The 72089-nt window shown below is 33.4% G+C and overlaps 1 protein-coding gene, 4 long non-coding RNA genes and 1 pseudogene across 9 annotated transcripts; 5 read left to right on the top strand and 1 right to left on the bottom strand.

Moving 5' to 3' along the window:
- Window positions 1-27149: 27149 nt before the first annotated feature.
- Window positions 27150-31094, top strand: LOC147405381 (uncharacterized). The gene is made up of 5 exons (XR_015175916.1): window positions 27150-29294; window positions 29373-29456; window positions 29754-29927; window positions 30619-30812; window positions 30907-31094. It is a non-coding gene; the product is annotated as an uncharacterized LOC147405381 (long non-coding RNA).
- A 1387-nt stretch (window positions 31095-32481) lies between these two features.
- Window positions 32482-34684, top strand: LOC147405380 (uncharacterized). Its single transcript, XR_015175917.1, has 3 exons — window positions 32482-32939; window positions 33066-33203; window positions 34312-34684. It is a non-coding gene; the product is annotated as an uncharacterized LOC147405380 (long non-coding RNA).
- A 5787-nt stretch (window positions 34685-40471) lies between these two features.
- LOC147405379 (uncharacterized) lies at window positions 40472-46165 on the top strand. 4 transcript variants are annotated; one of them, XR_015175912.1, is made up of 7 exons: window positions 40478-41095; window positions 42245-42340; window positions 43043-43162; window positions 43300-43385; window positions 43827-43882; window positions 44884-45078; window positions 45731-46165. It is a non-coding gene; the product is annotated as an uncharacterized LOC147405379 (long non-coding RNA). The 4 variants fall into 4 exon arrangements; XR_015175913.1 differs by having other exon boundaries at window positions 40479-41095; window positions 42256-42340; XR_015175914.1 differs by lacking the exon at window positions 42245-42340 and having other exon boundaries at window positions 40472-41095; window positions 44365-45078.
- A 1968-nt stretch (window positions 46166-48133) lies between these two features.
- On the bottom strand, window positions 48134-50556 carry LOC147405378 (putative diphthine methyl ester synthase). Its single transcript, XM_086432691.1, has 5 exons — window positions 50500-50556; window positions 50194-50366; window positions 49609-49838; window positions 48570-48609; window positions 48134-48479 (listed from the first exon to the last, which is right to left on the bottom strand). The coding sequence occupies exons 3-5, from the start codon at window positions 49757-49759 to the stop codon at window positions 48284-48286; spliced, it is 387 nt and encodes a 128-aa protein (XP_086288817.1). The 5' UTR covers window positions 49760-49838; window positions 50194-50366; window positions 50500-50556; the 3' UTR covers window positions 48134-48283.
- An 8779-nt stretch (window positions 50557-59335) lies between these two features.
- On the top strand, window positions 59336-60362 carry LOC147405377 (NAC domain-containing protein 83 pseudogene; annotated as a pseudogene). Its single transcript, XR_015175836.1, has 3 exons — window positions 59336-59516; window positions 59615-59838; window positions 60273-60362. The product of XR_015175836.1 is annotated as an NAC domain-containing protein 83 pseudogene (transcript).
- Window positions 60363-60590: 228 nt separating this feature from the next.
- LOC147405376 (uncharacterized) lies at window positions 60591-61640 on the top strand. Its single transcript, XR_015175735.1, has 4 exons — window positions 60591-60731; window positions 60836-60922; window positions 61125-61316; window positions 61407-61640. It is a non-coding gene; the product is annotated as an uncharacterized LOC147405376 (long non-coding RNA).
- Window positions 61641-72089: the final 10449 nt, after the last annotated feature.

Here is a 72089-nt window from a genome sequence, read left to right as displayed (position 1 = left end):
TCAAACTGTGAAATGATGGAACAACGCAAAGGAAGAGCAAAAACTTTACGCTTCAAGTAGTGAACCACAAGATCTTCGTCTGCTAGAAGGAAATGGAGTCCAGGAACAAAACTAATCTCTCCATTTCTCTCCATTTTCAAACACTACAGCTTCTCAATATCGTTTCTCAAACCAAATAATTAGCTGGGTTGTGATGAATTCAGATTTCAGACAATCTATACGACCAGTTCTTATAGTAATCCAGGGAGAGAGTTCTTCTGGGTGTTATTGACGTTAATTACTAAAATACCCTTTATGTTTTAATGTACATGATGGATAACATGGAAAGAATTTAATTTGGTGATTATATGGAAAAAAAAAATTCGTTGTTATTGAGATATAGTTAGATGAATCATGATCATCATCAACAATGATAGAGAATCTGTAACAAAATGGGAATATTTATATACAATTATCCTGCCTGACTTGAACCTCAACCCATACGATCAATGAAAGAGTTTCACTAGAATGAACAGCCAATCCAACGTCTTAGCTTGCACTAGGTGGACCATAATGATTGTGATTGGTGATAATGTTGGTGAATCAGGTTAAATATTTTACATTATGTATTGTAGAGTACTTGTCTCGAGATTTTGAAATAAAGGTTGCCACGAACTTTCTTTTTAGGACGAATTTGAAGATATCTCTGTATTAATTGGATAAATCGTATTTTTGGGGGTTTTAAATAGGGTAATTTTATCAATTATCTGCGGTGGTTTGTTTGGACTTTTGAGAAGAAATATGATTGTGGGTCATACGTGTCCTTATGTACAGGAATTCCACGTAGATTTCACACATTGGTGTGCATATAACCATAGATGCATCTCACTCATATCTTGATGAAAAGAATCAATGCTTCTGTAAACACATCTATATCAGCAATGTATGAAACAATGTCAATTTTAATGTTATTTAAGCCTTTTACTTTCCTAATCTCATTTTTTTCCCAAAAATACTTAAGTGACATTGAAATTAACATTCATTCACACATTGCTGATGTGGATGTATGTACGGAATCATAGATGTTTTCATCGAGATACGAGTGAAAAGCATCTATGGTCTTGTCCTCACCTCAGTGTCAACGATGTGTGAAGCAATGCCAATTTTAATGGGGTTTTATTAACGTGTGCCCTAAGGGCACACATTAAAGTACAATAAATACATCTTGGGAATAAGCATAAGAATGCATTCCGTTAAAAAAGATTTTTTAAGAGAAACTTATAAAACGGTAGAGTTTTCAAATTTATTTATCAAAATGGTAAATAATCAATATTTCGTGCATGTTTTGGTAAATTTACCTATATTTATCCTTATCTCGGTATCTAAAGATTGCAATATTCTTCTGCAAACTAGTGAGATCTTTTCTTTACATTGATTAATTATTTGTTTACTTAATATAGTAAATTAATTGCATGCATCTATTATTCTAGCAATCCGAACAAATTATTCTTTGGTATTTATTAATTAATTTGATTAAACCAAAAATGATACAAATTGACCACTCTAAGAAACCCAAACCTTTGCTGGATTGAGGTATGAACCCAAGTCATAACTCTTCGACTGAGATCGAAGGCGAAAGCTTACACCAAAACCTAAGTCTAGTAGGTAGAGAGAGAGAGAGAGAGAGAGAGAGAGAGAGAGAGGCACTACGTGAAAATTGGAAAATTCGACATAAAAAATTGACAGGTCAAGGCTCATGAATTTTAGAAATTGATTTTTAACGGTCTAGAACCGTTGAAAATCTTGATGTTCTCAGATTTGACGGTTTAGGGTTGTCGAATTTCTCTCATCCTTTATTAATTTGACAGTTTTGATCTGTCGAAAAAAAAATTTGACAATAAAAAATTCGACACCAATTTGACCTCTTGGTCCGTCAAATTTGGGCTTTCTTCACATTGTGAGGGAGATTAAATCTTCCACCAAAACCTTAAGTCTAGAGAAATGTGTTGCAAACTTTAGACTTCAATAATGACGGCTGAGGGATGAGAACGATGGAAGAAAGAGAGTGGGGTTTTAGGGTTCAAGAGAGAGAGAAAGAGGGAATTTGCAATTTATAAGATAATTTGCAATGCGAAAATTTGAATCGTAAATAAATTGCAAAAATGTGCATCGAGATATTTAGACATTGGTATAGCTAAGATAATTTACCATGCGAAAATTTCCGACTATAGATAAGTTACAAAAATTTGCATTGAGCCCTTTAGACATCAATTTATCTAAGATAATTTGCAATGCAAAAATTCGTGATTTTAGATAAATTATGAAAATTCAGTTTATCTAAATTAATATGCAATGCAAAAAAATTTGCGAATTTAGATAAATTGTGAAAATTTGCCTTGTGATCTTTAGACATCAGTTTTAAGTAATCAAATGACTAAAGTCCTGCAAAGTTTCTCTCCACAAAAAATAAAAAAAAGAGTCATGCTAAGTTTGCGATTTTAAATAAATTGTGGAAAAATATAATTTAGACCTATGTTACCTGATTCGCTGGTTAGCTTGGTACAAATTCGAGTATGGGGTTCACCACTCTAGAATGAACCCGGTTCGTAAGGGTAGGTTAAAACAATTTGTTTCTTGGTTTGCTTTCATTTCCCAGATCGGTTATCTAGTTTGGTTCGTTAAATTAGTAATTCATTCTAATGAAAGTATGCAAATCTTAATGTTGAGGGGGTTGTATCGAGCTCAAGCGACCACGAATCCTGATCTTTTTCATGATAATCATGACTTATTATTAATCTCTTTGAGTAATAATTAATGTGTGATGCATAGTAAAATGATAGGAAACAAAGTATTGTATCTTATTCTATTATCTCGACGACAATGAAAAATCTATCCATATAATTGCTCCTCAATCACCAACTAAATTCTTGCCATTTTTTCCAGCCATTTTAGTAATTATAAAATAGCCATAAGCCTCTTTCACTCTTTCGTGGATTATTATAAGAAGTGGAGTACTGGGCCTTTATGTATAGGTTATCCAAAATCTGACTTCACCAGGCTAATTAATTGGTCTGAGAATCGATTTACGGAAGTTGTTTCAAAATGAGGGGTCTCAACACAGCTAGAAATGGAGAGATCAGATTGGCTCCTGGGTTCCGAATACTTCCAAGCGATGAACAACTTTGGGTTCACTACTTGAAGCACAAAATTTTTGTTGATCCTTGGGCTTTGCCAGGTTAGTGAGAATCCCTATAATTCTTATATTTCATGAACTTCATTTTGTGTGTGTGTGTGTAGTGTGTGACTGAGGTCGTTAAACTGTCATTTATAATAATTAATTTGTGTCTTTTTCCTGTTTAGGTAATTCAAAGAGAAATCGTCCTGGAAAATCAGGACGGTAACTTAGGCGACATGGCAGACCGGCTGAAGTTGATCAGATTGAAGCGCTAATGTTTGTGGGGCCTGATGGTACTGGTCAACAAGGAGTACTGTTTTTAAGTAAAATCCTTAGTAATAAATTTGTTTTTGTGCATCTGTAATTGTGAGTTTTCTCTTTTTATTGAAATTGGTGTGATTCGTGAATGTACCTAAAACTCAAGGGAACCCTATAAAATCTCTGTGTGATTTGCATTTGATTTTTCAATTGGTTTCTTAGTTGGATTGCCTCTGTTTTCTTAACATTATTTGTCTAATTAAAATGGACAAATTGGGTCCTACTGAATTTTTCGGCAACTGATCGTATGGATGTTTGGTCCATCATTCGGTTAATTTATCAAGTTTTCTAGAGGTTGATTTGACCATAAAAGTTCAAAAGAATTGCTAAAGTAACTTGAATTTTATTAGAATTCACTAAATAGGGCTGTCATTGGATCAGATCAGCCCAATCTAGAGCTCATCCAGTAAGTGTCAGATAGGATTATGATTTGATCAATAACGTTGGGTTGAGTTTTAATGGATTTATACATTTGATTTCATATCTGATGGACGCATGGTGTTTAAAACTAGTTTTGCCGTCTCATCTCATTCATGGACGACACGAAGTTGTCTTATACAAGTCTACTCATCTTGGACAAGACAAATCATTTAACTCGATTTACAATCATTTATTTATATAAAAATAATTATAATTTTTTATATGAAATAAGTTAGATTAGAAGATTTTTGCTCATAAAATCATATTTTATTTATATAATATGAATTTAAATACTTTTTTTTTTTGTTAATACGGGTATCCAATCTTCTGTCCAAGTAGTGGGATTGAGTGAGCTAAGGCTTGGACCAAGGCATGTGTAACGTCCGCACATCACACGTACTAGGTAAGTGAGGGTACGCCCTAGCGGCTGGCCTCAAGGAGCCATTGCTCATATTGGGTATCGAACATTGAATTTAAAATTGCCATTGAGCTAACCCTTCAGGGTTATGAATTTATAAATACTAAAAAATAATTATTCAAAACCCCTGTTAACTCATTTGAGTCATCTTGTTTATCTTGCAAGAGACAGTACAGTTGGGATGCCATATCTATCTATCTCATTCATGAATGATATTGAAATGACTCAATTGAACCAGATCATTAACGAATCCAAATCCAACACCATTTTTTTATGTGACAAATCATCGAATATGAAGACCATTTTCACTCTATTAATGGAATATAACTTGTAGGTCCCTTTGATGATATTTGATCTATCAATAAATTTTAACAATGTTCCCTACAAAATTAGTGATATTAGATTTACTCTTCTACAAAATGCAAGATTAGATTTATCCTTTTATCGGAAGTCAAATTTCATTTCTTGTTATCAAATTAACGATGAGATCATGATTTTATTTAATAATTTAAGTTTGAAATTTTCATCTTTAATGCAACAATGAAAAAGGGATGTTGACTTTTTGTCAAGGAGCAAAATAGTAATTGAACGGGTAAAATTGAAGAAAGGAGGGGAAATGAAACATGAAAGACAATAAAATTGAAGGGTGAAGTGAGAAGCCGATAAAGTAGGACAATATAAAGAAGTGGACAGGATGTTTATCCACCATAACAATTGTAAAGATGGGCTTTATAATTATGTTTTATTAAACTATCGTTAGGGTCAAAGGGGGTAAAAGAGGAAAAATAAGAATTAGAGGGGTATTATTGAAAAAGATGAGGATGAGGAAAGGACAGACAACAAAATTGATGGGGTGAAAAGAGTACCAAATTACATGCCACTTAGTTTAGTTATCTAGAGCTTGACCCAAAGTCAAGGGTCTCGGACTATTTTAACCCTCCCATAGAATCCTCTAGAACCTTATTGTCTTTTACAATCCTATCCCTTGATCGTTATAATTGCAAGACTCATAGGAGTGTAAAAGATAATAAAGTACAATTTGATAGATGGTAATTAGAGCTATTCTTTGAAGTTTTGTTGGCAATATTGTGAACTTTAAGATTTTGGACAAATTTATCTCCAACAGTCTCCGAAAAGACTATAAATAAGACCCCATCCAAGGAAAATTGAAGAGGATCTCTAAGATCCCAAACTTTGTCTATTTTATTTTTTAGCTTTCTAACATCCCAAACTTCTATCCGAGCCTTGTCTCATAATTTAAGAAGCTAAAATCAAGAAGAAGAAGATGAATAAAAAGAATGGTCCAAGGTGGGGTGTAGGAGTTAAATTTATGTTTTAAAGTATTTTTAATTTCAAGTATTTTTACATTTAACTAACGTATAATTTTAATTTCTCTAGTTGAATGACTTGGGTACGTGGTAGGGACTAAACCCTCCATATGAGGTGATCTCTCCTTATAAATTCATAATAAGCTTCATAGATAACATTTAAATTTGAAGTAGTGTTGTTTTAGTTTATTTCAATTCTATGTACTAATTCTTGGTTGTTGTTTTACTTTCATGGGATAAGAGCTAGAAAGTAATCCTTTTATGAGGTAATTTTCTCTTTATAAGTTCATTAATAAATTCCTTTGAGAACACTCATACATTAACATATATCACACACCTCATTTTCTCATCCTTTAAAAGATTATGAGCTAAGGTGGGGATCTACTTAGATTTAAACTTAACTCTCTAAGACAATAAAAATAATCTCAATCTGGACTAAATTGCATGCCTAAGGATTAACCTCTTTAAGGATGTGCCTTACTCATGGACATATTTCTAAGGCTAAAACAAACAAAAAGAAGCTCTACTAAGAGCATATAAGTTAGAAGGGATAGCTTAGAGGCAAGATGAGTGAAACATTTAGTGATTCACACCAAATCCTTAAGTTTACAAAGAAATCCAGCAAGCATACACTTTTGTGTATGGCTTGATCATTGTTTTCATTTCTTTAGTTTGTAAATCGAACTATAGATTTTTAAATTCTTAACTTCTATCATTCCCTCGAATTTCGAAATAAAAATAAATAGTTTCATACTTCACTTTTGTCCAACTTATGATAACCATCACTTGATGTGTGGGAAAATGTACCTTATACCTTCCTTGTCCCTCAACCAAACCTCTTTACCTAGTTCTAGGTAGACCTTCCCGATATCCATTGATTGTAAGTCACTACAAGCCAAAAAATAGAATTTCAAAACTCTTTTGTGGTATCCATTCATATCCTAACTGTTTAAATGATGACAACTTCTAAACCCATGTAGAAGAGGTCCAAACACTTGAACCTTGCGCATCTACAGTAATCATGCATACATGTGGGCAATATGATTGTCACTTACCTTGAATATATATGGGAAAAAACTATGAAGTGGCCACCCTATTTCAAACTTTTGGTAAAACCCCCTCCTTTGGATTACACATGGCATTTCTAAGAAAGTATCTCAAATATTGAAAAAAAAAATAGGGTGTGAAATAAATACAAAAAGTCGCGTGTCTTGTAACGAAGATGGTTCCTCCAAAACTTTGAAGATGGATTTGGTCTATTTTATTTTTAAAACATTTAGGGCACACAATCTTAGCAACCAAACCCACCAACCACCATAGCAATGATTAATTGCATAATTACCCATTTTTAAAAATCGAAAAAATTTGTTAGTAAATACATGGATATGTTCACATCCCTCCCAAGTCCCAATCCGTCCTAAAAAGGAAATACGTAGCATAGTTGTTTTAAAAGGATCTCCAAGCGAGTATTCTACATTACATAATCCATGAGATTTGACATGGTTTACCAACACTATCACCATTTACGATCATGATGACCCACCTAGTGCATTTTTAGCCATTCGATTGGTACTTCATTAGTAAGAATCTCTGCCATCATCTTATTGTTGAAGGGTTAAATCAAATTGGAAACTAGTATACAAATTTTCTCATGTGCTACTGCTACCATGATTCCAGATCTTTGTTCAAGATGATCATGATTCATTCCATGATAAGGAACAAAGAAATGTATCTGATACTATTTTCTCAACATCAACGAAAAATCAATTCGAAAGAAGTACGTGATTTGTCACCAATTAAATTCTTGCCAAGTTGTCTAGTGTGTCCATTAAAACATCAAGAGTATTTTAGTAACTAAGGTATTGAACATCCAGAACTCTTTCTCTTTCCATGGATTAATATTAGGGGTAAAACTTCATTCGGTTTGTACTCAAATTAGATCCGAACTGACATAGGTCAGTTTTTTAAAATAAGAACCAGAACGGAGCCAAATTCCATTGGAACCAAACCAATCCAAACCAGACTAAAGTCGGTTTGGTTTAGTTCAGTTCTATGGCTTGCCAATATTTTATAAACTGTAAGTAGAATTTTTTTATGAACAAACAAACGTATAATAAACATAAAATTTCAAACAATAAATCACTAATCTATTCATAAAAAGTCATTAATTTATCCCTAAAAGATCATTAATCTATGTCCCAACTCTTAAAATAATTCATAATAATTATTATATACATATATATATATTTATTTATTGCATAAAGATTCAGTTTTCGATTTGGTTTGGTTAGGTTCTATACAAGCTTGATCCGAGAATCGAACCAAATTGACCGGTTCTGTATTTTTGTAACCTGGAATCGAACCGCAACTTGTTCCAAACCACCCCAAAGCTATTAGTTTGTTTCAATTCTCGATTTGAATCGGACCAAGTTGCATCCCTAATTAATATAATAACTAAACATAGGTCTTCTGACTAAATTACCCCCTATTAAAAACCCAAAAATATAGTCCTTCATCGACATGATTCGTGAATTAATATAGGATATATTCACATCTATCATAAAATGGAAGGTTTTCAAGAATCTGGAACTAAACATTTTACACTAGATATCTTATAAACATACTTCACAAACAATGTCACTAAACACGATCATGATGGCCTACCTAGTGCAATTGAAGCCTTTTGGTCAATGGTCTTATTCTTATCGTTAGAGATTTAAATCATTTAGTTAGTCGAGTATGGTAAAATGATAAGCAACAAAGTATTGTATGTTATACTTTTCCACTCGTGTTTCATCACCAATTAAATTCTTGCCAAATTCTCCAGCATGCCCATTACAACATCAAGGGCATTTTGGTAATTAATGTTCATAATACATAGTAGAATTCTCTCTCCATAGGTTATTATATAAGAACTGGATTATTGAACTTTACATATAGGTTTTCTGAAATCTGAATTCACCTGCCACAGTTAATTGGTTTCAAAAGCGATTTTGAGAAGTTGTAATGTTTTGAAATGGAGAGATAATTATGGCATCTGGACTCCGATTTCAAAGAACTTTTGGTTCACAACTTGATGCGTAAAGTTTTTTCTCTTCCTTAACCTTATTGAAATCTTACTGAGTTTGAAGTTTGAACCCATAATCCTTAGGCTTTGTTTGGTAAGTGGGAATCCCTAGAAATACTTCTCATTGAATTCTATTTCACCATTCAACTCTATCTTGAACCATATCTTTGATCAAAGCATGTATATTTAATTGAGCTATAGATTTTATGAATTGCTCTTTGGTTTTTCAAAGAATCCTAGAAAGTGTTTTTCCAATTAAGCCATTGAACTGTTCTTGAGATTAGTACCTTGGGATTACTGCTATGAATGCTATGCTATGATGTTCATTTTATGGGATTGTTTTGTTATCATAATAATAATACTTCTTTAGCCGACACCAAATATTTGGTATGATGCTTCAATGATGATGATTTTAATGTTTTTGACGGCGAAATTATTGCAATGTTGATGCCTAAGATTTGGTGATTGTCATACTCTATTATTCCATCAATTTATAACCCATTATACTTGTTTTTTTTATAAGTATAAATTTGTTGAAGAAAAGGAGTTTGAGAAGACCTACCTTATACAAGATGAACATTTTTCTAACAAGGATCCAAACACATAAGACCCTGCATTGTGGATTATTTCAAAAAGCTGGACTTTATCTTTTGCTTTCAATAATACATGGGTTGATATATATTTATTTCCGTTCATAAATACAAATCGAAGTGGTTCATTTTTTACCATTGTCAGATGAAGGATACAAATTCGAAAGCTGTGAAAGTAAATTGGACACTGAAACAACATTAAGTTTGGGTTGAGATATGCTATGAATTTGTTAAGATGGATAGGAGACCACATAAAGTGTTTGATAATATTAGATATGGAATTTTAGTGAAGGAGTTTAAAAAAACTAATATTTACTATGTAGAGGGTAAATGAAGAACAAGTGAGATTTACAAAAAAGCATTTGGTGTTATTGGAGTAAGATTTGCACAAATACTGACGTCTCTTATAATATTGAGATCGGTACATTAGATGCAAGTAAGGAGTGGTGGGATGGGTGGTTACATATATATTCTTTATTAATTTTTTTCATCTATTTATTTTAGGAATTTTGTCTCTTTATATAATTTAGGTTTTTTTTATAGTATCATCAAAAAATGCAATATTCCAAACGAAACTTCTGAAGTTTGCGAAGTAATTGGATTTCATCTTTGGGGGCAAATAATGTTATCGATGATAATGTTACTTAGTGTCGAAAACAAATAAGAAAAATGAAAAATATATCTGATATGCATTTGTTAGATGCATATTTTTATTTATTTCATTTCTACTTATTATATTAGTTATTGTTATTATGTTTAAATGACGTCAGAATATAAATGAGATGTTATGTGGATGTTGGATTGTGTATTATACAGGTATTTTCTTTGCTAGAAAATTTTCATATGTCTTTTTTAAGAGAAGATACTACCGAAATTTCTATAAAATTTATAAATTTATTTAAATTAAAATAATTATTTTTATAATTTTTAATACAAATTTATTTATATATATATTTACTGTATTATATATTTATTTGGGTATTCTGATAATTTTTTAGTGCATTGTGGGTGCATTATAAACATTAAGGGTATTTTGGTCATTTACTATAATACAGTAGAATCTAACTGTATGATACAATAATTACCAAATTCTAGTAAACCGCACAACACTTTTAGTAGACTATCAAAGAAATATTTAGTGTTCTAGCTTTTTACAACTGTTTCTTACAACTACTTCTTCCAGTAGAATCTGACAATAAATTTTGATAGCGTTATCAAACGGAGCCTTAGGGAAATACTCCTCTATTTTTTTATGATTTATTGTTTCTATATTTCATCTTTCAATATCACCACGAGTACCATTTATCTTTGAACTCATTCTTGTATAAATTAAGAACATATGACATTTTTTATGCATGTTTATTAAATATTTAAGTCTTATTACAAATCAATAACACTTGGAAACCTATAAACATATTACATTTTAATATTTATTCTTAAATAGCATATACAAAACATATTTAAAATTAAGAACATATATATATTTTTATTATTAATTATACTATTAACACAAATCTTCGTGATGAAAAGCACATACTACCTTGCTTAATTGAGTTACTCGGGCTCATCTTCAAAAAATCTGAGAGGAGAGGAGATATATAAACGGAGTGAAAAGACAAATTGTTGATCAATAATAGTGAGATCCAATGATTAGTTCTTGTCTAATGATGAAACCTTTAAGTGTAAAGAGAGAATAATGAAAATATTATTATGCTATTGAGATGTAACTTGTTTTACAAAATACAGGTTAATTTGTGCTTTAACAATCTTTGCAGAAAGTATTTTTGATTTGTTTAATTCGGGAAAACAATAAATCGTGAAAGATTTGAAAAAGTTCAAAAAGTCACGAATTTTTATGAGGAGTTGAATTGGACAAGAGTATTACTCATTTTGTGTATCATTCAAAAAATTCGACTACAATTCATGAATTATTTACTATGTGAACGGCCCACAATCTTTGTTCCCAAAACTCACCAACCAACCCTTAAATGACAAAATTACCCGCTTATTAAAAACACAAAAATAGGAAAAGATTTGTTAATTAATATAAGATATATTCACATCCCTCCTAAAAGGAAGGATGGTGATAACCTAACCACCCCACATGGCACGTTTAATTGACTCTCGTGACGTGACAAATTTGAGAATCGTAGATCTGTACTCCTCTGGAATCAAAACAGCACTCCCTCATAAAAATAGGTATCCCAAGAGAACCACGTATCACGAGACGTATAGATCTACTGTTCCCAAACTTATCACATTAGGAGAGTTGATTGAGTGTGCCACATGAGGTAGTCAGTATATCACGACTCAAAAAGGAAACATCCCTCCTAAAAAGGAAACATCCCTCCTAACTCAAAAAGGAAACAAAGGAAATATCCCTCCTAAAATGGAAACCTGGATCATTGTCACTACATAATCTATAATCTTTAGGATGGTTCACAAACAATATCACCAAACACGATCTTGATGGCCCGCTAGTGCAATCTAAACTCTTTTAATTAGAGGAGTATGATAAAATGATAGGCAACGAAGCACTGTATCTTGTACTGTTTTCTCAACAACAACAAAAATCAGCTCCTTATGATTCGTGCTTAGTCACCAATTAAATTCTTACCACATTCTCCAGCATGTACATTAAAACATCAAGGGTATTTTGATAATTAACGTCCATAAATACCCAGAAGAACTCTCTTATAAGAACTAGAGAACTGGACCTCTGAAATATGAATTCACCCAACTACTTAATTGGTCTGAGAGTCGATTTTTGGAAGTTGTACTAATGTTTCAAAATGGAGAGAAATGGGATCCAATTCCTTCTTACAGACGAAGAACTTGTGATTCACTACTTAAAGGTCAAAGGTCTATTTTCCACATTGCGTTGTGCCCAAATTCCTGATGTCAATGTTTACAATCATGATCCTTGGGCTTTACCAGGTTAGTTGGAATCCCTATAATTCTCATAATTTATGAACTTCAATTTATTTATTATTAATTTTTTTTTTTATTATGAATTTTGTTAAATTACCACCTAGAAATAATTTGAGTGTTTCTTGTTTTAGGTAATGTTGAGCAAGTTAGGTATTTTTTCAGCCCAAGGGATGAGACATATGGGAATGGGGACGGACCCAATCGAGTGACTTTCTCTGGTCACTGGAAGGCTAATGGTATTGACCAGGAAATTATTGATTCAAGGTTTAATCGAGTCATTGGGATGAAGAAAACTTTGGTCTTCCGTATGGGGAGTCCACCTAATGGGCCTCTAACGCAGTGGATTATGCATGAGTTCCAGTTTGTTGGTATTCAACCTAATACCCAAGTGAGTTTCACAATTTTTATTATTTAGTTTTGTATATTAAAGAATGAAACAGTTTCTACTCTAATCCATGCAAAATTATAAGAATAAATGAAAGAAACCCATTTCTTGTCAACCGTGAAAATTAAAGATTTGGTCCTAATTATATGGTTATATCTAATTAGTTTCATTTTTATTTCTTATGCAGAACTCCATGATGGAAATGGGGGAGTGGGTCCTTTGCCGTATATTTTTGAATAAAGGAAGAACTGAAGATGATGGCGAGATCATTGATCCATGAAAGGAGAACAGAGTACAATAGATGGAAACCTGAAGTTCAATGATTGCTTGACCAGTCTCTAGTAGTTTTAGTTTGTATTGGACCGTCTAGCTAGCTCGTCAATCATATATGAGTATTGTAACAAAGTTTTATTTTTAACAGAATGAATATACACAATGTGAAAAAAGCCCAAATTTTATAGCCATCAAATTTCATAAAATTCAATGGACCATGGGATCGAATTTTTCATTGTCAAATTCTTTTTTTTTTTCGACGAGTCGAAATTGTCAAATTAATGAAGGATGGGAAAAATTCGACAGCTTTAAGCCATCAAATCTGGGAACATTAAGAATTTCGACGATTCTAAGCTAGTAAAATTCAGTTTCTAAAATTCATGGGTCTTGACCTGTCAATTTTTTTTGTCAAATTTTCCAATTTTCATGTAGTAATATGATTTGTTATAGTCTTTCACCAGCATGATTTGTTAATTAGTAAATGATATATTCACATCCATCATAAAATGAAGGTTTTCAAGAATTTGGAAGTAAGCATTTTACACTAGATATTCTATAAACATACTTCACAAACAATGTCACTAATTAAACACGGTCATGATGGCCCACCTAGTGCAATTGAAGCCATTTGATCAATGGTCTTATTCTTATCGTTGGGGGGGTTAAATCATTTAATTAGTGGAGTATAGTAAAATGATAGGCAACTAAGTATTGTATGTTATACTGTTCCATTCGTGCTTCATCACCAATTAAATTCTTGCCAAATTCTCCAACATGTCAATTAAAACATCAAGAGTATTTTGGTAATTAATGTTGGTAATACACAGGAGAATTCTCCCTCCGTGGATTATTATATAAGAATTGGAGTACTGGAACCTTATGTAGGCAGGGTCGGATTTAGAGTGGGGGCACAAGAATTTTCAAAGTCTATGAATTAGTGAGATATTACAATAGATTTTAGCGGAGGATAAAAAAATCTGTCACTATTGCCCCCACAATTTTTTTCAATCTTAATTGCCCCCACAACTACTTTTTTTCACTTAGTTGTACATTGGTTATCCAAAATCTGAATTCACCCTCCACAGCTAATTGGTCTTAGGAGCAATTTTGGGAAGCTGAAATGTTTCGAAATGGAGATAATTATGGCGCCTGGGCTCTGATTTCGAAGAACTTGTGGTTCACTACTTAAATTGCAAGGTTTTTTTCTCTTCTTTAGCCATATTGAAATCTTACTGGGTTTGAAGTTTGAACCCATAATCCTTGGGCTTTGTCTGGTAAGTGGGAATCCCTAGAATACTTCTCACAGTTCTATGTGTGAGTGTTTTCTGAGTCAGAAATAATTTGGTTTGTTGTCTATGGTTAGGTAATTTAAAGAGAGAACGGTACTTTTTCAGCTCAAGGGATGTCCTACCTGATGGAGTGACCACTTTGGGTTACTGAATGGGTACTGGGTCAGACCAGACAATTACGGATTCTACAACCAATCAATTTATGGATCCAAACGGGCCTTGAACTCAATGGATAATGCAAGAGTATCACCTGGTTAACCCGAACCAGGTGAGTTTTACTGTTTTAATATTTTTTTATTATATTAAAATGAAATAAAACCATCTCTTGTTTTTGAATTAATGGAAGAATTTTTAGTAACAACTATAAAAAGAGTTTCTCTCTCTATGCAGGACTCCATGAAGCAAATGGGTGATTGGATTCTCTGTCGTGTAATTCTGAAGAAAAGAAATACTGAAGATGAGACCAAATCATGGAACCAAGCAACTAGATAATAGGTTTTGAAAAATTGATTTTCAGTTTGGGGGAGCTCTTAGTATGATAAATATTATTGATGTATAATGGAGTAACTCGGTAGATCTTTTCAAGTATTAAAATGCCTAGGTAGCTTGTGATTAGTTTGCAGCATTTATGGATTTTTTTTTCTTTCTTTCTCTATGGTATTGCCTCTTTGAATGTAAAAAAAAAAAAAAGAATCGTGATAATCTGACTTATCTTCATGGCATACTCAATCGACACCCTTGAAGTGACAGGTTCGGGAATCGTAGATGTATTCTCCACCGGATACAAAACTGCATTTCTTCATAAAAATGTGTAATTTTGTATCTGAGGAGAGCAGATCTACAATTTGCAAACTTGTCATGTCCAGGGTGTCGATTGAGTATGTCTCGTGGGTAAGTTAGATTATCACAATTAAAAAAAAAAGAAAGTTATAAAACCAATCAATTTTCTTAGTGTTCGATCTATGACACCAGTAGTGTACAATTACATAAATATGACACTTGATGCATCTATCGAGGTAATGAGACCAAAAGATCTATTTGGATTCACATTTAGCCAAATTTGCTATGTGTGAAATGTAACATGCATCTTTTTTTTTTTTTTTTTTGGAATGGGTGAATGTGATGATGAGTGGAGGTGGTTTGGGTTCTATCGAATGTACTTGTGTTCAAGGTTTTCAATTAACTTAAAAGTGGGAAGATAGAAAGAAACTATGTTTCGCGAAGTGATCTTTTACTCACAGCCCAACACCCGTTTGAAATATGGCATAGATGACGAAAGTAATTAGGGAGAATATTTCTCTCTTGCCTATAGTGAAAAAACAAAATTTCTTGATTAGATCACCTTTTGGCATTTAAAAACATGATTCAATACCACAATGTTGTAGAGGACGAAATTCCATAACTTGTTAAATTTTTTTTTTAAATAATTATTTTTCACTGTTGGATTTTGATTTTGAATTTGGGTGCTCGTTAGCCATCAATTTTCAACACCTAGGATCAAGTTTGAAAAACTTTTTTTTTTTTTTTTACCACGATTTTTTAAAGAAATCTACAAGACTATGGTGTTCAATTTCCAATATGATAATCCATATGGGCCCCATGACCCTTTTCAAAATTTGAAATCTTAAAAATAAATTCATGGACGAAGATGTGCAGGTAAGGAAAAAAAATTTCTCTCTATTGCATACGTCATCCACACCACATGTCAGTCGGTTGTCGGGCTATGAGCCAAAAATACTCATGTTTTGCATGTTTGCTTTAAGATGATCTCTTTGCCCTTCTTCGTTGATAATTTTTTGTGTTGATTTTCTGATGCCCCTATGCCTCATCATAGAACCATAGATCATTTGCCTTGGGATACACATAATCATAAATCTATTCTTATGTATCCTGAGGCAAATGATCTACGATAATGGACTCTCCAAAGCTCCCAATGGCTTCCACCTTTCTTATCTTCTCCTCTTCTTAACATAAAAGCATAGGGGAATCTTAATAAAAATTTCCAAAATTTTCTTTTCTCAATAATTTCTTTTTTTATTTATTTATGACCTTCCTTACATAGATCATTTTATAAGGTAACTTCTAAATCCTCCAAAACATTAATATGTCATATAAGGAATATTTTAAAATTTCCAATGTTTTGTGGAATGGAAGGAGAATCTAACATACGGCATCCGACAATACCTTCCTTATAAATATAAAACATCCCCCTCAATATTTTTTGATTGCCTACTTTACAAAAGAAGTCTCTTTCTTTCTCTCTTGCCTTCTTTACCCAACCACTAAATTTAAATTATTTCCAACTCTTACTCTTCTTAATAGAATATCATTTTCCATTCGTCATTCATGATAAAAAATCGTTGAAAATTATCGCAATCACCATTGAAAAACCTAATTATATAAAAAAAAATGAGAAAAAGAGACTTTGGATATTTCAAGACTTTATAACGTGAGATGAGGTCCTGAAAGCGCCCTCGATCTGCGGGGTGCGCGGATCCGCTTTTGATTTTTGAGGTTTGAGAGTCGCCACCTAGTTATTACGGTCTAGGAACCGAACATCGACTCAAAATTAATAAAAACAACTAATCTACTTAAAAAATACTAAGTTTGGGGATCACGTTACGGGGTTGGAAGGTGTTAGGCACTAACCCCACCCGGCAAACGCCGATCTCTACTAATTCCCAAGAATATTACATTGCAAAATAGATAAAAAATAACAAATAATAATAATAATAATAATAAAAATAAATAAAAGAAATTTACCTTGCGGATTACAACGATTCCTTCAACACTAACAGAGAGTATCCTCGTATGTATTTCCCTCCTGTTCTCCTGTCATCGGATTTGCTTCTGATCTCCGAATTGATGTATTTTTTTCTTAGATCTGTGAGTTTTCTGATTTTTTTTCTTTTTATGGATTTATGGGTGTTTTAGAAGGATTTTTTGGTGCTTTTTGAACAAAATTTGAGGTTTGGATGATAAGTAAGGGGTTAGGACTTCAAAATTAAGATTTTGGGAAGGTTAGAGAAGCTTTTTGACTTACTTTTTCTAGGGTTTTTTTTTCACACGAAAATCGGTTGTAGAGACCCTTATTTATAGATTTTTTTTTGTGCTTTTTAAATAGAGTTTGTATTAGATTATATTTCTTTTAGATAGTTTTAGAGTTTAATTATGTTTCATTAGATAGTTTTAGAGTTTAATTATGTTTCTTTTAGATAGTTTAGAGTTTAATTAAAATTATTTTAAATAATTTTAAAGTTTAATTAGAATTCTATTAGGATTAAGGTTTGACTTTGGTCTTATTAGATTGATTAGGGTTTTGACTTAAGTTTCACTTGATTGACTTGATTTTAGGATTTTGACTTAAGTCTTACTTGATTGATTTTAATTTTCGGATTTTGATTTAAGTCTTACTTGATTGACTTTAATTTTAATTAGAATTTTACTTTACATTAATTAATATTTTAATTATTAATTTTGAAAATTTTAATTATTAAAATTATAAAATTATCATTTTACCCTCGGAGAGGACTTTTTGCGTTTTAAGTCGTTTTTCAATGTTCCAGGATGTTTTGTAATCGATTTTTCGTAAAGAATTCAATGAGAATATTGGTTTGTGTCATTTATAAAATTTTTTGTGCGAAATGGTCATGAACTTTATGAGGGGCATTTTCGTAATTTTGTCAAATTTTATGAAAATTAGTGAAATGGTTTATTTGATTTCGATTTGTTGTTTTATGTATTTGAAAGAATTTTCCTAAGCCTAATGTAAGCTTTAGGGATGTTTTGATATTAGGGTCTTTTGGTAATTTGATCATTTTTTAGTAATTTTTATCGTGAAACTTCTTTTTGTTTGAAAAATGATGATTTATATGTTTTTGAGATCATATTTTTCTAGCGTAGTGTGGCTTCTACAATTTTGTTAGTTCGAGATACTTCATCCGAATTTTTGAAACACATCTGGTAACAAACAGAACATTGGAATAATCATCTATCATTGGGAACCGTCGCGATCGGATTGACGATTTGATTAATCAGGTAAGTGCAAAAATAGAGTATCTACAGGTCCAAGGACCATTAAGAAAGAAAAAGTGTATTAAATGAACTATATAGATACCATCCAAAACTTAAGGACCATTTAGAACGAAACCCTTCCGCCAGGGTCCCTTAAGTTATTTTCCCAAAATCTATTGGAAAGCAATATGTGCTTTGTCACCGAAATTCTTACCACATTCTCTAGTATGTTCATTAAAACATCAAGGGTATTTTGGTAACTATGTTATAAAACACGTAGAACTCCCTCCCTCCATTTTTCATGGATTAATATAAGAACTGTACATAGTAGGTGTGCAACTTGGTTCGGTTTGAGTTCAAATTGGAATCGAACTAACATAGGTCGGTTTCACTAAATAAGAACTAGAACCAAACCAACCCAAACCGAATTAAAGTCGATTTGGTTTGGTTCAGTTCTACGAATTGTCAATATTCTATAAATTGTAAGTAATATTTTTTAATGAAAAAAATAAATATTAAATTTCATACAATAAATCACAAATCTATTCATAAAAAGTCATTAGTTTTTCATAAAAGATCACTAATCTATGTCCCAACTCTTAAAATAATTCATAATAATTATTATATACATATATACTTATTTATTACATTGGGATTCGATTCTCGCTTTGGTTTAGTTCTATACAAGCTTGATCCGTGAACTAAATCGAATTAATTGGTTCTCCATTTTCGTAACTCGGGACCAAACTGCAACTTGTTCCAAACCGAACCAAACTACTCCAAAGCTATCGGTTTGGTTCCGTTCTCATTTTGAACCGGACCAAGTTGCACCCCTAGTACATAGTTGTCTGATAAAATTATCCCTTATTAAAAAGTGGCCGACTAGCTTTAGTAAGGGTCCTTGGACTCACCTCTTGGCATGAAAAAAAAACATGATCCAATGCTTTTGGGTAGTAGAAGGCGAAATTCTATGAATTTTGAAAAAGCAAATTAAAAAAAAAAATTTATTTTTCACCATTGGATTTCATTTTTAATTTTGGGAGTTATGTGAAAGTTTCATAGCCATCCATTTTCAAAACCTTGGATCTAGTTCAAAAGAAATTTTGAATCCAATAAGCAGTGAGCGTCTGGAGATTGCGTGTTCGATAACTAGTATGAGCAATATGTCCTCGGGGTCACCCGCAAGGGCGTTCCCTCACTTGCCCAGCACGTTTGATGATTGGGCGTCGCACATGCTCGAGGGAGGGTCCCATATGCCTTGATTCCGGCCTTGACTCATCCGATCCCCCTAGTTGAATGTAAGTTCATACACCCTTGTTATAAATAAAAAATATTCAAAAGAAATTGTCTTTTAAATAATTTTTTTCTTTTGGATGGTGTTGGATTTATGATACGATAATCCATGTGAACAAAACTACCCTTACCAAGGCTCAAAATCTTATTAAGTTAGTATTAATTAAATAATATAGGATATTATATTTAATAGTCCTTCACGGAAATATTTATAATAATTAATATAGGATATGTCACATCTTCTCTAAAAAAGGAAGGAAAATGCTGACATTAATAACGATATATATAGATTCACACATACCTGATGTGGATGTGTGTATGGTTCTGTACATGGATGTAAATTTTTAATGTCACTCCAGCACGGCTTAAATGGAAACCTGGAGCATTGTGAATTTCAAGGATCTGGAGGTAAACATTCTACACTCCATAATCTATAATATTTAATATGGTTCGCAAACAATATCACCAACGCAATCATGATTGCTCATCTAGTGCAATCTAAACCGTTGGATTGATTCCATCTTATTTTTATCGTTGGATCCTTAAATCGTTTGATTAGAGGAGTATGGTAAAATGATAGGCAACTAAGTATTGTATCTTATACTGTTTTCTCAACAACAACAACTACAACAACAAAAAAATCTATCCCATATGATTTGTGTTTCATCACTGTAAAGGCAATTTTTTTATCACCTCGAAATCTCCATTCTCCCGTGTGCAGGATCTTTTCTGGATCATCCCTGTTTCATGATACACGAAGCCTCCGATGCCTAAATTAGATCCACAAAAAATTTGACAGAGTTTTTGAGTCAAATCGTGTACCTTTGGATGTGGTTCTTTCTTCTATTTATAGAGTGAGAGTTTCTATCTTCCACGTTTCTAATCTTATCTCCTTCTATTTTCATATAATAAGCGTTGGAATCCTTGAGAGTAGAACCTTTGTTTGCATATCACGTTGAAATCCCAAGAATCCAGGGATCTATGTGCCTCCTTTTCCAAGATCTCATTCTCCTTGATCGTTTCCCAAGCGACGATGGCTAGGTGGGAATATCAACTACCTGAGCAATATAGTAAATAGGTCAGAACCTAAAGATCAAATAGTATGTCGAACAATTTACCGACCCGTGTCGTTACTTTTGTGGCTTTCAAATTTATCCCTCCACAATCACCATAAAATTCTTGCCAAGTTCTCCAGCATGTCTGTTAAAACATCAAAGATATTTTGGTAATTAAGGTCCCAAGAGAACACTCTCTCCATGGATTATAAAAAGAGCTGAAGAACTCGACCTTTGTAGGTTGTCTGAAATCTGAATTTGCCCTGATTGGCATGAGAAGCGATTTTGGGAAGCTCTAATGTTTGAAAATGGAGATTTTTAAAGAGATAGTTATGGCTCCTGGGCTCCGATTCCTTCCAACAGACAGACGAAGAACTTGTGGTTCACTACTTAAAGCGTAAAGTTTTTTCTTCCCCTCTGCCTTCATCAATTATTACTGAGTTTGATGTTCGCAAGAAGGATCCCAGGGCTTTGCCTGGTAAGTGGGAATCCCTAGAACTCTCAGTGTTTGTAAACTTCAATCCCTTTTTTTTTTTTTTCCGACTCAATTATGAATTTGATCAAACAACCACTTAGAAATAATTAAATTATGCGTTATTTCATGCATGCTTTTAGGTCCTTCAGAGCAAGTTCAACACATTTTCAGCCCAAATGAGAACCAAGCCGATCGAGTGACCACGTCTGGTTACTAGAAAACTACTTGTACAGACAAGGAAATCATTGATTCTGGTAATAGAGACCAAGTAATTGGGATGAAGAAAACTCTGGTTTTCTACATAGGGAAGCCTCCGGATGGGCCTCTAACTCAATGGATCATGCATGAATACCTCCTAGTGAGTTCTACAACTTCTACCCAAGTGAGTATTACATTTTTATTTATTTATTATTAGTTTTGTACATTAAAGAATGAATCAGTTCCTAGTTACACTAATCCATGAAAAAATAAACACTTTTTTTTTTATATAGATGATTTTTCATTTGTGTGCCAGTAGAAGTATTTATGCAGCCATGCAACATGTCTTAGGATGGGTTCCCATTAATATATATATAGATGCACTTGAAAGTTGCAAAGGATTGAGAAGACCCAAAAGAACGTGTGAGGGAGATAATCTTAAGGGGACAATGTTGAGAGACAAAATTTGTCCTATATGATTTAAAAGTCTTGGATGAGGCTAATTGGATTTTTAGTGAGGATGAACTATGAGAAATATTCTAGAGATGCCCACTTACCAGGCAAAGTCCAAGGATCCTTCTTTCCAACATCAAACTCTGAAATGATGGAACAACATAAAGGAAGAGCAAAAACTTTACGCTTCAAGTAGTGAACCACAAGATCTTCGTCTGCTGGAAGGAAATGGAGCCCAGGAACAAAACTAATCTCTCCATGTCTCTCCATTTTCAAACACTACAGCTTCTCAATATCGATTCTCAAACCAAATAATTAGCTGGGTTGTGATGAATTCAGATTTCAGACAATCTATACGACCAGTTCTTATAGTAATCCAGGGAGAGTTCTTCTGGGTGTTATTGACGTTAATTACTAAAATACCCTTTTATTTTTTAATGTACATGATGGATAACATGGAAAGAATTTAATTTGGTGATTATATGGAAAAAAAAATTCGTTGTTATTGAGATATAGGATAAGATATAATACTTTGTTACCTACAATTTTACCATACTTCACTAGTTAGATGAATCATGATCATCATCAACAAAGATAGAGAATCTGGAAGAAAATGGGAATATTTATATACAATTATCCTGCCTGACTTGAACCTCAACCCATACGATCAATGAAAGAGTGTCACTAGAATGAACAACCAATCCAACGTCTTAGCTTGCACTAGGTGGACCATCATGATGGTGATTGGTGATAATGTTGGTGAATCATGTTAAATATTTTACATTATGTATTGTAGAGTACTTGTCCCGAGATTTTGAAATAAACGATGCCACGAAACTTTCTTTTTAGGACGAATTTGAAGATTTCTCTGTATTAATTGGATAAATCGTATTTTTGGGGGTTTTAAATATCAATTATCTGCGGTGGTTGGTAGGTTTGGACTTTTGAGAAGAAATATGATCGTGGGTCCTACATGTCCTTATGTACAGGAATTCCACGTAGATTTCACACATTGGTGTGCATATAACCATAGATGCTTCTCACTCGTATCTTAATGAAAAGAATCCATGCTTCTGTAAACACGTCTATGTCAGCAATATATGAAACAATGTCAATTTTAATGTTATTTCAGCTTTTTACTCTCCTGATCTCATTTTTTTTCCAAAAATACTTAAGTGACATTGCAATTAACATTCATTCACACATTGCTGATGTGGATGTATATCGGAATCATAAATTTTTCATTGAGATACAAGTGAAAAGCATCTATGATTTTGTGCTCACCTCAATGTCAACTATGCGTGAAGCAATGCCAATTTTAATGGGGTTTTGTTGATGTGTGCCCCTAAGGGCATACATTAAAGTGCAATAAATACATTTTGGGAATAAGCATACGAGCGCATTCCGTTAAAAAAAAAATTTAGGAGAAACTTATCAAAACGGTAGAATTTTAAAATTTATTTATCAAAACGGTATCTAATCAATATTTCATGCATGTTTTGGTAAATTTGCCTATATTTATCCTTATCTCAGTATCTAAAGATTGCAGTATTCTTCTGCAAACTAGTGAGATCTTTTCTTTACACCGATTAATTATTTGTTTACTTAATATAGTTAATTAATTGCATGCATCTATTATTCTAGCAATCCGAATAAATTATTCTTTGGCATTTATTAATTTGATTAAACTTAAAATGTTACAAATTGACCACTCTAAGAAACTTGAACCTTTGATGGATTGAGGTATGAACCCAAGTCATAACTCTTCGACTGGGATCGAAGGCGAAAGCTTCCAACAAAACCTAAGTCTAGTAGATAGAGAAAGAGAGATTAAATCTTCCACCAAAACCCTAAGTCTAGAGAAATGTGTCGCAAACTTTAGACTTCAATAATGACGGCTGAGGGATGAATATGATGGAAGAAAGAGAGTGGGATTTTAGGATTCAAGAGAGAGAGAGAGAGAGAGGGAATTTGCGATCATAAGATAATTTGCAATGCGAAAATTTGAATCATAAATAAATTGCAAAAATTTGCATCGAGATATTTAGACATCGGTATATCTAAGATAATTTACAATGCGAAAATTTACGATTATAGATAAGTTACAAAATTTGCATTGAGCCCCTTTAGACATCAATTTATCTAAGATAATTTGCAACGCAAAAATTCGTGATTTTAGATAAATTATGAAAATTCAGTTTATCTAAGCTAATATGCAATGCAAAAAATTTGTGAATTTAGATAAATTGTGAAATTTGCCTTGTGAACTTTAGACATCAGTTTTAAGTAATCAAATGACTAAAGTCCTGCAAAGTTACTCTCCAAAAAAAAAAAAAAAAAAATAGTCTTGCTAAGTTTGCGATTTTAAATAAATTGTGGAAAAATATAGTTTAGACCTATGTTACTTGGTTCGTTGGTTAGCTTGGTTCAAATTCGAGTCTGGGGTTCACCACTCTAGAATGAACCCGGTTCATAAGGGTAGGTTAAAACTATTTGTTTCTTGGTTTGCTTTGATTTCCTAGATCGGTTATCTAGTTTGGTTCGTTTGTGCGTATACATAATTCAAGTATACAAGTTATAAGTACAATTATAATGTTAAAAAGATTTAAGTTAAATAGAAATAAATTAATAAAATAATTCAAATTTTAAATATGAAAAATGAAAAAAAAAAATTGATTTGGTTCACGAACAATTTAACAAATTATTTGGTCTGTGGTTGCCTTGATTTTAAGAACCCAATACGAACCGTACCACAAACTAGTTCGCTTCATGGTTCGGACTAGTAGCAACGAATTGGGTAACATAGGTTTAGACATCATTTTTTTTTCAAAAAATGATTTCTATTTAAAAAAAAGGTGATGTATATATTATGTTTTGTAGTAGTACATATGTATTGATGAGACGATGAGTTTCTTACTCTTAGTACTTTCTATAACTTAATGTCCAGTGGAGTGTTGTAATACAAAACACTCATGGTAGAAATACATATATGAGTGTGTAAGTGAGACCGCTGTTTAAAAGAATTCTAGATTTATTCTTAAGAGCACTCAAGAAAATTTAAGAATATTCATGACCAAAACAAGTACAATCGAAGAACTTTATGATGATTAGGGAGAGTTGTGTGTGTAATTTATTGTCTCAATTTACATTATAAAATTGAACAGTTAAAGACATTATTTCATTGGACAATTAATAAAGTCGATGGATTTACACTAAGCAAAAGGTTCAAGTTCATAGGATATTGTTACTCATTTATGTTTTTTGAGGGTATTCCAGATGTATTTTACTTCATATTTCATCCACGTGGGGATTGTTATTTTTTTTATCCTTTATTTTTTATTTTTACCCTTTGAGTGGGTCATTCAGTTGTTAAACGTGGTGATCAACGTATCGCAGACCAATTAATTAGCTTGGTGAAGTCAAAATTTAAGATATTGGAGTGTAATAGGTAAAAGTTTGGGTGCCAATGGCAACTCTCAAAATTTAACATGGCAATCTATATTCCTTCAACAACCCACCAACTACCACAACAATTTTAATTGTCAAAATTACCCCTTGTTAAAAACCCAAATATACTTGTTCATCGAAAAGATTTGTTAATTAATATAGATAGATTTTTAAGGCCCTCCTAAAAGGAAACTTCGGTGCGTGATCCATTTCAAGGATTACCAGGCAAGTATTCTATAGTACTTGATCTATAATATTTAACAAGATTCACAACACAATCACCAAGGAAGATTTTGATGCCCCACCTCGTGCAATCTAAGCCGTTAAATTAGTAATTCATTCTAATGAAAGTATGCAAATCTTAATGTTGAGGGGGTTGTATCGAGCTCAAGCGACCACGAATCCTGATCTTTGCTCATGATGATCATGACTTATTATTAATCTCTTCAAGTACTAATTAATGTGTGATGCATAGTAAAATGATAGGAAACAAAGTATTGTATCCTTATTCTGTTATCTCGACGACAATGAAAAATCTATCCATATAATTGCTCCTCCATCACCAACTAAATTCTTGCCATTTTTTCCAGCCATTTTAGTAATTATAAAATAGCCATAAGCCTCTTTCACTCTTTCGTGGATTATTATAAGAAGTGGCGTACTGGGCCTTTATGTATAGGTTATCCAAAATCTGACTTAACCCGGCTAATTAATTGGTCTGAGAATCGATTTTCGGAAGTTGTTTCAAAATGAGGGGTCTCAACACAGTTAGAAATGGAGTGATGAACAACTTTGGGTTCACTACTTGAAGCACAAATTGGGTCCTACTGAATTTTTCGGCAACTGGTCGTATGGATGTTTGGTCCGTCATTCGGTTAATTTATCAGCTTTCTAGAGGTTGATTTGACCATAAATGTTCTAAAGAATTGCTAAAGTAACTTGAATTTTATTAGAATTCACTAAATAGGGCTCTCATTGGATCAGATCGGCCCAATCTAGAGCTGATCCAGTAAGTGTCAGATAGGATTATGATTTGATCAATAGCGTTGGGTTGAGTTTTTAATGGATTTCTACATTTGATTTCATATCTGATGTGGACACATGGTTTTTAAAACTAGTTTTGCCGTCTCATCTCAATTCACGGATGACACGAAGTTGTCTTATACAAGTCTACTCATCTTGGACAAGAAAAATCATTTAAACTCGATTTACAATTATTTATTTATATAAAAATAATTATAATTTTTTATATGAAATAAGTTAGATTAGAAGATGTTTGCTCATAAAATCATATTTTATTTATATAATATGAATTTAAGTAATTTTTTTTTTTTCTTAATGAGGGTATCCAATCTTCTGTCCAAGTAGTGGGATTGAGTGAGCCAAGGCCTAGACCAAGGCATGTGTAATGTCTGCACATCACACGCACCAGGTAAGTGAGGGTACACCCTAGCAATTGGCCTCAAGGAGTCATTGCTCATATTGAGTATCGAACATTGAATTTAAAATTGCCATTGAGCCAATCCCTTGGAGTTATAAATTTATAAATACCAAAAAATAATTATTCAAAACCCCTGTTACACTACATCATATTCATGATTTTTAAACTCGGTATCACGTCTCGTCTTGTTCAGCTCCGATACAAGTCGTCTCGGACAAGTTTTCCGATACGTTTGAGACGTCTCGTGAGATAACTCAAAAAATACAACGTGAGACATAAAACTCGGTCAAAAAAATGACTTTGTGAGTTGGTCTCGTTCAGCTTCGATACCGAGTTAACTCGGGCAATACGTCTCGGTCTCGGACGAGTTTAAAAACCATGGTCATATTACGTTTTCATCGGCGCTACAGTTGCGCTAAAAACGACTGCTAAAGGCTGTCGTTCATTACGATAGTTTTTAGCTGTCGTTTTAACTCATTGACGGTAAGAAGTAAAAGTTGCGGTGCCAATAGCTACTCTAAAAGAAAATTACTTTCTGACCTTCGTTTACAGTTACAGACCTTCGACCTTCGACCTTCACCTTCGTTTACAGACCTTCGACCTTCGTTTACAGACATTCGTTTACAGAAGCTCGAACTTCTTCTCTCTTCTCTCATTCAACTGTGTCTCTCCTCTTTCTCTCTCGCTCGACTGCTCTCGATTCTCTCTCTACTCGTTCTGTCTCTCCTCTCACTCTCTCTCTCACTTGATTGTCTGCCTTCTTGCTTTCTATCGAATCCGTCACTCTTCTCGAATCTGTCTCGATTTCAAGAAGAAGATCAAACCTCTAAGTTTCAATCAGAATTTTTTTTTGGAAAGAAATCGATCGGAGTTTGATCAAAAGATCTTCGCTCGATCTCTTACTCACAGAATCTGTGATTTTGAAGACGCAATCAGATTTCGATTTGGCAGTTTTAGGGTAGAATCGATCGACGTTTGATCGAAAGTTTTAGGGCTTTGTTCGATCTCCCTCCCTTTGCTTGATTTGTGATCGAATCTTGAGGTTTGTTAAAGTTTTTTATTAAATCTCTGATTTTTCTTAATTAATTTAGGATTTCAATAAATGTTATATTATTGGTCATTGATCCAACCTCACAAATGAAAGTGTTTTGTTCTCAACTTCAAGATTTACAAATGAAGATATGGCAGGATTTGTTCCCAAATATGGACCGAAATCAAATTTTTTTTGAATTTTTTTCGGATGAATCTGAAAAAAAATTTTGTTGAATTTCTTCATAAGTTCGTGTTCATCAAAATTTCTGAATTTTTTTGGTATCTACATAGTGTAGTAGAACATAAGCTAGGTTATGTTTTAAGTTTTCAATTTTTTTTTTCATTCGGATTTGGAAGACATAGTGAACAAGAAATTTCAATGTAAATTTGTTTTGTAATTTTTCGCAAATTGATCGGACTCTTGTTGAAGCTTTGTTGATTTTATTGCTCATTGTGTGTATTGATTCGTCTTTATTCAGTGTTAGCTTTGCTAATTCGATGTTTGAAGCTTCATTTTTCGATAATCTTCTCTCTAACAAGAACTAATTTGAATCTGGATTCTATCATTGGAGAAGGATTCTGAAAATAAAGAAAAATGCTTTTTTTTTTTTTGGCTGAAAACTGGAACTTTGATTCTTACAGATGTTCTGATGTTTAATACTTCAAAATCTTCATTTAAAGTGTTCATATTTTTTGTGAGTTTTCGCAAACTTCGTTTATTTTATTGGTGAATGTGTCTCTTGATTTGTCTTTATTCGGCGTTTGCTTTGCTCGTTCAAGGTTTGAAGCCTCTCTCTCTCTTGATTTTCCTCTGTCACAAGAACTAATTTGAAACTCTTGAGTTAAGTCTTGTTTGATAGTCGGAAACTCGCTTGTACTTAAGCCTCCAACTCAGGTAGTTTACATTACAATGTAGCTAATTGTGCAAATTTTCATTACGTAGTATGTACAATATCCCATGGTGATCTATTGCCGCACATATACTTGCCTACTTTAATTTCTCATTATAAAATTGTTGCTATAGACCTATTTTACTGTAGTGTTTTCATATTTAGTTACAATCATATCTGGTGAAGTTAGAAACATGGATTTAAATAAATAAATAAAAATTAAAATTTCCCATCGTTGATTGCATAAATAAATTACTTGTTGGGAGGGGATTGCATGTTCCCGAGGTTAGTCGGGTGCCCTAAGAGGGTCGAATACCTTTGTTCCAAACAACAAAAAATAATCTGCTTGTGTCTTTTCTTATGACCACCTCATCCTTGAACCCCCTCATCTCCTTTGAAATGAAACATGTTGCATAGAAATAGGAGGTGCAAGCCTGGATAAAGGAGGAGGGAAAAATGATGGTCACAAGTCCGAATGATTGTTGGAGGTGGTGGGGTTACAGCCTGTGAGGGATCCCCGCTAGATTGACTGGGGAAGGGTAAGAAAATAGGTTAGTGTTTTAGTTCTCAATTCTTATTTGTTTATTTTCTGTTCATGTTGTCATCCTGTATCATTTGGGTGTGTGCACGCCAAAAAAATGCTGAAGAACTTGAGGGTTAGGGCGATTCACAATTGTATTGTTTGTTTGTTGATGATTAATACTTATACTATTTTGCTTTTCTGGAATAAAAAGAAAAGGCAGCTTGGGGTTTGGGATTATGTTAAAGTACATGAGAAGACAGTTTACGGAAACATACACTCTTGTATCCTTAACAACATGAGGTGAGTATACCTTTGTAATAGAACTTATAATGTTCTCTTAGTCTGTGAAGTTATAAGGAAGTGGGCTTGATGTTGTAGCAATTTGTCCCTGCCTTGTTATCGGGCTAATGCTGCAATCTACAACGAATGCTAGTAGTTCTGTTCTCATCAAGATTTTGCAAGGTCTCACCTTATACCATAAGCTATATCCATTTTCTTTGTGTCTCTGTGAGTGTGGTGCATGGATGTCTACATATATAGGTCTATAATGCCAAAACAATGTTTCTGTTCGTCTCCATACTACTGGATTTCAATGCTTAATTTTTCCATCTTTCATGATGTGCATTGGCTCTGTTAAACCCTTTCATGAATTTATAAAATCAGAATTTTTAATCATTAGTCCACTTGTTTCCATGTGGGAAGTTTGAATATTTCTCATTTTTTATGTTGCATTCTCATCCTACACGTGTCTGTAAACAGATGGAATTGACACAACGGAAAACAGAGTACGTCCGATGGTTGATGTCCAAGATGTTGCTGTCGCACTGGTGCTGGCATATGAGAATCTTGAAGTAGTGCGTCACACACGGTCAGTGTGCGGGATTTGATCGACAAGCTAAGGATGATTTATCCCAACTATAACTATCCAAAGAAGTAAGTTTAATTACAACCACAATTCAATATAATAAGATAAAACTTCATATATACATGTTAAGTAGATCATATGTAGTACTACATTTGGCACGCATGAAGAGTGGGCCTATGGAATATCTTATTTCAAAAACATATTTGCCCATGTTATGTAATCTTTAACCATTATCATTTCTTATTCGAGCCATGCATCCTTTATGCTGCTGAGAAACCATTATCATCGACCTTAGATTTCCCTGGTGACATGGGTTTTACCCAATTTTACTAATTTATCTATCTTTGGGCAGTATTACTGAGGTAGAGACAGATGGGAAGTTCTACATTTGAGTTATATATATTTTTTCCTCACCGATGTATGTTTCCCATGTCTCTGATTATTGATTCGTCAATTGGTTGGTTGGTTAGCTATTCCATTGGTATCATGCATTGTGATTGGACACTTTCTGTACTTGATGATTGCATCCAGTTGGGGCTAACATTCTTGAAACTTCATAGAAGTCTTGTTTGATTACTAGGAATGGAAAAACAATACTATGATTCCCACTTAAACATGTACCACTAAGAAAAAGAACTTTGATTTTGATCTGGAATGTTGTAGATTTTGTATAGAAGTATCTAGGATGGACTGTTGGAAATGTGGAGTTCGCATTACAGGAAAATTGAATCATCCTGTTTTGTTTGTTTCGATTGATAGAGGTGTAGGGAATGGCTTTTGAGTTTGGTTCTGTTTTGGCCAAATTGGGGATGGTTTTGACCTTAAAATACGGTGATGTGGTTTCACTCAACCTGTTTGTCGCACTTCTTTGTGCTTGCATCATGATCGGGCATCTACTAGAGGAGAATCGATGGATGAATGAGTCTATTACCGCCAGATGGAACACTTCTTGTGTATGTTTCTTCTTTTCCTTGTTCTTTTGTGTTTTGTGTGGTTTTGTGCTCTAAATTTGATAATTTTAAAGCTTTTTTTTTTTTACATACAGAGGTGACCAAGCAATCGCAGTCATATATTTCAGAGTTCGATATACCCCAAATGATTATTTGTCAGAATCAGTAGGCATTTCTTCTTTTCTATTATTCTCTGTTGATATATTTATCCCAACAAGATACTTAATTCTCATTTATCAAGTAAGAATGGAGTGCAAGGCTACTAATGGAGCAATCCTCAGCTATCAAGTGATAAGGTCCCAATTATTCAATTTTGGGACCACAATTGCACTAAGATTACCATTACATAAATGTTAGTTCCTTTAAAAAATTACAAAATTATTTTATTTATCCAAATTAATAGAGCTAATGATATATTAGTGTTAATTGTAGCGCACGTGGAAACTAACAAATCGCGAAACAATTACGGTTACAATACACGAGCCGAAAGGAAGCATCCACAAAAATCTCGATCGATTTGGGCGCCACGTCACCGCGCCGCGGCTAGGCATGACCGCGCCGCGGTCATCTCGAGGAATTTGTCCTCGAGATTTTCACAGAAGCTTCCAATTGCTTCGGTGGTTGTAACTGAATGGGTAGTTCGAAGCAAATCATCCGAAAAGTTGACCCAATTACCCGAATACAAATGTTATAAATTGGAGGGTTGATTTTAGAGAAGGGGTCTTCTCCTTGCTCTCTTCTTCTCTACTTTTTGATTTTTCCTCTCTTTAATTCTCTGTAATTTTCTATTGAGAGATCTCTTGAGTGTAGTGAGAACATCAAGAGTGCTCAATTCTTTATCTTTGTAATTTGTTGGAGAGCTATAAATAAGGATTTTAGATTGATCATCATCTTCTTCACCCATGTTCTTCATTCTGTTATTAATTTCTGCAATATGAATCTTGCGATGATCGGCTAGACTCTCCGTAGAGAGGTCAAGAATGCCGGAGCAATTTCATCCTACTTATGTTGTTTTAAATTCTTTATTTCTGCTTTATGTGTTAATTCTGAAATTCCTCTTAGAACAAGACTAGCAAGTTTATACATTCAAATCAAGCTTAGATGATTGTTACTTAGATAAGCTCAAGAACAATCATGCTATGTGAAGAATTGAAGTATAAGTCAGTTACACTTGTTTGAAGTTGGAATTCTCATGAATACTCTTTGGTTACCATCAATGTTTAACTCGATTTATCTTCCGATCCTCGAGCAATGACTTGCTACGTGGATCGAGTTATAATTAGAACAAATCAGCATTTTGGATGAATTGCAAAGGTTGAATTGACCTCTCCACACCCTCTTTCCTCAATCTCTATTTGTAGTTTCAATTTCATTTACAAACTAGTTGTTAATTGCTTCTCTATTTTAAATAAATCAATTTTGTTCTTTAAGAAAAATATGTTTTCCAATTCTGTTTTGGTGTGTTTATCCGAATGAGTTTTTGAATCCAAACTGTCCCTGTGGAACGAATTCGACTTGCCCAAAGTCTTAGTTCAAATCTTTATCTCTGCATCTCTATTGCAAGCTTTACAAACGATCATCAAGTGCCCATCTATTTCCTATCATTTGGTAGGAACCAAGAAGATTCAACAAGATTTGGCTAAGCCAAATGTTCTTGAAAGGTAACACATTCACCTTTTATAATAGGTCAGCTTTTCCAGCTCTTATGTTTTTTAAAATCATTTATAAATCTTTTAATAGGAGTGGTGTATTTGGCTTCTAGTCCTACCAATTAAGTCCCTTGAATGTAAAAGAACTTAAAAGAAACTATAACTATTTTTTGTCACAAATATTTTTACATTAAAATTCAGCCAAATCTAGTTGTATAATCAACCATCAAAACCACATCTAGTTTTTAATAAACAAATAAGTTCTTTCTTTCTTTCTTTCTTTATTTCTTTCTTTGTTTTTGTGAACAAGTTTGCTGAGAGAAAACAATCAGAACATGCAGATTCATCGAGAATGAGGACGATGTTATGAAGCTATGGGAGTGCTTTGCAGAGCTGTGGAGTTAGGACAATTTAGATGTCATGAAAAAGGTCATCGAAAGACCCGAATTATTAGTTCTAAAACCCCAACGAGAAGGAAGAGGTCTAATTCTCTCAAAACTTATTGTGCCTTTATTGTTGCTATGACTATGATTGGTCATCATTTAGTTCTCTAAACTCATTCTTCCTTTACTTAAGTTGATAATGATTGGTCATCATTTAACTTTAGGGAACAACATCTATGGAGGCAATGTGAGGGAAACCATACAGAAATGGCAAAAGGAGGGGAGTGAGGAACTTGCTACTTATTTCCTCATGCAAAGGATTTTTCCTAATGTTTCTCCTGCATTTTTGGTCCAAGAAAGAGGTGCTCTATAGAATTTGTCACTAGATGTATTTTTAAATGATTAATTGGAGCATGATAGCACGTCTGGGTCTCTATTTTAGTTAAAGTATTAGAACGTTGATCAATATTATGGATGTGTCATGACTATTTTTAAACATGATATCAGCATATGTGGCACAAATGCTGGGGATTAGGATCAGAGTATTAAACCTATCAGTTATGTTGCATTTCATTGGACGGTTTAAAAAAAAAAAAAGTAGCTCACTAATTGATGCGTCCAACATTTTCATGTGCATCTCACTTGTCATCTTGTGTTTTGTAGACAATCAATCATTCTTGTATGTGATGTCCTAGCTAAATTTTTTCACCTATTAGAAAAGTCTAGGTGCAGAGTGAATTAAATAAGGTGGATAAATTTGGAAATAAATTTAATTGACGAGAAAAAGTAGAGTTGGGTTCAGAGATATTCTTTAGACATTTGATCAATAGTATTGAAGTTGGGTAAGTGATCCAAAGACTTATAGATCTCATTCCAAGAAAAAGTCATAGTTGAAGGAAAGTAAGGCATAGCTCGTTGCATAGTGTGCCACGCACCCTCTCATGTGTTTTTTCTTCCTCTTCCTCTGCATTTTTTCCCGAATTTCTGACAATGCAGGCTGCATTATTTAAGTTTTGATTACAATTTCTTTCTTACAAAGAATTTCTCATTGATCATCTCTTGAACCATTCCCTTTTAATATTGGTTTTCCAATTTATAGGAACAAGGATAAGGTTACCATTATTTTAAGTGCTTGCTGGTATAATTGCAAGGTCTTTCTCGGATGCCCAAGTCTGTATTGCATCTTGTGTGGATTTCTATTCAAGTATTGAGATGACACAAACTCATTTAAAGCTGTCCAAAAGCCTGGGGAGTTTGTGATCACACAAACTCATTTAACATTATAAAAATCTTCAGCTTTAAAGCTTCCTAATAGTGCTATTGTTTATCTATCAGGAATACATGGCGCTTAATGATATAGATGCTCTAGTTGAAAGCTTCAAGAAAGCATTAAAACAATCCATTATTTTATTTTCTTTACCAGATGCAATCGTCTCTCCTTCTAACTTTGGTTGAAAATGGGATTTGCAGACTTTGGCGATAAAAAAAAGCAAGTGTGTCAATGGGTTAGAGACGTGGAAAATGAGATTTTCTTGTTGGGAGGCAGCCCCTTTTCATGGTTAAATTTTCATCAATAGTTTTGTTCATATGATGTATGCTAATTTTGTGTTTCTCTATCAATTGTATGGTGTAAAAACACCCAACAGATCATGTAATAATCTTTTACCATTTTTTTATTTGGTACTTTCTCAGAATTTATGGATTATATTTAGGAGAATTTCTCATCTGGCAATTCTTCATTGACAATGACAACTGTTTGAATCAAGTAACAATTGTTTGATGTTGGATGCAATTAATACATGATCATGTGTGAGGCTTAAATGCAAGGACCAGCCTACATTTTTATAAATCCAGAATAACAATTTTTTTATATTATAAAATCCAGACAAAACGATAGCTATAAACAGTCGTATTTTGGAACTAAGTCGTTCTTAACTACTGTTAACAACAGTCGTTTTTTCTGACTGTTGACAACAGTCGCTTTTGCCGACTGCTCAAGACAGTCGTTTATTAAAGACGACTCTGTTTAAAACGACTGTTACTGCGATGTTTTCAGCTCTCGTTTTTTCTTTTAAACGACTCTCTTGAGCAGTCGTTTTTGGCCATTTTTGACGTAGTGTTAGCTCATCCGAGTTATCTTATTTATCTTGCGAGAGACAATATAGTTGAGATGCCATGTCTATCTATCTCATTCATGAATGATATCAAGATGACTTGGGCGAGTCATCTATTGAACCAGATCATTAACGAATCCAAATCCAACACCCTTTTTTTATGTGACTGGTCATCGAATATGAAGACCATTTTCACTCTATTAATGGAATATAACTTGTAGGTGGAGCCCTTTGATGATATTTGATTTATCAATAAATTTTAACAATGTTCCCTACAAAATTAGCGATATTAGATTTACTCTTCTACAAAATGCAAGATTAGGTTTAACCTCTTATCAGAAGTCGAAGTTCATTTCTTGTTAACGAATTAACGATTAGATCATGATTTTATTTAATAATTTAAATTTGAAATTTTCATCTTTAATGCATCAACCAAAAAGGGGTGTTGACTTTTGGTCAAGGAGCAAAATAGTAATTAGAAGGTTAAGATTGAAAAAATGAGGGGAAAGAGAAAATAAAAGACAATAAAATTGAAGGGTGAAGAGAGAAGACGATAAAGTGGAACATTATAAAGAAGTGGATAGGATTTTTATCCACTGTAACAATGATAAATGTGGGCCTTACAATTATGTTTTATTAAAATATCATTAAGGTTAAAGGGGGTTAAAAAGGAAAACTAATAATTAGAGGGACATTATTAAAAAAAATGAAGGAGATGAAAGGAAAGACAATAAAATTGAAGGAGTGAAGAAAGAATGCAATTAAATGAGATTCACACAAAAGGGTGAATGAGACATTTCTCTCCCATAACTATAGTTAAGGTAGATCTTATGATTGTGTTTTATTATATAGATTCTCATCATTTAATAAATTTATTACGAAATTTTTGAGAGAGTTGCTATTGGCACCCCAACTTTTACTTATTAAATTCTAGCAAAAATAAAACATTGGTTAAGAATCAATAAAAGTTAGGTGTTGTTTGTTAAACTGAAAAAAAATAAGTGTTAAATAGCATTAAGCGTTGAAACTTATAAGCGTTGAATTTAAGTGCTGAAAAAGTTGTTTGTTTAGATGTTGAATCATATATGTTACACATTGCTGAAGTTGATAAATTTTCTTTGTTACCCTTAAAATCATATTATACATTATTTGCATATTTCAAATGCCTATTTCTTATCAAACATAATAAAATATATTATTTCTTATAAAATTAAAATATAATTCATTTTTAAATAATAAATAATACTCAAATATTCAATTTATAAATAATAATTTCTATTTATAAAAGCCCACAAATTTCAAATTAAAAATAGTAATGTCATACAAGTCACCAAAATTTTAAATCAACATTAAAATAACTTAATTTTGGATGAATAATTTTCGATAGAAATAAAGGATGTGTAATTATAAAAGCACCTTATGAATTAATAAGGGCAACCTACACCATAGCCAATTTTTTTTTTATATGGGTTAAAATTTTTGGAATAAACACATTTTTAGTGAGGATGGTCTAGAGATCATTCTCACAAAAAATCAGTCTATTTTGAAACTTCTAATTCGTCAAAAATATATATATATATATTTTAAAGATGATTTACGATTCTTGAACTTGTTTTGATAGGGTTAGAAGTTTCAGGATGTGCTAATTTTTTGTGCGGATGATCTCCTCATTGTAGAGATCATCCTCATCAAAAATCAACTAATTCCAAAACTTTTAACCGATATAAGACAAAATAATTTAGCCATGGTGTAGATTTATTCAGTTGTGGGGATTTTATATACTAATGAGGAGATCATCCTCACCAAAAATCAACTCATTCCAAAACTTTTAACTCATATAAGACAAAATAATTTAGCCATGGTGTGGGTTTATTAATTTGTGGGGTGCTTATATACTTATTCATGGGATATAATAAGGGCATACTTGTCCATGCTCAGAAAATGAAGGACATACTTGAGCAAAGTGCTTACCGCTTCAGCACTTTTTTTCAGCATCAAAATAGTACTGAATTTTTTTCACTTATTTTCAGCAATAAACTCTGAAAATATAGAGTAAACAAACGCGCTATTTTGACAAAAAGTGCTGAATTTAATTTTTTTCAATAATAAACACTGAAAAATAACGCAAACAAACACTGCCTTAGTGTGCCAATAGAAATTCTCTCTATTTTTTGTTTAGATATCTATTTGTTACATTAAGGATTTTACGTGAGCCTAATCCAAATTGCAAACAACTGTTGAAATTGTTTGTCTGTGCTGCATAGGGTCACAATATTTATTTCCCAACTAACTACCACATCAATGATAATTGACAAAATTACCCTTTAATGAAGGGTTTTGTTAACAAGTGCCCAAAAGGCACATTTTAAAATACATTGAATACACCTCCAAACTTTATTTTCTTATAAAAAATCTCCTATTTTTTTCTATAAAAAAAAAAAAAAAATTTATTTTCAATTTGTACTCAATGCATCTTAATCCGTCCCTTAGAAATTAAAGGAAAAAAAAAAAAGCTTTTTCTAAAGACAATTTTAGTAGGAAAATAAAGTTTGGAGGCGTTTAATGCATCTTATCATGTGCCCTTAAGGCACGCAGTGGCAAAAAGATCTGTTAATTAATATAAAGAGATTTTCAAAGCCATCCTAAAAAAGGAAACTTTGGCTGATGGTCGAATACCAGGCAAATATTCTACACTGCTTGATCTATAATATTTAACATTATTCAAAATACCATTACTAAGCAAGATCATGATGGGCCATCTATGCTGTTTGATTGGTAATTCATTCTAAAGAAATTATGCAGATCTAAACGTTGGAGAGTAAATCAAGCTACCAACAGTCTTTTAAGTAATAATGTGTGGAGTATGTTAAAATGATAGGAAACAAATTATTGTATATTATTCGGTTTTCTCAACAAAATCACAAAATCTATGCACCCAGTGTGCATCCGACACCTCAACACGTCATGTTAGCAACCAATCCAAGAGATTGATGCCTATATATAATATATCCTCATTAAAATTTCCTTGGATTCTGGCTTATATGGCATTTGTTGAGGTGTTGGATGACGGTTTCAATCCTCCACGTACCCTGGGTGCATACGATCTAGACTCTTCTATAAATTTTAAATGATGGTGATCCAATCAATGGATAGAGTCTATTCAACAGTTAGTTCTCAACTATAAATCCAATTGTTTACGAGGATTGAATTTTATTTATTAAAGATTAGAAGAATTTGTACATAAGTGAAGACTATAAATGTGAATAAAAATTCAATAGAGCATTTGAACATTACAAATTTGTTAATTGTCATCAATCCAACACCGTTTTTTGCGCTACTAGACATTGAATAGGAATTAAGTAAATAAAGACCATTTTCACTCTATCCGTGGAGCAAGCATCTTCGTCGTGGGTGACTTTGATGCTACTTTATTTTTCGATAAATTTTAGTAATGCCACGATGCGTGAAATTTGTTATATTAGATTTACTCTCTAACCATAAGTCCTAGTCCTTTTTGATGAATTAACAATGAGATTTTGATTTTGTTTAAATTGTTATTTAATAATTTACGTTTTAAGATTTCATCTTTAATTTATCAATCAAAAAAGAAATTGAGTTTTGGTTAAGGGGGATAAACCTAATTAAATCTAATATCGCAATTTTTCCAATTCGTTAGAATATTTTCCCTAACAATCTTCATGGATTGATGAGGCTTTTAGTTGGGTCCAAATCATAGTACATTTTGGCTTGCAATTATAGGTACATCAACGCCATCTACTTTAGTTCACTTTGAAATACAATTTTTTAATGTTATTTTCATCATTTAATTATAAAGAAACATTTTTGAGAGATTCTATTGCACACCTACTTTTACGGAAAACACACTGATCCTTATGAAATTAATACGATTGGTGTAATATAAATAAAAGTTGGTGTGTTAATAGCTCTCATATTTTTAAATTTTTTTAAAAATGGGAATTTAGAGAGGAGCATGTCCTCTGTAGCGCCATGTCCTTGTAGCACTGTTTCCAAAGTCCTGAGAATGTCATTTTTTATAAATAAAAAAAATAACACAACAGCCCTCTTGTATTAATGGCTTATATCTGATTTAATTATAAAAAAAATATATATATATATTTTTTTTTCTAGATGATCCATTGTTTAAAAAATGGATGGTCACATAACATCAAATTTTAAACGGTGGTGGTTATCTTGTTTTTACTAACATGTTGCCGTGGCGCTTTTCTAATCGTTGAATAACGCTAGAAAGAGCTATAATTGGGGGCTGTTTTTTGAGGACTTTCTTTACAATTGGGAGGGGATTCATTGTATTTCTCGTGAGTAGTTCCTTATGTAAGGTTCTGCTAGGTTGGTCATCTCGACCGGTCTAGCCTTATTTTCATGAATATAATGATACTTATCAAAAAAAAAAAAAAGAAAGAACTATAAGGATAGGCCGCTACAAAGGATTTTCTCCCAATTAGGGAAGGGTAAACATGTATGTGGGCCTTGGGCGATGTTATCTTGAATCTACGTGGAACACAGTTATATAGACACATGTAGGGCCAACAATCAATATTTCCCAAGCCCACCAACTACCATTTCAAATGTAATTGAAAAAAGGATAATGCTGAAGTAACATTAAAATGTACATTTCAATGTTACTCCAACACGACTTTTGAAAAAATTACCCTTTAATAAAAGGATAATTCTGAAGTAACATTGAGGGGTATTGAGATCTCGATGAAAAGCATCTATAACTCCTATGCACTTTCACATCAAAAATGTCCCACATGATCTCTCTCGCAAGACTCTTAATAAAAACCTAAAGATACACTAAATAAAAAGATTTGTTAATTAATACATAGAGAATTCCAAAGCCATCCGAAAAAGGTAAAAAAAAAAAAAAATACCCTTCTATAAAAGGAAACTTCAGCGCATACACATCACCAAATAGATTTGTTAATTAACACAAAGAGATTTCCAAATATCCTAAAAAGAAAACTATGGGGCATAGTTGATTTAAGGGTCACCAAGCAATTATTCTACAGAGCATTATCTATTATATTTAAGAGTCATGCGGAAGTAACCTTGAAATGTACATCGTGTGAGACATTTTTGAAGTGGATGTGTGTCAGAACCAGAGATGCTTTCATCAAGATTTCGATCGTATCTTGATGAAAAGTATCTATATCGAAATCTTGATGAAAGCATCTCTAGCCACTACTAGAAAAGAGATCTATACCGACGGTTAGATCCGTTGCTAAATCCTCCTAAATCTGTCGCAGAATCTTTTATCGACGGATAGATTTTTCGTCGGCACTCGTCGGAGATAGTCGTGTCGGTATTTGTTTTAGCGACGACGCAATAAATTTCCTGTCGGTATATCCCTTATTTTCTGGAAATTTTTTTTTTCAGAAATTGGGTTTTCATTAGTATTTACACCTTTTACCGACAGTATATTTGCCGTCGCTATATCTTATACCCACTACGTGAAAATCCCAAATTTGTATAAAAAAATTTGTTGGGCCTGGCCCGTCGAATTTTAAAGTCCAAAACACCACGGCCTGTGGACCACGTTTTCATGTTTGGTCGATCACTCTCACTGTTTCTCTCTTCTCTCTGCTTCTCTCTCTCGCTGTTTCTCTGCAATTAAGAAAAAAACTTGGATATCTCAAGGTAGAATTAGTAAAGAAACGAAGGAAATGTTGTGTTGGAAACTCACAGTAAAGAATCGTATAATATCTCTCACAGTCATCGATTGATTGACTTCTCACAGTCTCTCTCTCTCGGTCGACCTCGCGCGCTCTCTCTCTCTCTCTCTCGATCTATCGACCTCTCCATCACTTTCTCACAGTCGCTCTCTCAATCGATCGACCTCACTTTTTCACTCTTTCTCTCTCTCTCTCTCTCGATCGACCTCTCCATCGATTGATTGACCTCTCCATTTCTCTCTCAGTCTCTTTCTCAATCGATCTCTCTTTTGATCTGTCTCACACGATAGATCTCATCTCCCACTGTATTTGATCGAACGATCTCGATCTAGATCTGATCCTCATGATCAGATTGGTCACAAAGGCACTCTCACCTGTTGCATCACCTCATGTGACAAGCGAGGAATCATTGTGACTTCGGGCTAGGTAATCTCTCTTTTCTTTATATAAACTGTATTAAGATTTTTTATCCAATATCTTTAGATTTGTATTGAAGATTTAGGTTTTTTATCCGATATATTTCGTATCAATCTCGATACCGATAGATTCCTATATTTTGAAGCATGTAATTTGATGCTTCTAGATAATGTCTGAATGTGGAGATGAGTAAAATTTTTTTGCTTCTAGATAAAGATCTTATGCAATTGTAGAGGAAATCACAATGTCATTGTCTTTTGTATTTATAGTCTGTTTCCAAGAAGGTTTCAAACCAATTGGTACCTTGAACAGCTCTTTGTATGAGCAATCAGTTGCTTTTTTGTTGATGGATGACTGTATAACATTTGATGAGCCTTTGTTAGAGCTTCTTTATCTTTTGAGCCTCTAGAAAATTTACTAGTCTTATTTTGTTTAATTGCATCATCAAAAATTTGTTTTGATTCAGGTGAAAATTTCTATGAAAAAGCACAACTAGTTTGTGTAAAATTATTGGTATTCATCTCATTATTGTTAGAATTTAGAATGGTTAGATATCCAAATTAGTTGGACAAGTGAATAGTGTTGGTGTGATACCAGAGAAAAAGGGAGAAATAGGACGATGGGGCAAATCATTGATAGGTTTGTCCCACTTGGTACCTGAAATTGACCCAATCAGATGGTCCTAATCATCAGTTGTATCAACTTTGCATGCACGTGATGCGTACCAGACAGATGTATGTGTACCTCAGGATTTCACAATAAGTGATGGTCCCCAAGTAAAAATCCTGAAGAGCATTTTTTACCTGACCAACAATTAAGCTTAGGGGGTCTGAGATCTTGTCTGAGATGATGAGTCCTCTGTATGCAATGTCACGTACACCTTTGAACAGTTGGTAGGCTGAGTAAAGAGAAGCCAAAATATCTACAATGAAACAGTTCCTGTTTCAAAACATAGAAGTAAAAAAAAAAACTTCTTTTTGATACAGAAGAGAGTTTTCTTGTTGGTAGCAGTAATATAATTAACATATTAGATGGGAAAAGTGCTCATAAACAGCTATATAATGATCCAGTGAAACCTTAATTTTCATCAAATTTATCTCATAAAGAAATGGAGTGTAAAATTGATTTCCAAGTTGCTTACAAAGCTTATTTTGAAAGATGTCTTGTAGACTTGTTGGGTTCAATTATATCTACATGCATATGACGTTTCTGAGGAGCTCTACTGCTATAGACCTGCTTCCTCTTTACAATCTGGTTAGTTTGGACTTTGGTACACAAAATTTCTGTTGTAAGGGAGGCCTTTATACTTTCTGTAATCTTCATGCAGATCTTTTCTTGATTTTTCTTTTTTAATAGAATTATTACAATTTTATACAAAATGATCCTGAACATCTGAAAATTCAGATCAATTTAAGTCTCCACTTCTCAGTTTCTAGTTCATAGCCTTATAAGTTTTAGTTCACAACAGAATTGATGTACTTCAATGTGTGTTTCAAATGTTGATTAGCATTTCAAATTTTCATATTGACTTTAGGATGGATTGTCCACTATCCAGACATTTGCTCATGATCCAAGTAAATAAAAAAAATTTAGCTTGGATATGATTAATAGAAAAAAGACTTCTGTCTACTTCTTATATTTTAGCTTGCTTGTTGTTTTGTGAAAGTAGGGGTTTGCTTTTTGGTAAAAGTAGAAGAGTTATGATGGTCATTAAAACCAACTGATTAGAGTTTGCACAATAGATTGCAATAAGGGAATTAAGGGAAAAACAAAGATTGACAATTCATGTGCATTTAGAAGAAATTCCCAACTATGAGGCGGCCTTTAAAGTAATTTGGAATTCCCTATTGCATGATCTTTAAAGTAATTTTCTCTTAAATTCTTATACATGGCAGATTTCTATTTTTAGTACTAATGATTCCTTTCCTTTTCTTTTCAATTGTCTGGGTTCTTCAGAACAATGGTTTACTAATTATGAGACAAGGGGCCGAAGGAAGCAAAGAGATTGGAAGCTTCCTTGGTTGGGCAATGGCAACTATTTACTAGAGAGGATGGCTTCCACAGATTTACTTAAATGTGAGGCTTACATTTTTTAGTCTTCCACCAATAAAGTTGCAATTTTGTATACTAATTGTCATTTATAAAACATATGATTGAATATAACTTGATGTGTTTTTTTACATTTCTGATATTGAATTATGTTTATTTTGCAGCCACTGATATATGGTATGGGGCCCACTCTTACTGGCATGGCGATGATGCCAATGCTTTTGCCTGATGGACGGATCGGATATGTCCTGTAAGCACATAGATTTTCATTTTATTTTTGGATGTCTATTTATACAATTTATCACATCTTATGCCTTTGCCTCACTCACTCCACATGGGAGAAAGGCATGTATTCAATGTTTCCATGGTCTAATCCAGTGACACATGGTTCAATGTTTTCTGATAAATGTTTCTTACAATCCATAAAATATCTATTATATACAGTTACCTCCATTTCTGCAAGCTGAAATCATATCATGTCTAGAATGCAACAGGTTTGAGTGTCCAAGAACACCTTCATGTGTTGTGTTTTAAAACTTGGATCATGGTTCAACTGAAATTTTTTTCTATGTAAGGTGTTTCCATGGGACAATCGACTTCTAATGTAGAGTGTAGACACATGTTTACTTCCATTCCTAGTGTCTGTACCAACATAAATAGACTTATTGACATTTTTCTTTTTCTTTGGCAGCTTGATGTAGACATTGCCACACACATACATGTTAAGGATGATGGACCCAAGAGAAGGTTTGCAACTTCACATGATAATATTGCTATAGTTCTATAAGATTAATTTTGACAAAAAATATTTTCATGGACTATTAATAGGTTTTGTTCTTCTTAATGAATTGAGTTTTGCAAATAAGGACAAGGCTGTGAAAACTTGGATTTGATTTGGGAAGGATGTTTTCATTTTCAACTTGATAAGCTTAGTTACCCTGCCGAGCTTGTGAAAATCAGTTTAGACCACCTTTTAACTAGTGCAGGTGGTGTTCAAACATTAACTAGTGCTTGACAATATCAACATCTTATATTTGGACTCCAGTTTTTGGTTCTCATATGGATAACATTTTGCACAAACATTAACTAGTCCTTCAGTATCACATTGAAGTCATTTGTGTAGTTCTGATAATAGTTCCCTTTATACACTTAAGGGGGTGTTTGGTGCAAGAAATGAAAGCATATGGAAAGGTATGCCTTTTTTTTGGATGTCTTCTGTTTCTCTGCAGGTGGAGCAGTGGACAAGGAAATGTGCATTCACAATGCTTGGCCTTTAAGAGGCCTTAACTTCATCAATAGCTGAGATTGAAAACAAGTTCTTTAAGAAATGCACAGTATAATGCATGCAGGAAAAACGATATGTAAATAAAACAACACATTTTCCACTTACCATGAATACGGAGACAGAGTTTCTTGAACACCTCTTATTTCCTTGCTATCAAACACCTTCCAAATTACTAATCTATTGAGCTTTCGGCCATTTTCTCAGTAACTTAATTCAACCTTCATTTTGTATTTCTTATTTTCAGCTTCTTCGTCTCTCTCTCTCTCTCTCTCTCTCTGTCTCTCTCTCTCTCTCTCTCTCTCTCTCTCTCTCGATCTCTCAATTGAGCAGTTCTTGATTTCTATTATGATGTTTCATTCCTGTTACTGGAGAAATTTCAGTCTCTATGGGCATTCTTCACCAATGAAGAGAAGACATTTCATTCTCTAACTTGATTTGTTGCTTCTCCAATGTCATTTTTCAGGTACTAGAGTCATTCTTGGCACCAGGTTCAGAACTATGGATGTCTAATGAGGTTCCAGAAAAAGAAAGAGAGAAGAAGTAAATTGATCGTGGACTTGATCTTTTGGGATTAGAGAACATAAGGCTTGTCCATAGAGAGGGAAATGATGTTATTCGATGGCATTGAGAGAGTCTTCCTTTGGAGACATTTGATTCTGTGAGTGTCCATCATCTCTTCCTGAGGACAATAATGAAGTTAGTTTCTTCTCCATTACTATATCTATCTTTCTATTGTGTGCTTAAGGGTGTTCTGTCACTATACTCTTTGGCTTCTTGAATTGTTTAAGAAAATGAGTTTGTAGTAGGATATCTCATCTCGAGTGAAATATGTTTCATGTGGTGCTGGATCCTGTGCTTGTAATAGATGCAAGTACAAATATGTGGCATGGATTCTTCTAAATGAGATTGCTCTTGTTGGAGTCTGACTTTCCACAGATTCTGGTGCAACACTTCCAGATTTTCTTCTTTTCCCCCTTTTATTTAGTTCTTGTTATGTTGAAACTTCAAATTTCAATTTTATATTTGGATTAGCGGAGTGTGTGAGCTGCAGACTATAGTCCCTGAAGGTTATCAACTCCTAAACTTGAACTAGCTGATTTATTAAATGCATACACTTGCAAATAACCTGAGTCAGTCCTTTAGATACAACATGTATGAAAATGATGATGCTTTAATACCACATACACTTGAACTAGCTGATTTATTAAATGCATTCATTTGATTTAATAAATGTGTAGCTTATGTATTATTGTTCTGTGGAGGTAATAAAAAACTCAGAAAAATTGAAGAGTTTTATTTCTATTTTGCAGGATATTGTGCTTATCTTGATGTAGAGAATGCGGGACACATTTTTTGGGGAAATGTCTATAACTCAGGAGTGATAGCGTAAACTTGTTTTTTGATGGGTATGTGAATGCATCTACCATCATACAGGTGTTCATCAAGCAATGGATGAAGGGGTAAAATCTGTACATGTTTATAATGTGGCAATGGATGCTCTAAAAGAGGCTGCGAAGAAGGTCAGAGCTGCAAAGAAGCAATCAACAAGTGCATGTCAGTGAAGGAAATCAATTGGGCCACCAAATTTATTTTCTTTTCTTACTCAGATTTTGTTCTTTAGTTATCTCTTCTTTTTTTCTTTGATTTAATGTAAAGCTGGGTCTATTTCAATTTCAAAATATTAATTCATGAATATTGATTCAATTTTCTCTTCTTTGTTCTTCAGTCAATATGGATGCTCATCATATTCTTGTTCTATGATTTTTCATTTGTTTTTTATTTTTCTGATTTTTTTTTATTATTTTGTTCACTGTGATTGGTGAATTAGAGGACCGTGTTATTATTTGTTAAACCTCCAAATTCGATGGTCATAATCTATGGAATTTTTTTTTTTTTTTTTAAAGCCCATTCTCTAATAATTTGATAGTCCAAGGCCGTCAAAAAAAAAATTCTACAAGAGAATATTTGACGGGCAAATTTGATGGGAGGGTCCGTCAAATTTTGAGAAAATTGACGGGCTAAGACCGTCAAATATGGGCTTTTTTCACATAGTGACCGACAGACTTTTTAAGTCCATCAGTATATGCTATTTTGTTATAAAAAAAAATTTACAAAAGCCAACCCAACCCAGCCCATCTCATCCCATGCATCAATAAGCCTTCCTGCAGCATATGCACCAATTATTGTATTTCCTGCAATTAAAATTGATGCACACCTCCACACAGTAAACGAAATGAAAATGTTTTAATTCAGACCCGAACAAGCAAATAAAGGTGAACCATAAATCCTTTGCAACGTTAAAATGAAGAACGTAATGGCTATTTCCCCGATATATCAATCTGATGCTCACTACACATAAAGCTTTAAAAAGTGGACATCCAGGGTGAAGTATCAGAGACCTTTACAGGGGGACAAAGTGGACAACACATGCATATCAATCTACGTCACAAAGCATATCAAAAGACTAATTCTTCTGTTAAGTATAGTCATAAGCTAGGAGTTATCTAACACAATGAAGTAGGTACCTGAATTTTAGGAATTAATTCATTTAATTCTGTGCACATAACAATCCTAAATCAATATCGGTCTAAACTTGAACTCATAGAATAATAAATGAAGTAATTGGTGCCCAAGATTTTGGCCATGGCCCTTCGCAAAATCAGTTGAAATCAGGGACAGAGCTAGTAAGGAGACATTGGGGGCAATTGCCCCCACTCAACTTTTTTAGGCATTTTTGATATGCTTGAATTTATGCTTAAATTCAAGATACTCTGCATTTTGAATTAATGGTATGCCCCGTTTGACCCTATTGCCCCCACTCCTCTTCTCATCTCCCTCCAATTAATTATAAGTTTGCCATCACTATATAAGTGGGCTTCTTATTTTTCTGAGGGTAGTGTGAACCTAAATGTCTCACGTCCAACGTAACAAATATCATTTGAGTTTCCACAGAGGCCATCACATTCATTTGCATCAAATAGGATGGACACTAAACCTAATCACAGAGATTTCTTGATGACTCAAAAAAAGATTCATTTGCGTATTGATTTAGGATTGTTATGAGTTCAGGTTTAGGATTGTTATGTGCACGAATTTTTCGATATTGATTCTGTGGGAGTGATAAAGGTTGGTTGTCAATGTCCCAGTTTTATCTGTGCAAATGCAGCTAGCAGAACCCATGGCCTCACAAACTGAGAGACGCCTAACGAGTGCTTGATAATGAAATCCTCCACTCGAGTAAATCCATATCCAACAAAAGAATACGGTGATATTTAAAGAAGATCATCTTAAAATGTAGAAAAACCAAGAAATGACAACAACAGAGTGCTCGTGTCAGGATAAGAACACAAGTATGCAAGCAGGGTAGTCATATTAATTGCCCCATAGGAGGTCTCATGAGACATACTTAAAATGCATGATTTATAGATGACAGCATGTGTCATTCTTCAAAATAGAGATAGAGTAACACATGTTTGATGAGTCTAAGGAGGGTCAATTTTGAACAATTATTTTGTTTTTTTTTTTTTTATCCTCTTCTTTTCCTTTCATGTTTCAAGTAAACCCATTCCTCATCTGGCTAGCAACTATGCTGTAGGGAAGGGAACGGGCCCCACTCAATAAGCTAGATTGTTCCTATAGATAGGAGGGGTATTTCCTTTTCCTTTTTATTTCCAAATAGGCCATAATGTTGTGCATTCTCCACATTGTAGTGTCAACAATGGTGCTGGACATGTGTAGATGCATGTCTCAAGTATAGGGAAGCTGAGTCTCATAAACCTCCAAACTCTATTATTAGCACTAGATATCCCCAGACATTAGAACCAATCTACGTGACGATTAAGCTCCAAAAAGATGTCACCACACTAGACCAGCGGAAAAATTACTAGATGTAGAAACTTATGAAAAAATATATCTAGATGTAGAACAAGACAAGCCATATAAGATGGGAAAAGCTTGTGTATCTTACCAGATTCTCCACGTAACTGCTCAACCTCCAAGAGCTGTTCAATGGCAGTATGGATTGTCATATATTTTGGTGCTTCATACTGCTTTCTTCCCCTGGAAAATTTTAAGAGGCACAAACCACACAACAGATAAGTCCATGCAGTTTGTAATGTTTTGCAAGAAAGAGAAGTTTTAGATATCTACCTGCACAAAGATTCCAGTGAGGGTTCCTTCACACGTATATCTGCAGTTTTACAATCTAAGGTTAGTTTTTCTAGGATTAAAAAACAACATCATCAAGAAGCAAGTCCTAAATTTCTCACAAAAACAAAATAACCTACAAGAATTTTTTAGCAAGGTTTTTATATCAAAAAAGAACACACAAGTTTTGCGCCCAATGCCATGCATATGAATACCCCCACTTATAAATTGATCCATGCAGTTCAACTAGGGGGTCACCACTTGGGTGGGTAATAGTCTGATAGCATATTGGACAATCTTAAGTGTGCAATGGTAATGTCAGTAATTGGAGATTACACAATTCAAACAATTATGAATTCAACTAAAAAAAAGGCATGGATAAAATTCAGACAATTAGTCAAGAATGATTACCAATTACTAAAATTCAGTTTTGATTTATAGTTCAAGGAGTGAAGCTTCTTTCATTTTGTTTGGTCAATAACTAAAAATCCGAACTCTAGGTGAGTAAGAATCACATCTTTCATTGACTAGAAAGTTAGAAACTCTATTCATAAATCCGTCATGATTTCAAAATCTAATGAAACAACCGATTCAATATAAATATATAATTGGCTTAATTCATACAGTTAAAACCATTCTTCTCTTAGCCTGTCAAAATTTGTAGTTCATTTTGCTCCCAAGCGGATGGTTGAGACAGTTGATTAATATGATTTTGGGCTACCGATAAAAAAAATGATTTTGGGCTATGGACCATCCAAGAGGCTGTACCACTAATTGAACCGTCCAATTGATGTACGGATGGACCACACATACATTGTAGCATCAAGGACAGAAAGTTCTTGCCTTCATCATGGAAGAGAAGTCCATTTCTAGCCGTTTTGTAAAATAACAGAGAGATTATAACAACAATTCATGATCAAATTGATAGCCAATGTGAGGCTGCGACTTGCAACAAGTAAAGAGCTATAGAGAAACCAGAGCTTTAAACTTCAAGAAACAATAGGCTAAATCCACAATGGATTTAAGTGCAGTAGAACCTCACCCAACAAGCAAAGAGTATGCAATCCGAGTATGCGATTTCTCTGAATCTTCTCGTAGAAACTATCAGGCCTCCATGTGTCGGTGAAAAATGGTATAGAAATTGTCTCACCGTAGCGGTAGAGTTGCAAACCACAAACCCCAACTGCATTCATTACTGATGCATTGTGTATCACTTTGACCTCCACACCCAATGTTTTTGCCCGAACAACCAAATCAGAATGTGTTGTAACTCTACATTCCATATGCAAAAGCCAAAAATCAAGAATAAGGAAGAAAATAAAAATAGAGAATAAAGACAGTAGAATTAAAAATGCTGTAATTAATTTCCATATGATTTTGGGATATTGATAATTCCTTAAAAATAATTACACTGCAGACAAGGTACCATTTTTCCAAATTCCCCACTTCCTAGGCCTACCTAAAAAGATGAAGAATCAAATACCCAGTACACATATCACCATATCTTGCAAAGCAATTGAATCAATTTAAATTAACAGCTCCAAACACGTCCCTTCATACCGACAACTCAAGCTATAAATTTAACAAATGGCATTACTAAGTGATGTAATGATAAAAGAAGAAATACCTGGAAGAGGCTCTACAATGCTTTTAGTATGATAAAGAGTATCACCAACACGTGCTTCTTTGGTTGATCGCATGCCACTGACAACATAACCCACTTGTCCAGTCAAAAGCACTCCAATAGGTTTGAGTTCAAGATGCATGATCCCAACATCCAAAATGTCATAACTTTATGGTCTGCTGGAGAAAGCTACCAATTTCAGATAGGTACAATAAAATGGAAAAAAGAAGACAAAAAGGACATAAAATACATTTCAATGAATTTAAAATCTGCAACAAATAAACTCATAGTGATGAATCCATGGCATACCTTCTCCCTCCTCCTTTATCCGGGCTTGGGACCGGCAATGTAAAACGTTAGTTGTACATTGGCGGAGTTAAAAAGGTTTTACTTAATACATCTAGAGTTTAAAAATGTTTTACTTAATACATGCAGAGTTAAAAAAGGTTTTACTTAATACATACAGAGTTATCTAATATAGTCTAAGTATTGTACGAAAATAATACAAAAAAAGTTAAATGTCATGGGAAAGACAAACAAGCATATAGAAAAAGTCTCATAACCCCTGGCTAGGAGGATGGCTGTCTGGAAACATGGTGTGGAAGTATTGCGTTATTTGCTCTTGCACCTGACTCTGGATTTGACTTTGCATTTGATTCTGCATCTCAACAAACCTCTCCTCATGTTCTCTTTTATTTTCCTCTAACGTTTGTTGTAGATTGGTCAACTGAGATTGCAACTCGGCATAACTAGTACGAGATGAGCGAGAAGAGGAGCCAAAAACTGATTTCGGTGTCGGGCCTAGACCATATGTACGCACTCGACCATGCCCATCTGGTCCAAACGCGTCAGTGAATATCTTCTCTCCTATAGGCGTAGAATCTGATCCACCACTTTTTTCATGATCCATTTTCATTTTAGCCTATACAACAAAAATGAACTAATTAGTATGAACTTATTCAAATTTATTTATTTGGCATTATATTAAAATTTATTGAAGATCACATACCATAAGCTTAGCCGACTTAGGATCAGATGGTGACCCATTTTTTTTAGTATGAGTTTTCCTAAAGACTTCAACTCAAGTAGGTAAATTACCCAGTTCTCTACCCTCACCCTTTAGTAACACAAACATAATCATATTAAATATATGTCATAAATCACATTGAATATTAGAAGATAATGAAATAATCAAAATGACTGATATTAGATACGCAACAATTCATGACGATATTGAGCACAACTTTTTGTCCCCCCAACATGTTTGATTACTTGATTTTTCTTATTCTCACTGTTCTTCTTGGATACAACCTACACAAATTTCATAAAATTATAATAATATCATTCATTTTAAGGGTTGTTAATTAACAAATTCTTAATAATTTATACCTGAGCGTCAGGAGTACTCCAATAGTGGACGAGCCAGGCCCAATCGACTTCTGAGACGTCGTTAGGAATGTTGAGCAATCTTTCCTCATCCGTATCGAATGTCGGTAGTTCTGTTTTAAATCATTCTTCCAATCTTTATATTTCATTGACATGGATAGCATTACCCAATCTCTTTTATCATCATCAATCTCAACAAATCTCTAAAAAATAAACATTACAAGAAAAATAATAAGCATATATCATATTGTTAAGGCAAATGTGAAACAATACCTAAAATATAAAGTAATCTACATTTACCTGAACCTCTCGCCACAAGAAATCTTTTGCATGCTCTGGAACCTCAGTCCATGACTTGAATTGCAATGGGGCATGACCAGAGTGTCTCACAACATATCCTAGGAAATGTGTAAAATGACTAGAATTCTTTCCTATTGGCTGACAATAAGCATTCCAATCTACTAACATCTTCTGCCCTATTTTTTGTCAAAAGTTTCCTGCTCCTCGTGTAGGCCCTCTCCTCCTAGTGCTGCTAGAAGTTGTTCAAAGAGTTAAAAAAATATAACAAAACAAAAAATATGTCAATGAAAACTTATTTAGACAAACATTATATTAATAACTTAATAAAACATATCATACCTGTATTACTACTCCCATTTCCACCTCTCATAGATGGTCTAGTTATACTAGATGATGCATCTGAGACTGAATTTGAGCGGTTATTTCTCCCCTCTGTCTGTTGGACCACCTGCTTGGATGATTTTCTACGCAACATATCTAACCAACAATTTCTCATATAATTAAAATCAATATATTCATCAAATGACAGAGTAATTTCATTTTATTAAAACGAACTATTATTATAAAAAAAATAACAATTTATACAATCAATCATATACTAGATGTAATCGTCATCATCATCATTAATGAAGCCTTGATCATCACCAACATATCCTTCGACAAGTACTCCTTGGATATCGTTCATATTCCAAGTGATAATATCATCATTTGTATCGATTGCATTTTGATGCAACCCTGACTCATTATCTTGGAAAGGTTCTGCTACTACATCATCTTCCAACTCCATATTGTATAAGTCTCGTGGTTATGTATTTATTACAACACGCCAATCACAATGGGTGTTGTCTTTTATATAAAAAACTTGTTGTGCTTGATTTGCAAGAATGTATGGTTCGTTGGTGGCTAAGGTCCGTGTAACATTCACACACTTGAAACCATATTCATCTTGCTTGAATCCCTCACGGTTTATGACATCCCACCAATAACATTTGAATAGTATGACTCGATTCCCACCTGGATACTTCAGCTCTAAAACATCATTTAAGATGCCATAGTATCCTACATTACCTGTCACCGAATTAGTGTCCTTAGCGCTTGCAAAACTATGTGTTTCTGCAAAGACAAATACTCCACTATTTTGAATTTTTCTCCGGCTATCTCGTTCTTTGGTGTGAAATCTAAAGTCATTTACAATGAAGTCCTTAAAACAAATCACATTATGAGAAGGACCGAGAGCTAACTGATAGATTTGTTCATTTATGTCTTCACCATTTAATCGCATTTGTGAAACCTATTAAGATCAAAGAATGAAATTAATACATTTAAAACTATATTTAAGTGGGTTAATTTTGATGATATTTATCACATACATGATGTTTAAACCATTCGACGAACTCCTTTACATGTTTTCGCTCCACATCCCTAACACTCATGTGATTATGAGTGTCTTTAATCATCTGTTTGTGTTGTCTGTACAATAAATAATTTCATTGATTAAGGACTACTATCAATTATGAATATAAATAAAAATATTTTGAAATGATTTATCTTATCGAACAAATGGAGCAATTTCATCACAGTTGTTTAGCACGTATAGACGAGCTTGTTCCCACTTACTCCGTTCCAACATTTGTGAGATTGCCTTTCCTATAACACGACAATTTTCTTTGAAAATTGACAATTTTTCACTTGAACCATCATCAACAACATCGTTATTATGCACTGGTCGATTGAACCTCGTTTCAATCCCATGCAAATACCTCGAGCAAAATGTCAACGATTCTTCACAAAGATACCCTTCAGCAATAGAACCTTCTGGATGATTTTTATTACGCACATATGACTTTAGCATGTGCAAGTACCTTTCTATTGGATACATCCACCTATATTGCACTGGTTCGGCCAACTTGGCCTCACCGGCTAAATGAATAGGCAAATACACCATAATATCAAAGAAAGCCGACGGAAATATCATCTCCATTTTACAAAGTGTTAGCGCAATCTGAGATTCAAGGCGTTCTAACTCCCCTATCCTTAGAACCTTACAACATAATTGTCTGAAGAATGTGGACAACTCAATCAAAACCAAACACACATTCCTAGGCAAGATTCCTCTTAGTGCAAGTGGAATAAATTATTGCATTAGAACATGACAATCGTAACTCTTGAGCCCCAATATCTTGCATTGTTTGACTTGAACACACCTTGAGAAATTAGACGAATAACTATCTGGTACTTTTATATCCTTCAAGCATTCACAAAACTTTTTTTATCAACTGAAGATATTGTGTAACATGCAGGTGGTAGTAACAACTTTCCCCCATTCGATATCGAGTGAAGTTCTTTTCTTATACCCATTAATTGCAAATCAAGACGGGCCTTTAAATTGTCTTTTGTTGAACCCTCAATATTCAATAATGTTCCGATCACATTCTCACACACATTCTTTTCAATGTGCATAACATCCAAACTATGACGCAACAAAAGATCTTTCCAATACGGTAAATTGAAAAAAATGCTCTTCTTCTTCCAATTCTTCGATAATTTGCAATCATCCCTTTTTCTTTTCCTCCCAACCTTATCTTTATCTACCTTACCAAATATGATTTGCTCGTAGTCACGTAATTGATTGAACAGATCATCGCCTATCAACGGTTTTGGTGCAACTCCTAACTCATTTCTGTCATTAAAGGACATTTTATTATGTCGAAATTTATGATCAAGTGGTAAAAATCGACGATGTCCTAAGTAACATTCTTTATTTCCTTTTTGCAATCGTATTGAACAAGTATCCTTATGGCAGGATGGACAAGCAAGTTTTCCTTTAGTGCTCCATCCTAATAAGTTAGCATATGCAGGAAAGTAGCTGATAGTCCATAAAACCGCTGCATGCATTCGAAAATTTTGTTTTGTTAATGCATATATGTTGTAACTCCTTCTATCCACAATTCTTGCAATTCATCCACTAATGGCTGTAGGTAAACATCGATGTCATTCACGGGAGCCTTAGGACCAGGAATAAACAACGACATTATAAAAGATGTTTGCTTCATACACATCCATGGCGGGAGGTTATACGGAATCAGAACAACGGGCCATGTACTGTGAGGAGTACTCATGTAACTAAAAGGAGTGAAGCCATCAGTGACTAATCCAAGTCTAACATTTCGAGGTTCAGAACCAAATGATGGGTATTTATTATCTAAAGCTTCCCATGCCATAGAGTTTGCTGGATACCTCATTACCCCATCTTTTATACGACATTCGGCGTGCCATTTCATATGTTCAGCTGTTTTTTAAGACATAAACAACCTCTTCAACCTAGGAATCAACGGAAAATGACGTAAAATCTTTGCAGGTATTTTCTTCTCCTTTGAAGACGAATCAGAGGGATTTTCAACTGATTGGCATTTAACAGTTTTCCACCTAGACTCACCACATACTACGCATTCATTTGCATTCTCATGTTCTTTCCAAAATAACATGCAAGCATTCGGGCACGCATCTATCTTATTGTAATGTAAACCAAGTCCTCGCAAAATCTTCTTCGATTCATAGTAATTCTTTGGCAACTTTTCTCCAACAGGAAATACATCTTTTAACAACTCAAGCAACATATCAAATGATTTATTACTCCATCCGTTAAGACATTTCAGGTGTAACAACTTTACAATGAAAGATAGTTTTGAAAATTTAGTGCAACCCGGGTATAACTCAGTCTCAACATCCTTCAACATTTCATAAAACTTGTTTGCATCATCGTTTGGCTCATCCGGACCATCATCATTTTACTCATTAACCTCTTCATCATCAAAATTAGGGATTCCGAATGCATCTTGTAACATCCCTTGCATATCATCACCCTCTTCAGACTCATCATTATTATCTTCATCTTCAAATTTCTCACCATGGTAAGTCCAACGAGTATAATGTTTATTCATCCCATACCATAATAAGTCACCATGCACGTTATCTCGATCCTTTAAAATCGCATTGAGACATCTGACGCATGGACACTTAATCATGTTACCAAACCTTGAACGAGAAAATGCAAAATCTAAAAACTTAATAACTCCTTCATCATACTCAAGGGTACTTCTAGGCAACTGAATCTAACTTTTATCTATTGGCATGTCCACCTCACGACGACGTCACCTTTAAACCAATAAAACATAGTCACATACACAAAAGAACATATCACAAGAATGTTAATTTGAAACGAAAAAGAGTGCAAATCTGTAATCGGAAGTTCGGTAATTAGTACAAAACAACAATCGGAACTGATTTTTTGACCAAACCTGTTCAATTTCTAAAATATGCTCAATGGAAACTCCCTGCCTTGCAATTCAATTTCCACATCTTAAATAAAGTTTATACTACTAATTTGACTCCACTTCCCTAATCTAGTTGTACTTAACCAAAATAGCACATTTTTTTGAAAAAAATGTAAAAAATCAAAACTTTCCCAATCACATAAATATCCATTTTTTGATCAATGAGCTGGGTTGTGAATGGGACCCCATCCTAATATTAAGAATCAACCATCTTGCATAGTTGCAAGTTACATCATCTAAGACAAGAGCATGGAGTGCAGGACCACAACCTCCCACCCATGACACACTCACAAGCCGTCCATGAGCATCATAACACAAATAATTCAAACTTCCTTAAATCTCTAAATTCTAAACCACAAAACCAGAAAACTTTCTCTCAAATGTCAAAGTCACCCACTCTCCACTATCTATAAATCCAATTGTGTGTGTGTGTGTGTGTGTGTGTGTGTGTGTGTGTGTGAGTGAGAGAGAGAGAGATAGATAGAGACTGTTTTTTCTTTTCCTTACTACTAGAACAAATTTTATTCTAAATCAAATAAAAAAACAAAGGTATCAAACCACTAATCCAACTAAGATTCAAATATTAAAAAGCCACTAACTTTCATTCAGTTAATTCTTCATTTCATTCACATGCATTCATCATTATTCATAATAAATTTTTTTGCTTTGTTTAATGTATAATCTCATTTATTTTTATAACTAATTCATAATTACCTCTAAGTGCTAATTTAAATTTGAACAAATACCTTAAAAACTAAAATTTATATGTAACTGAACTGAACTACTATCATCAACTGAATTTATAAATAAAATTGGATTTATAATTTTATATCTTGTTGTCGGCTGATTCTAATGGACAATAGTTTGGTTTCCTTCAACTTAAAATTTTAAGAGATCACCACCATTTCAGTCCTTATATAGGAGCTTGATTTGAGTTAGAGGTAAAATAATAGCAAATAACATCTCTTTCACAAATCTAACCTAAATCATCAACCACTCAACGTTTATAGAGATAGATCAGTTTCATGGAATTATTAAACATCTAAGAAAAAATGATTAAATTTGAACTAATTATCAATCAAAATAGTTCCTGAATTTGAATTAACAAGAGAAAAAAATTACATTTCTCATGGAAAAAAGATAAGAAAACAGCTAACAATACCCAAATATCTTTGATTTTCGAAATCCAAACCAAAATGAATGAGTATCCAATTAAGGAGAAAATCAGAGAAGAAGAATACCTAAGAGATCAGCTCTTCTTCGGTCTCTAACAATTTTGTTGAAAGAATCGACTGCAACGAAGTAGTCAGTCCTTGTAAGAGTTAAAACTTCGTCCCTAAGAGATCAGCTCAATCTCTTCGCATCAAATCCAGCACTCCAAAAGAGGAAATCGAGAGGATACAAGATCGAAATCGAGAGAATGCAAGATCGAAATCAATAATACAAGATTGAAATCGAGAGAGTTTGGTAGAAGTTTCGAAATCGTAAGAGTTTAGTTTCGAAATCGAGAGAGTTTGTAGAGATCGTAGCAAGGGTTTGGCTGAAGTTTCGAAATCGAAAGAATTCGTAGCGAGGGTTGAGTTCGAAATCGAGAGGGTTTGTAGAGAGGGTTGAGTTCGAAATTGAGAGGGTTTGTAGAGAAGGTTTGGATGAAGTTTCAATTTGGTTGAAAATATGAGAACTTAGGAGAAAAACTTCGTTTGGAAAATAGAAGAAGAGGAAAAATTAAAACAGGAAATTAACTCTATACCGACGGTATGACTTTTATCCGTTGCTATAGTATTTTTACACCGACGAAAGTGACTTAACCGTCGCTAAATCCCGTCGGTATATAGACATTTTCTTTAGTGAGCTCTGGCAAACATCCACTTTAGAAATGTCTCCCATGATGTACATTTTAATGTTACTTCAACATTATGCAATATTTAATCACTAATGCTGGGGTGGCATTAGATTTACTGTGATTCTCACATTTCTGACGTGGAGGTGCACTCATAACCGTAAATACTTCTTTTTACTCATATCTCGAGGAAATGTGAGAATCACAACAACTACCAATGTCACCCCAACACGACTCATATTTAATATGACTCATCAATTCCATTACCAAGCAAGATCATGATGGCTCACTTTTTTATTTTTTTCAAAATATTTAAATTTTATAGAAGTTTTTGTTTCAAACACATTATCATGATGGCTCACCTTTTTATTTTTTTCAAAATATTTAAATTTTATAGAAGTTTTTGTTTCAAACACATTTGGTACTAAGGCCTACATGTTTGGGGATGTCAAAGTGGTTAAATGTTCGACTGAGTCAACACAAATAGACTCACGATCTGTCCCTTGAGTGTGTTACACCTCAGCCTTGGTTCTAGGCCGTGGGTTGTAAGTCATGGGTCGGGTTGTGGGTCCAAAAACCGGGGCGTGCCAGTAATCAACAAAATTAGTCTTTTAAAACACAAAAGTAATCCTTAACTAAAAGAGATTTGTTAATTAATGGAAAATGCTGAAATGACAGAAAGTATTTACTGCGATATTCTCACAAATCTGACGTGGGATATGCATATAATCATAGATGTGTTTCCTCGCAAAACGAGTAAAAATCATCTACTATTATGTTTGCATGTCCACGTCAGAATTGTGAGAATTGCAATAAAAACTGTGTCACCCCAGCTCGAAAGATATGTTCATATCCGTCCAAAAAGGAAAATCCATGGCATTGTGGATTTCAAGAATCTCAAGGAAAGTATACTACACAGCATAATCTATAATATTTAACATAGTTCACCAAGCACGATCATGATGGCCCACCAAATGCAATCTTCGTTGCCAATTGGCATGATTTGTTAAGCTCTTTTAATTAATACTAATTTGTCAACTATGGTAAAATGGTAGGCAACAAAGTATTCTATTTTATACACTGCTTTCACACCAATTAAATTCTCGTCATGTTTTCCAGCATGTAGTACACGTACATTAAAACGTAAAGGGTATTTGGGTAATTAACTTCTATAACACCCAATACTCACTCTAGTCTCCATACATATAAGAAGTGGACATTGGTTGTCTGAAATTTGAATCTAGCCTGATTGGTCTGAGAATCGATTTTCAGAAGCTGTTTTAAAATGGAGGGTCTCGATTCTGTTAGAAATGGAGAGATTAGTTTGGCTCCTGGATTCCGATTCATTCCAACTGATGAAGAACTGATTCACTATTTGAAGCGTAAAGTTGTTGATTGCGCATTGGTTGTTTCTATAATCCCCGACGTTGATGATGTCTTCAAGTATGATCCTTGGTCTCTTCCAGGTAAGTGGGAATCCCTAGAATTTTCATAATTCATGAACTTCATTGTGTTTTCTGGGTTTAGAAATAATAAGTAATTTTGGTACGTGTTTGATGTTTAGGTGATTTAAAGAAAGAAAAGTACTTCTTCAGCAGAAGTGAAGTTCGACCCGAAAGAGTGACCCATTCGGGTTACTGGAAGGCTATCGGGGTTGAGCAGCAAATAATGGATTCTAGAAGAAATCAATTAATGGGGATTAAGAAAACTCTACAATTCTACATGGGGAAGCCTCCAAACGGGCCTCGAACAGAATGGAATATGAATGAGTACAGGGGCGGATTTAGAGTGGGCGCAATGGGGGCACTTGCCCCCACAAGAATTTTCAAACCTTCTTTGGAGTAATCAACTATTGCTCTCCCAATTTGTTTTACACTCTTAGTTGCCCCCACAAAACAGTTTCCATAGTTATGTTGCCCCCACAAAAAAAATTACAATCTTCGTTGCCCTCACAAAAAAACTTCCACTCTTACATTGCCCCCACATGAGTTAAATCCTGACTCCGCCCCTGAATGAGTATTACTTGGTTTGACTCAAGAAATAACCCTACCCAAGTGAGTTTTACTGCTTTATTTAGTTATATATATATATATATATATAAATGAAAGAAACCATTAATTCTCGTCTTTGAATTAATGGAGGAATTTTTAGTAACAATAATTTACTTATTTTCTCTTAATTATATTAGTTTTTTAAATTAATATCATTTTGTTTTTGTGCAGGATATGAGTGATTGGGTTCTTTGCCCCATTTTTCTGGAGAAAAGAAGTGCGAAGAATGATGGCGAGATAGTCGAACCAGGCGAGAACTAGAATCCAGTAGTTGGTCACTGTAATTTAATTTGAGTTGGATTGATAAAAGTTTTAATTATAGAAGGAACTAAAATATTGTTAATTTTTATTAATTATTAATGCAAATGGAACCCTAAATTTGTGTTTAATGAATGAGGGATTTGCATTGTATCAGTGTGTTATGAGTAAAACTTGGTGTGCTAAAAAAACTCCTCAGTTTGATAATAATAAGCTTTAAAATACTATTTGATCTATATATTCTTGTATAGGTGTCGCAGTTGGGTGTGGGTGGCAAGCGTTGGCGGCTTATATTAACTTAGCTTGTTACTATGTTTTTGGGCTCCCTTTTTTGGGTTCTTTCTGGGCTACAAATTGAACTGGGGAGTTGAGGTAAATCTCTCTTTCATTGCCACATTTGCTTTCGGATAATATAGCAATTGAAAGTTTTTGGAGCATATCAAGTTCTATACTAATGTGTAGTGCTATGGTTGTAGGGAATCTGGGCTGGCATGCTTTGGGGAACTTCTCTACAGACCTTGATTCTCTTGATAGTCATTTGGAAAACTAATTGGAACCAAGAGGTAACCAACATTTCATTCACTTCTAATGCCTATATAAATCAACCTAACAATTAAAAGTAAACCTCTAGATACATATTTACAAATTGGATGGTTGTACAACGTGATCATCTACTTTAATTTCTTCAAGTTCTGACCTGAAAGATTTTAGTACTCAAACCATTGTATGGTAAGGTCTGAACCTTTCATTAATTATCACTCTCAGATTGAGCTTAGGAAAGAAAGGTCATTTCCTTCAACATAGGACCCTAGATTTCGATGATTGTTTGGATTATCTTTGGAACTTGATCAAGAGTAGAGGTGCAAGATGAAGGACTCGGTAATTGGTATGCGGACCTGGATTGGTGATAAAGCTGTGATTGAGGATTCAGTGGTCATGGGTGCTGATATTTACCAAGTAAGCCTACTATTTTATTTTTAAATTTTAATTTTTTTCCTTTTGCATATTTGTCCTGTCTTTGTTCTCATGTTTGTGTTTCTTCAACAGACAGATGACATACAAATAAGCAATGGGATGGAGGGGAATGTCATCCTTGTCCCCATTGGTATTGGAGAAGGGTCTCTCATAAGGAAAGCCATAGTAGATAAGAATGCAAGGATTGGCAAAAATGTTAGGGTACCGAACGATACAAAATAATCTTTGAATTTCTTCGTATAAAAATTCAGCAACTTCATTTTATTCTATATTAAATGAAGTGATCTACTTGATCCAAAATATTTGTTTCAGTGAATTATTAAATAATAACAAAGAGTTGTGATGAATGCACAACCATATATTTTTCTTTGGGATACACAAGGAAAAAGATCTGTGGTTATATGCCCTTGCAGTGATCCCAGATGACAGCATCCTATGATGAAGATAATTTCATTCCTTGCAATTCACGTTATCCTTTGTATTCGTTACTTAAAATAAGCGAATGTGTAACTATCAAAAAATTAATTTTTTTGGTAGGATTTTAATTCTATATTTTGGGAGCAAGCCAATGTCATCATCCATATGTCATTAGTGAATAATATTATGTCAATAAGGAAAGTTTTAGATTTCTTTGTATATTGTTTTAATTTCATATTTAACATATCAGATGTTATTTTTGTGCAGATAACAAGCATGCTATGGTTAGTAGGTTAGCATTAGGAAATGGGCAACCCTCTTAAGAATTCCAAGAAGCTGAAATTTTGTTAAAAGAAAATGAAAAAAGAGATATAACAGTAAATATCCACCGCAAAATCCCTTAAAAGTGTCGTTCGACAATAAAAGCCATAATGATAAATATATCCGTTGTTGTAGTAATGAAGTTGACAATTTTGAAAATTTGTTGTATTCTATAATAAAAATGTTGAACTTGACACTGTAAAAATGATTCAGATTTATTTGTTTTTTTTTATTGTTTTTTGACTTCAATAGTGTATATATATATATATCATAGTTGTGAAAATTAAGAGTATATCATTCTCCATTTCTAAGTTACAATAGAGTACTGTAGGAAATTATTACAATCATTATTTAAAAACGAAAGTATGTGAAGAAGGGCAGAAAAATGTAGTTTGGATATTTCAAAAACATTATAACAAAATATATCATTGTAGAAGAGTTAAATGACCAGGATCATATGTTCCCTCACGAGTCATTCAAAAGTGTAACTAGAAATATCCATCTCTAATATAAGGGATTTCTACGTGTTTCCTTAGGACACTTGTTAACAAAATCCTTATATTAGAGAGATTATATTCTCACACCAACTTTTGCTTAGGATGTTTTTAGTAAAAGTGGGTGTGGCAATAGAAACTCTCATTTATAAGCATTCAAATGAAAGATACCCCTCAAATTGATCTTGAACGTTTGGTCATTTATATTTTGTATCATTATATAAGTAGAATTTTGTTTTTTAGATTATGAAGGATATAATAGTCATTTGACAATAATAATTTCTCTTCTCTTCTCTTATGAATCCTAACCAAACAAGAGAAATTTGATTTTTTCTCTTCTCTTCTCTTTTAATCCAAACAGGGTCAAGAGAAATTAGTCTTCTCTTCCCTTCCCTTCCCTTCCCTTAATGAGTTTCCCTTCCCTCCCCTTCCCTCAATCCAAACACAGCGTAAGAGTCATGTTGGAGTAACATTGAAATGTACATCGTGGGGGGACATTTCTGATGTGGATGTGTGTCAGAAATGTCCCTCCCGATGTATATTTTAATGTTACTTCAGCATTATTCTTTCTTTAATCCAAGTTTGACATTACCTCTTTTTGAAATCAAATCAATATATGTGTATATACGTGTTCATATATGTACACACTTAAAGTTATACAGATCATATTTGAATTATAATTCTTTGTAACATAATAGGATTGCCTCCAACATCTTAAGGTGCAAATTTTCAATGTGTAAGGAATACAAGCACAAAAGTGGATGATCTATCACTATAAAAATGGGTTCTTTTTACGGCGGGAAATTCACTTTATTTTTAAAATCCCTCATTAATTATAGACTAACAACGGCGTTTAATCTTCAACCGTCAGTAATCCTACCATCAATATTTTTTAAACTTTATTAATTATTAAATGATAGATTAAAAATGTCGATAATACCATACAAATAATGGCGTTTTTGGCTTTTATTTAAAAACATCGTTAATTAGCTCGATTAATTTTTAAATAAATAAAAAGAGAGTTAACGACGATTTTATTATTCCGCTAATACACATGAAACAACAACATTGTTTATTAAACCGTTGGTAATCCTTCCATTAATAATTTTTAAATTTATTAATTATTAAAATACAACTAACAACGGTTTAAAAATGCTGGTAATACCACACCAATAACGACATTTTTTTTAAATGTCGGTAATTAGTTCAATTAACTTTTAAATACATAAAAAGATATTTAATGACGATTTTCTTGTGCAGCTAATGCATGTTGTATGCACGGGCATTCGCTAATACATATATAATTCATGAATTATGCAGAGAATCGTTAATTATGTTCAAGCCCAAAGTTTTCTGCCTTTACACAAACATTAAAATTTTCCATTTTTAGAAAATCCATCATGGCTTTTATTTCATAATTGTTGGCTGTCCCTTTTCGTTTTCTATTTATAACCTAAAAGTCAGATACAAAATACATTGAAAAATAAAAATCTTTGTTTTTCTACTTTCTCTTCCATTTGTCTCGTGGTTCTTCTATTTCGCTCAAACCTATCTTTTTTGTTTCCGTTTTTTCCCAACTCGATAAAGCCTACCGATTATCCATGGCCTTTGATTTTGGAACATTAGCAAATTTATACTAGTAACCTTTTGAAAAGGAAAAAGATAGTAAAACATTGGACCATAGGAAAATCAAATTTGTATCCTTCATGCTGGGGAGTTATTTTGTGATAGGCCCGACCTGAAAGAGTCATTGAAGATTGAAGTTAGAACATAAAAATAAATTGTGCAAAAATCCATAACTTCATTTATTTATTTATTTTCTAATTTATCTTTTCAATTGTTGATGTTATATAGATAACCAATCATATTTTGTCCATCATCATTTATTTTTTCTACTTTTTTCCTCTTATGCTAGATTTCATGGTCTTCTACAACACAATTAGATACCTATTTTAATAGTGTAAGAGTCAAATGGTGTGTTTTAATATTTAATTGAGGCGTGCAAATAATTTAAAAAATTGAGGTGTACAAAGTATAAGTTGAAGTGCCAAGAACAGCTCTCTAAAAAAATGCATTGTTTCTAAGGTTCTCGTGACACTGATTGCAATTTTTCATATTTGATTGAGAATAATTTTTATAGGAAAATCAAAATGATTGGAGTTGTTTTAATTAGTAAAACAAATATATGGTTCCCTCAGGATACACTTTTTTTATGGGAAAGTGCAATCATGTATCCAAAGATGTACAAATATATGGTACCCAAACTTGTCCACGTCATAGAGTCATTTGAATATGCCACCTGGCGAGTCATATTATCACGACTCTTATTTATAAATGAGTCGTGCTGGAGTGACCACAAGCTGGAACCTCATATCGCACTTCTCGATGTGCAAAGTTTTTGCTCTTCCTTTGCCTTAATCAATTATTACTACTGAGTTTGAAGTTTCCACCCATGATCCTCTGGCTTTGCCTGGTAAGTGGGTATCCCTAGAATATTTCCCATATTTCATCAATAACTGTGTGGGTGTATGTGTGTTTTTTTTTTGTTTTTTTTTTATTTTGTAAGTTGGACATAATAACTACGTGTTTGATGTTCAGGTGATTTGAAGAAAGAAAACTACTCTTTCAACACAAAGGAAGTGGAGTGCCCAATTTTGGTTACTGGAAGGCTACGGGATCTGACCAGCAAATAAAGGATTATATAAGTAATGAAATTGTTGGGTGTAAGAAAAGTCTAAATTTCTACATGGGTAAGCCTACAAATGGGCCTCGAACTCATTGAACATGGATATAGCCAATAATTCAACCCAAGTGACTTTTATTGTTTTATTTATTTGTTTAGATTAGAATGATAGAAGCTCATTTCTGTTTTTTTAATGGAATCAATTTTGTAAAAGTCATTTAGAAATGTTCTCTTAACTATATGTTTTTATTTGATTAATTTTACTTTTATTTTTATATTTTGGCAAAAAAAAAAAAAAGATTAAGGAAACCACACTCCTTGGCCCAGCCCCTGGCTCTTCCTATCTCGCTAGTTGGACGTAAGTTTGGATAACCCCATCATGAATAAATAAATAAAAAGGTACTGAATCCAATCTCTCACTAGAGAAGCCCTTCCTTCTCTTGTCGTATTCTTTATTGTTCACTTTTTTTTGACGTATAAAGTTGATGTTGTTGATACTTTATAAGGCAACTCCCTTTTCTAAGGCAGCTACCTTTGTTTGAGAATTGAGATACCATTTTGTAAGGTTTTTTTCTTTATTTCAAGTTTATTAAGACCTCGTTTGGATATAAAATAGTTTTAGGAGAAAATAATCTTTTTAAAGTAGAAAGTAATTTCTTTTAATTTTTTAAAATGTTAAGATTTTTTTTTTACTTTTCAAAAGTGATTTTCTAAAATGAATTGAAACAAGCCTTTTAACTTTCCTGAAGTAAAAAAAAAAGGTTACTTTTTTATGTATATCCAAATAGCTTCTAAGTGATATTTTTGACAAAAAAAAAAAGGAAAAAAAAAAAGGAGAAAAAGATTAAGGAAACCTTGATAGAGTGGGAGCAGATCCTCTGTGGCCTGTTTTTTCTCCTTAAACGAAGATCTGTTGTTTTGAAAATTATGTGCTACGTTGATGAACCAATGACATTATGCTACATATATTGAAAAATGAAGTAAATTCCAAGCACTTAAACTCCTCCAAATTTTTTTTCCACTAACCAAGCATTGTTGCTTTTTCAATATGTGCACCATGCCATTGGTTCACAGCTTAATACATAAATTTTGAAAAAGTCGTGTTGGAGTGACCTCAGCGGCGGACACCTCAATGTGGTGGCACACACATGTTCATAGATGTATTTTACTTGTATCTCGGAGAAACACACCACCACGTCAAGAAGTCTCCCGTGTGTCCCGCACTGAGATCACTCCAACATTAATCATTTTGAAATATCAAATATCCATTATTTTTCCTATAGCTCTTTATAGCTATTATCAATGGTTGAGGATATGCCACATCACCAAGACATTGATAAATTTGGGGCACTCCAGAGGATCCACTCCCTTCTTAGAAAGGCAATCCAAAAGTTAGAACATTAATGAGGGTGACACCTAAAAACCCTTTGAAGAAAATAGGAAGAATCGTGATAATTTAACTATCCCACTTGGCAAACTCAATCAACTACCTTGATGTGATAAGTTTGAAACGGTAGACCTGTGCTACTCGGGACATACAGCTGCACTTCCCCATAAAAAGCGTATCTTGAGGGAAAGGTGTTTCTTGAGGAGCACAGATCTAGTCGATTGAGTATGTCACGTGGGGTAGTCAAATTATCATGACTCAAATAGGAAATCAAAATCGAATAAATATATGTCGATTGAGTATGCCACGCAGGGTAGTTAGATTATCACGACTCAAATAGGAAACCAAAATCAATTATCAAAATCGAATAAATATATGCCACGTGTCACAATAATTGTAACTTTTGACACCTCCCACAAATCATATGAAGGGTTCTTGATAAAGACATCCCAACATACCACATGTCACCACGTTTTCCGACAACTGACCTTATAAATATTTGGCCCACCATTTGTTGAACCTCCACGAAAAACATTTAGATTGATTATAATCTCAAATTCCATGACTAAAAGCATCATGAAAATTTTTTGAACCTAGTTAGTAGTCAATAATATATATTAGGGATGGGAATGGATCAGATGGGGCCCATGTGGAGCTGCTCAGCCAATAAGAGTTAGATTGAATTTGAATTTTGATTTGATCCAATTCTCTATTGGGTCAAGTCTTTATCAGATTTCTACATTTGAATCTAGATTCAATCTAGTAACAATCAAATTAGGTCCTAACCACATCAACTTTGATTTAGTAACTAATATTATAAAATAGAGTTTACATGACATATTTGCTATCAATTTTTTTTATTTTTTAAATCTCATAAGTTCTTTGTATTTTATATTCTATTTTTAAAAAGATTTCCCTTCTCCGGACCAATTTTTATAGCCAGTAATTACCCACCAATTTTTCAAAAAAAAAAAAAACATTTTTATGTTTATAGTCACACTCAAGATTTTATTCCGAATAGAATTGCCTTAGTTAAAGAAAATCGTCCATAAATCTTGTTGAAATTTGTCATAACCAATGATCTCAATAATTTTGTATGTCGTATTAAATTTTTATCATATTGAACTTGTATCAGATATCTTTGGGTTGTAGCAAAAAAACAATTCCACTAGTGACTTATGGAAGTTAAGGGTTCTAAAAGAATGATTAAAAGCTCAAAAATAAAGATAATTTAGAGACCAAATCCTTAGGATAAGGCTTTGATGATGATAATAAGGAAGTTTGGAAAGTATTTCAAAATGAAAAGAGAAGTATTTTTTATATTATTGAAGGAATGAGATAATTTTGGTTTCATATATTCCTAGGGTTGTTTATATAATTTTTCAAGTTTCTTAATAGATGGTGATGCAGGGTTAGTTCTTAAGCATAAATCCCATTATTCTAGGGAGATTAAATGTTCTTTATTGAGAACTAGAAGAATTCACACCTAAGTGACAAATATAAATGTGAATCAAAATTTAATAGAACATTTGAAAATTTAATCACTTATAAGTTTTTTAATCCTCGTCAATCCAACGTAGTTTTATATGTAACTAGTCGTTGAATAGGAAGCTGATACAGAATCGTAGGTGTCCTTGATACTACTTGATTTATCGATAAATTTTAGCAATAAATTTATTGAAATTTGTGATGAGGTTTACCTCCAACAAAATGCAAGATTAGGTTAAACTCCCTATCAAGACTCAACATCACCTCTCATTGATGAATTAACAATAAAATTTTGATTTAATAATTTAAATTTTTGAACCGTATTTTAAATAAAGTTACGATTTCATTGTCAATTTGCCTACAAAAAGGGAGTTGCGTCTTAGAAATGGGGATAAATTTAATCTCATACTTTGCATGGGATAAACTTAATATTTCCAATTTCGTTGGGAGTATACTAAAATACCTAATTATCAATTATGTAAAATTATTGAGGTAAGATTGGATAATTGATGAATTGTTAAGATGTTAATTCACATTTGGATCCAAATATTTTATTTTACTTTTTTAGGAAGAAACATTCATTTTCCAATGAATGTGGATTTCACTTGTAATAGCAACTTCAATGCACATGGGCTTTGGTTTTGTATCGTCTCTCAACTGTAATTTTACACAATCAAAGTCATCCAAAATCACTCCAACACACTCGGATTGGGGTTCGCTACTTCAAAATATTTTGGAGAAAGAGAAAGTCAGAGAGACAAAAGAAGAGAGTGAGTTTCTCTCACTAATTGTTGGAGACGAAAAACAATGTAATATTTTACTATAGCTGAGTTTGTGGAGAGTCATTTTGACTCCTACAATTGAAGTGAAGACTCTTTAAATAGGCAAAATTACTCTCCACAATAAAATACCTACGTGGTAATATTATTGCCACTTATCCTAAATCATTCCTTCAATCCATCCATTTATAGAAAAGTAGGTGCCATAATTTTTACTCCCAAATTACCCCTTATTAAGAATCTTACAATACACATTCACCAAAAAAAATTTATCAATAAATATAAAGATACATCAACGGGAAAATTACTGCAAAGTCAATACTTTTAAAAAATGTGGAGTAAAAGGTCTTTTTCAAGAAATTGTGAAGCTTTTGAGATACTTTTAAATATTATTCATCTTGATCATCAATTAAAACTCGATGTCTAAAGTCTTTTTTGTACTTGTGTGCTATCTAACACTTTGCTCCTTCTATCCCGATTCGACCCTTTGAAAGCTTTTCAATTAAGAATATTACTATTGGGTAATATCTTTTGTGTCCCAATGAAGTATGTGTCACAATCTTAGAACTTGTAGATTTGACCTTTCACAAATCATCAACGTCCAAGAGCTTGAAGATGATTGATTTTGAAAATAAAAGTCAGAGTGTTTACTTCATTTCCCATTAGTACATAAGACAAGATCTAGAACAAGAGCCATGTTAGTTATGTAAATTACCAAAGAATTGCACATGTCTATATTTTCATTGAGAAAATTTCTTGTTCTTACTTAAAGAAAAGAGTTGTTATAATGGGACTCACCAAGAGGCATACTCAGTTGACTCCCTGACGTAGACAAGTTCGAGATCTATAGATCTATATGCCTTAAGATACACGACTCCCTTGAGATACACTTTTTTTTATTATGGGAAAGTGCAATCATGTATCTCGAGACGTACAAATCTGTAATTTTGAACTTGTCACGTCAGAGAGTCGATTGAGTATGCCACCTCGCAAGTCATATTATCACGACTCTCAAAGAAAAATACAGATCTTCATGTCATTTTCTCACAAATATATCATGCCACGTTTTCCAGCATGTCTATTATAACATCGATGGTCGGTATTTTGGTAATTAAGACCCAAAAAGGCACCGTCCTCTTAACCACCATTGAAATTTGTAAAATGTCGGGCAATTATAAACATTCATAAAAATTCATTTAAAATCGTGATTTGCTCCAGCTGTGACGTCGACATGATTTCACACATCAGAGGCTGCAGTCCTTTTTGGTGTATGTACTTAAAAATACGAAAATACCCTTTCCACCGACCAATAATTTATTTACAATAGTGCAGGAAGGAATTTACTTAAAAGGAAAGTATTGTAAGGGTAAAATAGTAATTAACAATAATCTGAACCAGATAAAACGAGATCGTTTTTCCCATCGGGATACGAGACATCTAACGTGATTGATGCACATCTAACAAATCAAATTTGGCCCATGCTATTTACTCCCACTGTTTGTGTTCAGTGCACCCACTTACCTATACATATCTCACCGCGAAAACGAGTTTTAAGTGGGTACACTGAGGGTAAATAGCGGGTGCAAAAATTTAACCATTTTGTAGATGTCCAGTTTGATGTCTTAAACGTATTCTAAAGTTAAAAAAGAGGCCTTCTATTTGTACCCACCATTTAAGGTGCATTCATGTGAAATATATCGATGAATTAGCACACATCTTGAGGCGTTCCTAAGTAAAAGTTCGTGTGGTAATAAAAACTCTCTTAAAAATGGTGAAAAGACCAAATTGACCCTACAAAAATTTCCACACCCACTCACAAAATGAATAACCTTTTTGATCGATAGGAACCTATTGGAAATTTTCATTGTCTCTATTGATCATATTGAATCCATTTAAAAGAATTTGAAAGGATCTTGTTGAATCTAAATCTTTCTGAACTCTTTCGATTGAAACCTAATGATTATATGTTATGGTATTCGATATTGGACTATAACCTCTAGATCAAGAGTTAAGGTTTCTAGGATCATGTATGGCCTATGTTATAAGATAGGGATTTATTTTTTGTATCACGAAATCCTCATTAAAGCTCTCCTTAAAACCTTATGAAAATAATAAGAAGAAAAATGATAAAGCGTGAGACAAAGCATGGAGAAGGAGAGAGAGAGAGAGAGATAGAACATGAGAGAAAAAAAAAATATAAAGAAGAAGATCAATGAGATTTGGTACGACAATGGGGGGCGCAAAGAGTACCCAAAAAAATTGATTGGGATTGGAGTGGTGAATGTATTGAGACTACATGATTTTTAGGAAGGTCAAAAAACTAAATGGGCAGTATAGAGTATAATCAGTGGGTGCCCCCAAGTTAGAATTTAATTGTCGAGTCTCATTTACGGTAAATAATTGGTCGGGATGTCAATTTTACCCTATTCCGACCCTATAGAGACAGGTTTTCACAATTTTAAACAGTTTCAGAATGATTTTGATATTAAAATGAAAAATCGATTAAGATTCACAGTAGAGACGATTTTGATGTACCCAACCCCTTTAACCCACCAATATATTGGGATCCAATGTTTTATCGAACATTTTGTTTAAATTTTGACATATGTTGGATTTCGTTAAATCCAATGGTGGATTTTAATGATTCGAGTTCTTTTAAAACAATAATTCTTACATTTACAATGAAACCCCTCAATTAAAAACTTTTCTTTATTTACAAAGAACTCTTCTCTCTAACATAAAAGGATCTCTTCAACACATAATACCCTCTCACTTTCATATCTCTCCTCTCTCGATTGACTCTCTTTCTATCTCATTTTTTGCAAACCCTATCTCGCATCTTCGAATACAACAACAATTGGGGTTCAAGCCAATCATCTTGCTGCAAACCCTAATAGACGATCAATGCTCTCTCTCTTTGGATCTAACCCACGACACATCACCTTCATGTCAATGCGTGCTCTCTCTCTCTAGACTTGTTTGTAAAATCCAATTATTTATTTTTAATTTAATCTTCCCTTATGTTTTTGTCTAAGACCTTTATTTACTCAACTAAACATCACTATGTAACTCATTGACCAACATCACACTTTGAACAACACTAGAATTTTTTTGTTTGAAACTTCTTAATGATGTGTCTTAGAGATTGATTTTCGACCTTGATGGTTATAAATTTTGTTCTCAATC

Source organism: Akebia trifoliata, chromosome 3 (assembly GCF_017979445.1).
Source record: "Akebia trifoliata isolate Shusen 1 chromosome 3, ASM1797944v1, whole genome shotgun sequence".
Lineage (NCBI taxonomy): Eukaryota > Viridiplantae > Streptophyta > Magnoliopsida > Ranunculales > Lardizabalaceae > Akebia > Akebia trifoliata.
Note: the sequence above shows the minus strand (reverse complement) of the source record. Positions and strands in the feature narration are given on the sequence as shown.

Coding starts and splice junctions, on each gene's coding strand:
- LOC147405378 (XM_086432691.1), bottom strand. CDS start 49,759: ATGAATGCAGTTGGGGTTTGTGGTTTGCAACTCTACCGCTACGGTGAG. Junction 48,610..49,608: donor GCATACTCTTTGCTTGTTGG/GTGAGGTTCTAC, acceptor GTAAAACTGCAG/ATATACGTGTGAAGGAACCC. Junction 48,480..48,569: donor TCACTGGAATCTTTGTGCAG/GTAGATATCTAA, acceptor AAAATTTTCCAG/GGGAAGAAAGCAGTATGAAG.